Source organism: Thermobia domestica, chromosome 17 (genome assembly GCF_964235325.1).
Source record: "Thermobia domestica chromosome 17, izTheDome1.hap1.1, whole genome shotgun sequence".
NCBI lineage: Eukaryota > Metazoa > Arthropoda > Insecta > Zygentoma > Lepismatidae > Thermobia > Thermobia domestica.
This window is the reverse complement of record NC_137470.1, coordinates 184182028-184254116: the sequence shown is the minus strand read 5'-3', so window position 1 is coordinate 184254116 and position 72089 is coordinate 184182028. Positions and strand designations below refer to the sequence as shown.

Here is a 72089-nt window from a genome sequence, read left to right as displayed (position 1 = left end):
TATGACTTACAGTTCTCGAGATATGGCTCCTTAAATCCCCCGAAATTCGAACTTTTTTGACCAATATCTGGGGAGCGGTGGCCAGTTGGATTGGTAACTATTTGGTACCAAAATGTTCACCACCCTATTAGATATTGATCAACACCAATATGATTTATCTATGACTTAACGGTTCCTGAGACGTGGCTCCTTAAATCTCCCGAAAAAAGGAACTATTTTTTTGGTAAAATCTCGGGAACGGTAAGTTACACAGTAATGATATTGGTGTTGATCAATACCAAAGAGGATGATAAAATTTTGGTATCAATATTAATTGGTGGTCACTGGTTTGGCCAGTGGCCAGTTGGACAGTGGCAACCAGAACCAGGTACTGTTTGGTATCAAAATGTTCACCATCGTCTTATGTATTGATCAATGCTAATATCATCTCTCTATAACTTATGGTTCCCGAGATATTCTCCGGATAAATATCCGGAAATCGGCCATTTTCAGCCAATATATCGGGAATGGTAAGAGTGACGAAATAAATTCAATCACTTTCTCAGACAGTTTTTGATGCTGTATTGTATGCAGGGCTCAAAATTGAAAAAGATCGCAAATAACAGAAAAACAAACGTACAGACACAGCATAGAAAATGCAATAAGGAATTTATACCATTCACATTTCGTATTCTCTTTTGGATGTATATCAATGCTAAATTAGGTTTATTAAATTGATACAGGATAGAGAGAGAGAGAGAGAGAGAGAGAGAGAGAGAGAGAGAGAGAGAGAGATCTATGTTTATATCAAGTATTATATCACTATCCCCATCTGCAATGGTTCCACTTGTAAATGGAAAACACACCCAAAGACAATAAAACAACACGCAATGTACGTATATACATGTACATACATTGCACGTACATACATATGATGCCGAAGACCTAGCAATTGTATGAATCTATGGTCGAAGTCCCGATCTAATCGAAGGTTGGTTCAATTTTATATTTGAACCTGGAAAAGTTTCTTCCACGTTTCTCGATTTCAGCTACCTCTTTTAATTCCCAATATTTCCTCCTATTTTTTAAATCATCGATCACTTGTGTTCTTCTTATTCATATTCCTAAAGATCACTCTTAACTAGCAATCTTAATATTTCACTAAGGAAGAAAATGGTCAAGTGCTACGTATGGAGTGTTGGGCTGTATGGTTCAGAGACTTGGACATTGCAGAAGTTAGGGAAGAATTTTCTTAGAGGGTTTTGAAATGTGGTGTTGGAAGAAAATGAAGAAGATAAAATTGACAGAGAGAGTAACAAACGAAAATGTTTTAAAACGGATAGGAGAGAAGAGAACGCTTTTAGCCACCGTCGTTCGTAGGAAAACCAATTGGATTCGACACATCTTGCGAAGAAATTGTCTTCATCATATCGCCATATGAAGAAAGGTGGAGGGAAAGCGAGGAATACGAAGAACACAACTGATCAATGATTTGAAAAATAGAAGAAAATATTGGGAGTTGAAAGAGGAAGTTGAAGATCGAAAAACTTGGAAGAAAAAGTTCAAGTCCAGAACCCAAGAGAAAAAATAATTACAGGATCTGCCAACGGACGGAAAACTTAAAACAGTAATTAATTGTTAAAGTGTATAAACAACTCTTTTGTTGTTGCTGTTGTTTAATGCTCACAGTGTATACAAACTTTTTTTCGTGACTTGTTAAAGGTACATGGCAGAAACCTTTAAGTATGTCTGTAATTACAAGGAACTTTCACTTACTGATGAAGCTTCCCTCCGTACCACTCAGCTCTTAAACTACATTACTTTCTCTTCTTTAAAGTAGGATAAATAATAATAATAATAATAATAATAATAATAATAATAATAATAATAATAATAATAATAATAATAATAATAATATAGATGTAGCAGTACCATTGACTCATAACATACGTACAACATTCAGTACGAAAATAAGCACATATAAAGACCAGGCTGACGAAATCAATGTTAAAATGTTATAGTAAGTCCAATCATTACCACAGCAATTGACAATGAACAATTGACTACTGTGACACAACTGGAACAGATAAACGAAAAATATCTGTTAACAAATTCACAAAAATCAATAATACTAGGCACCTGTCATATGATCAGGAAGTTCTTTGGAGAGGAACTCAAGATAATCTGTTCTTGCCAGAGGCGGCCGTCAGATTACAAAGCTGAAACCGGTTCAAACCGAAAACCATTATTATTATTATTATTATTATTATTATTATTATTATTATTATTATTATTATTATTATTATTATTATTATTATTATGCATCAATGCTGGTACTGCTGTTTAATTTAGTTGTCATTTTAACAGTTTTCTTCAGCATCGAGTCCATAAGCAACCTGAAGCGTGAGCTTAACGTGCAGTCGAAAGTGTTTGTGTTCTTACTTGGTATCTATCACGCGTCCCTAGCATCAAAAGGATAACGCTAAGGAGTTAGATGCAATAAAGACAAAGTCAGTTGGGAATTTGAAGCCTCAGTTCCATGTTATACACGGTGTTTGAAAGCAACACCGACAACGTTTGGGAGGTGATTCCTGACACCAAGATAAGACAAAAAGTATAGACCAACCTAGATGCACAAACGATTCTTTTCGGAGTTATAGGCTGCCGAAAACATGAAAAAAATAATTTTAAAGGTCTATAGCTTCAAAACTATGGGACCTACTGTAGTCGGGTCAAGACTTCACGTAGCAAATAATATTTGTCCTATCCAAAAATCCATGCTTCGGTATCCTAAGGAACTCATGAAACAATTTTATAGAGTAAGTTTGGCTATAGGCATATAATTTGAAGTACTCATAACTACATTTGCAAAAGTTGTTGCAGAAATACTGCAGGATTCTAAAACACAGATATTTGGATAGGGGACATACCAGTTCCTAAGTGAAGTCTTGACCCGACTACGATAGGTCTCACAGTTTTGAAGTTATGAAACTTTAAATTTCATTCTTTTTCATGTTTTCGGCAGCCTATAACTCAGAAAGGAAGCGCTTATGTACCCAGGTTGGTCTATACTTTCTGTCTTATCTTGGTGTCAGGAATAACCTTCCAAATGTTGTCGGTGTTGCTTTTAAAGACCTTGTCTATTACATACTTGCTAGTATAAGTAGCAAAGCTGAACCAACATTTAATAGAGGACACTAATAGCGAAAATACAAATAGCACTCTTTCCTTATGAACAAATAAGAGAAGAATGGGGTTAGAGTACCATTTCTTGTTAATCTACTGAGGGAAAGCCTGGTTGGCATTTATTCAATGATTCAGCTCTCTTGCAGACGAAATAGTGGGGTGTGAAACATCCTACACTGTGCCCTTTATTTTGATTAATGGTCTGTGAAGTGCACCTGCCAATACATTGCATACAAGCTTCGGTCGTAGATCCGTAAAGGTGTAATTAATCGCTTTTATCCTTCAGGAGAGCACGGTGGCTTAGTGGTAGAGAGCTTACCTCTCGTGCATGGGGTCCCTGGTTCGATCCTCCGCTAAGTAAGTTTGTGGTAGACAACATTGTGTTCGTGAGTTTTCTGCGGGTTCCATTATTATTCACTTGGCATGGTCATAGGTCGCCCTTAGCCTACAGGGCATAATCGTGGGAAGCTAAATTGAAAAACTTCATTTGTTTCTGTCCTTCATAATCTCCGTGATTTTTAAGGACAGAATCCACTGAATTCAAAACTGAAATATTATTGGCTCAGTGGTAGAGCGTTCGAATCTGGTCCATGGTGTCCTTGGTTTGATCCCAGATCTCTAAGTGAACTTTGTCGTGAACAAATTACGTGTGCGTGGGTTTTCTCAGGGTTCTCCTGTTTCCTCCCTCTTTCTTCATTCCACAATTTCATTAATATCTCATCACGGTCTAATTTAGCCTCTCCGGCATAATCGTGGGACGTAAAACTGAAATATTACATTTTTTTCATTTTTTTTTCATTTTTTTCAAATATTGTTGATTTTCTTTTATTTTTAAGACTCTAAATAAAATCAAATGCTTTAGTTGCTACCATGAGAAAAGTGAAATCATATTAACAGAACTATACTCAGAAATTGAGTTACTTTATTCATTTATCCTTTAAAACTATTTACTGTAACAAATGTAACACATTCTGCTGTCATCGCTGCGAAAATGAAGTTTTTTTTTTTACTTTTTTTTTTACGGGGGCTCTCATATATATCATTTCTCGTGAAAGAGTTTTGTTATTTCAAGATAAATGCACCTTTTAGGATAATATTCTTGATTTTAAAATCAATAAATTATTTGAATTGTAGTAAATTCTTAGTTTCCATTGCATACTAAATTTTCTGTACAGGGGTCATTTTTAAATACGGTTATCCATATATTTATTCACTGGTCAACATTGAAAAGAATTTTAATGATTCTCTTACTTTATCTTTCAGAATTCTTAGTTTCTTTCTGTCAAGTACAGTAATATACTGGGTGTTCTATAAATGACACCCGAAAGACCACAGAGCTTTATTCTATAAGCCAAAACAAAGCAAAAAACAAATATAATAGTATACATTCTGGGTCCTCGTCTGGAGACGTGAACTACACTATGCGGTAACGTTGCAGATATACAGCAATAGAATAGATCTACCAATCAATCAAATAGTTATATCGATTCTATCCAGATGGCAGTTAAAGTTAATAGACAATGACACTAGCACCAGCTTCTAGCGTAGCAGTCGATGTAACTGTTTGATCGATTCGTAGAGCAATGCTTATGGTTCCAAGTTAATATTCGACGTTGCCAGATATTATGTTTTTGATTACCCATATCAGGTGAAGATGGTCCAGGAAGGTATATGATTATATAGCATTTTCGATTTATTTTGACCTGTAGAATAGAATAGTGGGCACCGTTATTAGAACACCTGATATAAATACTAATATAGCAAATTAATTCTTATACACTGTATTTGGTTGTATTAGCAGGAATTTTCAGACGATGGTGTTTTTGCAGGATGACAAGAGTTATTATTATTATTATTATTATTATTATTATTATTATTATTATTATTATTATTATTATTATTATTATTATTATTATTATTATTATTATTATTTGATTGCTTCAGCTATATAAATAAACTTGCTTTGGCTATCTGGGGGCTCCGCGACCAGGCATCTAAGTTTGCTCGGCCTACGGACTCGCATTTCTTATCTATCGCCCTTTGCATCAACAGTGAATTTCCTGAAGTTGCTCTTCATATTTCCTGAATCTGCCCATCCGGGGTCTTCGCCCCTCACACACTGTCTTTGCTCGGTCTACGGCCTCGCACCTCTTGAATCCACAATTCTGTCGTTTCTTTTCCTATTTCAACTAAATAAAAGATAAGATTTTGTATCCCAAGAAAACGCCCATTTAAATAGCATGGGAATTTCATCTTCCCCTTTTAGACCCCTAAAAAAATTAAAAATATTCACTTTTGTCAAATTTTCCTGTCGGTTAGTCCTCAAAGGCTACAATCATGCCAAATTTCGTCATTCTAACCCTACCGGAAGTGCTTAAACATTTTGGAGTGTAGAAAACGTCCCATATAAATAACATGGGAAAGATTTTTCAGTTCTCTATAAAACCACTCTACGTTTGGAAATTTTTATTTCTGATGACTTACTTAGGTAACTCTAATAAAAAGGTACAAGCATACCGAATTTCAAGTTTTTATTACAATTCTAAGTATCTAAAACATGAGATTTTAGGCCCAAAAAGCCCCATTTAAATAGCATTGGAAAATTATTCATCCTCTCTTTACACCCCCTTAAAATTAAAAATATTCACTTTTGGCAATTTTCCTGTCGGTTAGTTTGGGATACCTACAATCATGCCAAATTTAATCATTGTAGCTCTAGAGGGAGTGTTCAATAATTTATGTCAGCTCATGTAGTTTTATATATAGGTAGTAGTTAGGATACTTCCTACGTCTTACTTACATTGTTTAGATTTTACAGATAACCGTTTTAGAATTAAAACTTTCTTAACATCTTTTAATGAAAATATTATTACTTATCAAAACGTGATTTAAAGATAGTAACAAAAAATATAAGAGAGAAATAAAATACATTTTATTTCCAAACTTACTTACATTTTTTTTACAAAGTTCAATTCATATATGATATATGTTCAAAAAAATCTATGTATGCTTACACTGTAAACCTCAAGGATGTAGAATGATTTTTTTGAGAGTATGCTAAGGTTAGTAAAGATTGTTTTGTCAATGAAATGATTAACGAATTTTCGCAGATGGAAGTTTACTATTATGTGTTGAAACTGAAATTTTCAGAACTAAGACTAACTCACTCAAAGAAGTGCATATAATTATCTGAGTTTAGGAAACAAAACATTTGTACAATATATAGTCTTTCTCATCTTCAGGAAAGTTCAATATGCTTTCAGTTTCTTAAAGTAACAGAAGTCTCTCTTTGTTTGCACTGTCCTAGATCGACTTCACACGGATTCATTATAACAGAAATTACAGAACTCCAAGTAAAAAGGAACTTGAATATTGCTTAAAAGACACTTTTAAGTTTATAATACATGTAATGGGAAAATATTTGACTCATAGGACTTTCCAATTAAACATTGGATTTATTTCTTTTTTTCTCGGAACGTTTGACTACACTGTGACATTTTACTTTTATTTTTGTTTCTGTTTAATTTTCTTTCAAATTGTTCTTTCAAGTTCTATTGTAATGAGACAAAACTCAGACAGAAATGAATCAATGATTTCAAAAGCTAAAAGGTTAGAAATATACAGGGCAAGTCAAAATGATGGACCCGAATTAAGAAATGTATTCTGCAAAATCTAATCAGCATACGTTATTATGAGACATGAGCTTCGGAAGGATAACTTTCAAAGTTTAGTCTCCACGCAGTGTTTCCACTTTCTACCACTAGGAGTCAGCAGCGATCAAATAAGGAAAGTAACGATGACTGGAGAACAGAGATATCTGTGTGTGCTTGATTATCAACTATTGGCTTAATGTGTGCCGTACTGCGCCTCATGCTCACATAGAACACTTGTGATGCGATTAAATAAAACTTTAATAGTTTATCTTCCTTAGCACAGTCTCAGAATAGCATATGTTTACTAGATTTAACGTAATAAATGTCTCAATTCGGGTCCATTATTTTGAATTGCTCTGTATGTGTATTCAGAGAAAAAAAAATGCAAAAGACATGAGAAATCACCCTTCTGAAGAAAATAAACTGAAACGAGGGAATGAGATGAACATGTTTTATGTTGCTTGTGAATATTATACATTATGGTAATAGTATGCAAACTTCTAGGTACATTTTCTTTTGTTTAACAATTGAGGCGCCAAGTATCAAAAGCCACCAAATCCATTTTCTACCGAAATTGAGTTATATATCGCTTGTTATGTGTTTCATCTAAAGGAATTCCATGGAGACAGAATTTTGTCTAAAAGCTTAATATTTCATACTAAAAACCTAGTTTAAATATGGGACTTTATATGAGTGTATATGCAGCTTCACTGCACGATTTGCAAGATCACTCGAAACTAAGCGAAATGGATGTAGGGGACTTTGATATTAGGCGCCTCAATTCTTAATTTTCCATACCTTCTACAAAATTGCTCATCTATGTTATGTTATTTGTTGCGAAAAACATAACATGGATGTGCAATTTTATAGGACACATGGAAAATCAACAATTGTTAAAAATCGTTGAGAATGTTTTGTAAATATAGAAAATATAAGCATAATGAAATATTAAAAAGATAGATTCAATAATGTGTTAGAACCCTTAAAAAGTAATTGAACATGTAGATAGTAACACTGGAACGCATATGAATAATAATCACTTATCGCTAAGTTTCTTCAATATGTAAGAAATAACATTGTTTCAAGAAATAAATGTATAACAATATATTAGTTCAAAAAATCATGTATTTTTGATATAGCACCGAATAACTTATATTCTAACTCAAATAGAACACAATATTTTGAATTGTTTTGATGTCCATGAAGTACAACATTAAAAAAAAATACAATGGTATGAAGTTTTGACCAAATGATGGAAATATATGATCAGGGTGCTCAAAATTGTCCTTCTAAAACTACAACAGATGAGTTGTGATTTCTAAACGCAACGCGCCAATAAACCTTCTATTTTATAGAGGGACAATGCTAATTCCAAGGCTTTTCTTCTTTCTTCTCTTCATGTGTTTCCTTCTTCTTGTGATGAATGTGGTGGTGAGATTCTATGTGTTTGTGCTCATGAAGATGATCATGGTGGTGAAAGTAAGGATGCTTATGATAAAAGTATTTTGGATGATGATTTATCTCTTTCTTTTGATGTCTGAAAAGAAAATTAAGTAGAATAGCAATTAGATGATATTTAAAAAAGTACCTCAATCAGAATATTATCTGAACTCTGAAGCATAGCACAGGTTTCCTTTATGAAAATCTCAATATCGTAATAGCAATACATCATACATGCTACAAGTTTCAATAAGGTGTAATCAAAAAGTACGGTGAATGTAGTTGCACAGTGCGATTTATCGATGCTGTATCCATTTCAAGTAGTAAGCCCGGTAGCTTAAACCTTTGGTACAGTCAGTGTCGAGTTTGAACCAGTTGTGACATGTTAGTTGGCTTCTAGAGACAGAAAAGTGAGGACATGCTAAGAGATCTGTAGCGCGCCAAAAATAAGTTTTGTTCTAAACTGCAACAAATTGCCAAAGAAGCTCACGAGATTTTAAAATCAGTGTTTGGCGATGAAGCGGTTTTATTGAATACTGTTTACAAGTGGTATGAGTGATTCAGAAGCGTTAAGGAATCGGTCGAAAACAAGCAACGATCGAGACGTTCTTCAACGTCAAAAACAGATAAAAACATGCAAAAAGTGGCACAAATAATTTGTTCAAACGGGCGGATTACTATTCGAGAGATTTCAGAAGAACTAAACATCTCGTATAGGTAAGTGAAAAGCATTTTAACCACCCATTAAATGGGCGAATGGCTTATATCTTCACCACAAAAAACGCACCTTGCCACGCCTTCCTTTTCATAGGGGAGTTTTAGCCGGAAAAAATGTTCCTGTCTTTCCACATTCCCTTGTTCGCCAGATTTAGGAACATGCGACTTCTGGTTCTTCCCAGAAATTAAAACCGTGCTTAAAGAAAAACTTTTAACATCATTCTTTACATTGATAATGCCAGGACAGAGAAGCTGAAAGTACTTTCAAAAGAAGCCTTCCAGAAATGTCTGCAGTTATAGATTCAACTTTGGGACTGGTGAATTACTAGCCAAGGGAATACTTTGAAAGATATTAAATCAAATTACATGTAAGCTTATTACTTTTTTGTTTCTAATAAAATGATTCACCGTACTCTTTGATCACACCTCGAAACTTAACGTATATTGCAAAAGATATAAATCTAAATCTTAATTGAAAAAAAAAAAACACTAAATATTTGTTTCCTTCCTGGTTCATGTTCACCTCTCGCATTGGTCTCAACATAAGTTAAGTGGTGAACAACATTGTGCCCGTGGGTTCTCTCGGGTGGAATCATGTCTCCTCCCACTTTTACACTCCAAATCTTCTATCATCATTCACTTGCCTAAGTCATCTTCTCCCCTTGCCTAATAGACAAAACATGGGACGAGATTTCATTTCATTTTAAAGACAAGTTGACGTCTTTTATTGCTGAGCTGAATAGAAAATGTATACCATGGATTGGTTCTTGACTCGATTAGCCCTCATCGTTGATGCATTGGCTACACCCCTGCTTCAGACATTAAATTCAGGGTTAGGCTATCTTTCGGAGAGCATCAAACACAGTACCGTGATTGAGATCAACTTTAGCTTTCAGATATTGTGTTATACAACCTCGCTTTTAACAAGAGGTGTGAATACAAAGCAATTGATCAACTGGCTCCAATAGACATTTCATCAACTGATGCAAATATATATATATTACATGCAGGTCTATTAAGATAGAAAGCTCCTCTCTCAGTGCTATTGCAACAATGCAATGAATTAACTAACTAACTAACTCTATGCCCTATGGAACTCGGAGGTTCAATGCCGCGTTCACAAAAGCGATCCACTGACTTATATTCTTAGCTAACTGCATCCAGTTTCTACTTTGTATTCCAATCTCTGCGACATCCATCTTAATATTGTTCTCCCATTTGCGCCTAGGTCTTCCTAATGGTCGTTTTCCGATTGGTCTTCCAGTCAAGACTTTGAAAGCGTTTCTACTTTCTTCCATTCTAGCTACATGACCCGCCCACCTAATCCTCCTAGACTTGACCCTACATGACCCTAACAATGTTGGGTAAACCAGATAACTTATGTAGTTCCTCGTTATGAAGTTTCCTCCACTCCCCATTCTCGTTCCTCTTGGGTCTGAATATTCGTCTCAGGATTTTGTTCTCAAATATTCGGTCTATGTTCTTCCCTCAGAGTAAGTGACCATGTTTCGCAACCATACAGAACAACAGGTATGATTATCGTTTTGTATATTTTAAGCTTCAAATTCCTCGACAGAATTCGCGACGACAAGAGATTTTGAACCGAATAATAACACGAATTCCCTGCTTTTAGTCGACATTTAACTTCTTCGTGAATATGATTTTCCTCTGGTAATATAGATCTTAGATATTTGAAACTATCCACTTTATCAAAAGTATTATTTAATGTTTTAACGCATCTATAATTTGCTGTATTACGGTCCCGACGCACAGTGCAATGAACACTAAAACTAAAGGAAAATGTTATTCATAGCACATCTACATTATACTAGAAATCGCTACTGTCATAGTGATTCTTTAATCTTCTCAATCAAGATATATTTTCAACATAGTTTAATTTAAACCAATACTTTACGTATCTTAAACACAACAGAAAATAGTAAAGATTGTTGTAACTTACTCTTCATGACCAGCTTCGACAATTGAGGCTGCAATAATTCCAATGAAAAGAACAACAACAATCTAAAATAAAAACGAAAAAAATCATATAACGAAATCATAAGTGATCATTTAAAATAAGTATATTCATATTGAAATTGATATTTCTACTAGAAAAAAAATATTTCAAGTTTAAAGTATCACAATGGGATATTTTCAGGTAGAAACAGAAATACACACCAAATATTTATTTTGTGCACTTTCTGTTTTGTATCGTCATTTTAGAAAATGCCATATTTATATGATTTTGATATCCACTTTCATCCTCATTCAAATTCTGAAAGTGATGAGATGGCTACAACTTTAATGTAACCATATTTTTTTTATTGATTGCTAAAATCATTTTGGAAGATTTTTTTTTATGAGAATGATGGACTATATTAAAAATAAAAACGTTGGAACAACGTGTTTCGTTGTTAACAAAAAAAAAAAAAAACTATTTCTTTCCGACATTGAAGCCGTGGTAACCTTCCAAATAGTGGGTATTCAATGTTTAATATTAACACAAATACTTCAACTATACAACCGTAGATACATACCTACATGCATATATTTATTTCAAGAGTGACATAACTCAAAAATTGCCGTTATTGACTTATGGGTAGAAAACGAAAGTTAATCTTGATGTCTATCTCTGGTTAAAAAAAAAAAAAAAAAAAAAGTCACAGATATTCTTCCGAAACTGGGCCCTAGAGAGAACTTCTGTCGTTCTTGCTCCAAGTTGTTTTCACCATGTTTCGAAACTTTGAAACGCTTCTCTTGGAAAATCAGGAGAATAGTGTGTTATAAATGAAAGTTACTGTGTTTTTAACTTAGTAACTCTTGAACCACTACACCGATCTCGATTAAATTTTCAACATAGATGCAGTTCGCGCCTGGGATATTTTTTTTTTTTTTTTTTTTGTCATTTCGGTTTGATGGTACAACTTGGGGCAGGAGGAAACGTGTATAAATTATCGAAATGACCAATATTAGTTTCGAATCTGTAGTTTTCGGTGTTCTGGAGATGAGCAGTGACACTTCCGATGCCGTTTAAATTCAAATTCATCCCCCACAATTTAGGGGAGAGGGAAGGGAGAAAAGATACGTAAAAATGATCGAAAATGACCTATATTAGTATGGAATCCATATTTTTCTTGGTCGTTGACATGGACAGCGACATTCCCATGCCGTTTAAATCAAAATTCAGTCTCAGAACTTGGGGGGAGATATATAAAAATGATCGAAAATGGCTGATATTAGTGTCGAATCTATAGTTTTCGGGGTCGCTAAGATGAACAGTGACAGTTTCGATGACGTTTTAGTTATATATGAGCGTCTCGGGCGAAAATAATTATAAACTCTATCCCGGTAAAATTAAGCTATTCGATGTGCTGGATTGTGATCGAATCACAGAATAGTATGTAGGTAGTTTAATTTCGAAAATGTACCTGCAGATGATAGGGGACGTTTGTTTAGTATGTATTATTGAATTCAATTGCATGGGAATGGTCAATCTTTTTTCCCAATTTACTAGAAAGTTAGAAAATGCGAGATACTCTTATGCATCTTTACACATATCTTGATTAAAATAATTACCTTTCATACCATAATTAGAATGAAGTTATATCTCAGATTTAAGGCTTTTCACTAAACTCACCATTACCTTCTGAATATGCTTTAGGACAAAATACATAATTATAAGTGTTAACAAATAATTATGAGGGTTAATGTCATAATTTAAGATGAAAGATAATGTTTGAGCTAAATAAGAATACAATTATATCCTACCATATACCTAGGTAGGAGGTGTCCCATAGAGAGCGCAACTTTCAAAATGTCCGCCACTTCTTTTGTAGTAAGTTGGCAGCACTGAACGTTACACGATTTTCATCTGCTATCTTAGTGGTTAGTGGTAACGGAGCGACAAAAACCTTATCTATTATCTGGACGGGTAGGAATTCGCCATATTTGTAATAAGTTATCGCTATGACAGCACGCTCCATACCTACACGTAGAAAAAAAAATAGATGACGACCACAGGCTATTCGGTGCTCGGTAACTACAACAGATGAAAATCATATAACGTTCAGTGCTGCCAACTTACTAGCACAGAAATGGCGGGCATTTCAAAAGTTGCGTTCTTTATGAGACACCCTTTATATCCAATACTATTCAGTTAATGGAAACTGCTGGGCAGATAGAAATGATGAGGTGTATACATCTTAAGTCATTAAGTGCAAATCATAAGTGTGATCATTAGTGAAGCAGATAGTTTTCTGTATTTTTCATAAGATTAACTAAGATTAACTAAGATGAATTTAAGGAAAACCTACTTGATATTTAACATCATTAATTAAGATTTATTAAGAAAAAACTCAAATGATATGATCGAGTATATCTTCAACTTTTACGTTAAAGAAAAGAACAATAGATCTTACCCAAAGTTTTACGCCCATTGGTCCAATACAGATTATCTGCAAAGGCACACACAAAGGAGAGTCTCTTCTTGCCACCAAACTGATGATTCAGTAAAGATATGAAGTGGTTTTTATATCAAAAATAGTTGGAAAACACCCATCAATGGAAACAATAAGCGTGTTTCCTTTGTTTTCCAAAGAAAACACAACATGGTTGTTGTTAAGGTAGAAGCAACCATGCTGAAAGAATATTATTTCCTTAATAATTATTGCTGATGCATGGAAGCGTAGCCATGACCCCTCTTCTGGTGTTTCTAGTGAGTGACAAACTAGCTTGACCATCCTCAACAATTAAATATCAGCTGCTAACAACGTTAATTGATAAGTTAATGCAGTTCTGCTTCTGTTCTATATTCTAACATGTTTCCCATTGTTCCCAATCTTCCTTTTTTATTTGTGAAAGCGTTAATGGGTGAAATGGAAAAGTTTCCACTGGTAATAAGAAAAACATTGGTGTAAGACGAAGGGAAGAAACGTTTTCACCATTTAGTGTTTTGAAGTGCAGAAAATTGCGCACTGGCACGCGGAAAATAGAAACAGATTTAAAAGTAACGATTTGCTTATCTGAAATATAAGATATATACAGAGATGCGGAAACAGATACAGAAAGATTTTCGGAAGTTTTCAAGGTGTTCTGGTTGTATTCTCATGGTTTAGTTGAGCAACATGTCACGGATGTTGCGTAAGGTAGTGGTTTCATAGTCAGATTTTCAAAGATCATAATTTTGAGTAATGATAAATAAACGATGCTTGTTGCATCATTGCGGAAAATCAACTGAACCGTTTGAAATACATATTAAATTTTAAATATAATTCATTTAAATGAGTATCATAAGGGGAAACGGAAAAGCTTTCTTTTCTTCTGAAAAATTAGAACTCTTACAATCCTGCCAAGTTATAGATATGAAATTCAGCATATAAATGATTTACTTAAGATATCAGAAAGGCCTTTCAAATATATGCGCCTATACGTTTAAAGAAAAATTACGCTTCTAAAGGCAAATATGACTTCCATTATAATTTTGTGTAAGGAAACGTCTGAATCCTTTAAAACAAAATCCAAACATAAAACTTGATCTGGAACATGAAGTTATCATTTCATTTATATATATATATATATTAGGGTGGTCCTTAATTACATGGCGAAATTTTTTATTCCGAATTTCTTTGCTCCTAACCCCTAAATTGATTCCATGTCGGGCCCAATTTATCCATGACAAAAATGGGCTCAATCGAAGAATATTAACCGACCCCCAAGCGACCTAAAATTTGAATGCATATCCAATATGTTAATATATAGGAAAAGTCTGGAATAAACCCTTCTTACTTTAAAGCGGCTGAAGGGAAAGGGACCAAATCTTGCATAGAGGGATTGGAAGTAATCCACATCTGACCCTAAGAAATAGCATGAAGGCGGTCATTTTGAAGTCCGCAATTTTGTATTCGGACCTAAAATTTTAAATGGAAATGATATTTTGTGACATCGTTTTTGGGTAATCTTTCATTATAAAAACATATCTTCCTATATTTTCAACTTATCTCTGGTCATTTAGCTTTGAAATAATAGTTTATTATCTTTCAATATTGTTTTTTCTCTTTATAGGTTACTGAAATATTAATAAACTATTACATGCATGTAACAAGGAAATAATTATATATGTTGTTATATAATTACATCCCGTCGAAATACACACCAGCCTATATTGAAATTATTTATATGAAATGAAATTACATAAATAATATAATGAATGTTTAAAATGATAATAAAAGAAAGCTGGAGGCTGTGGATAAGTAGCCAAATTCTACTGCATCATTAAGCCAATTTTTGTAGCATCTGAATACTGTTTTCTGTGTTCACTGACTATCTGCAATATGTATTGTTTCTCTTTTTCGTCCTTTGTTAAAATGTTCCCGTATTCTTGTATCAGTTTCACACCTCTCTTTGCAACATCATTCACCACCACAATGTTTTTTTTTTTTTTCAATATATTCAACCCACGTTGAAGGTTCATATCTTCTTTCCAAGTAGACTGGCATGTGCATTTCTTTCTTTACTTTATGGTTTAATTCAAATAAGGGAAACTATTCAACAACCTTATAAATCTGCAGCCCGTACAGAGATATAAGCTCACCAGAATATTAAGTTTTATTACTTCGGAGCTTTTATTTTCCATAGTTGATAATTATTACATGTTCAGAGATAAGTGAAAAATAAAGGCATAAGTCTGTTTGTCATCAAAAGCTACCTCAAAATGATATATCATACGAGGTCATTTCTATTTAAATTTGTTTGCCCGAATCCAAGATGGTGGACGTAAAGATATGCCTAATCTCGGTCAATACTCAGTATCAGGTATGGATCTACTTCTACAACCTCTATTCAAGATATGATTCCTTCCCCTCAGCCATTTTTAAGTTACAAGAATTTATTGCAAACTTTTGCCATATAATATACATTGTAAATGCATTCAGATGTTTAGGTCGCTTGGGGGTCGGTTAAATATTCTTCGATTGAGCCTATTTTTTTACAGATTAATTTAGTCCGACATGGAACCAATTTAGGGGTTGGGAGCAAAGAAATTCGGAAATCGAAAATTAAGGACCACCCTAATATATATATATATATATATATATATATATATATATATATATAATGAAAGTGGGACTGCAGTGGCTCAGTGGAGCCATCACCACTGGTCTAGTGGCTATCACGTGCACCTTTGGTGTACGGGGTCCGGGGTTCGATTCCCGCTGGGAGAGCGTTTGGAATTTTAACTGTTCTCGAGGTTTCTGTGTTCGTGTCCCTTTCCTTCTAGGTTAATAAAAAAAGTAAAAACCTAGAAATAAGTACTTAAACAATTTAATGAGGCACGTTCGGTGAATCAGTTACTTTTTCAAAAAAATAAAAGTGGTAGGTGTTCACCTCTTGTGCATGGGGTTCCTGGTTCGATCCCAGCTCGCGCTATGTGAGCTTTGTAGTGGCCAAACACTATGTGCGTGGGTTTCCTCGGGGTTCTCCCGTTTCCTCCCACTCTCTCCATTCCACCCTTTAATCCGTTTCTCATCATCACCGCCTCCTTTAGCTAGCCAGCATAATCGTGGGACGTAAAACTCAAAAATTTTATTTCATTTTTCTAATAAAATGAAAGTGACTATGTTTGCAACTTAATAACTCTTCAACCATCTTACCGATCTCGCTCAAATTTTCAAAATGGATGAGATTGCAGTATGGGATGTTTTCCCGCCACTTCACTGTGGAGGTACAAACTAGAGAATGAGAGGTGGACATATATAAATACATATAGAGAGAGATGGTATATAAATGATCGAAAATGACCGATGTTAATGTCGAATACCGTTTTGGGTGGACGCTGAAATGTACAGTTAGTGTTCCGATGCCGTTAAAATTCAAATTCAGTCCCACAACTAGGATGATGGGGAGATAAATAAAAATTACCTAGAATGACTGATATCAGAGAGTGCTTCAGTAATAGTAAAAAGTGATTGACTAACGGAACGTATTACTAACTTGTCTTATTTTAACGCAGCAAAGAGGGTGATTAACGCTAATTTTCACTAAAATGTGAATATTAAAGAAAACAAAGGGGCGCAAATTGAGCTTTCAAATATTTTCAATAAACTTTATTATTCTCATGCGAAAACGAATATTTAGGTAATAAACAATATATGAAACTGAGTTAAATTTACAATTTTCGAAAGGTATTGTTAAGAAATGGTCTGACTATCAGTCATAGCAATGAAACTGAGTTTTCCATAACCATGTAACCATAAGTGGATTTGAGAAGTAGGAAAATCAGAAACAATTGTTAGAATAATAGTCAATATAAGAACTTCGAAGCTTTCTCGGATTTAAAATGCGTGTACTGGCGACGTCACAGAGCAGTTCCTTTATAAGCACTGATCTACAGTAATATAAGAGGTGAAATAATGGCCAACGGGACTCATTAATTAACGTTTAGATGAGGATATTCATGATGCGCATGTTTTGATATTCTGCAAATGCGCTACTGAAATCGGTTTAACTGTTCTGGAGTTTTCTAAGCTTTAAGTTTTTATTGAATGACTCACCAGCTGTTGTCCATAAATGTTTAAACAATTCAAGAGCATTGCCCTGAGGGAGGCCCGTATTTTGGTAAGTGATATTCTGTGCTCGAGCACAGGGCGGCAGTTTAGGGGGCGATAAAATTTTAGAATTCGTTTTAAGATTCTCAATAAAGAAATATTTAAAAGTAGCAACCCGCAGGGTCCTTAGCAAGAGTGAGAAAATATGTTAATGTGTTTAATTTGCTCTAATTACAGTAGTTACTAATTAGTTAACTTATCTGATTATTTTTAAAAAGTCATCTTCTTTCACCTCCACCCTAAGGGGTGAGAATGAACTTGAATATCATGAAAGCTGATAACGTTAAACTCAGCGACCTCGAAAATTATGAATGCAACATTAATTTCTGTCATTTTCGATTACTTTCAAAATCTCGCCCCCACCTTGGGAAGTGGAGTATGACCTTGAAGTTGAATTGGATTAAAACTGTCAGTATTTATTTAGCAACCCCAAAAACTATGAATTCAACTCTAATATTGGTCGTTTTCGGGAAGGGGCGGCAAATTTTGTACAGGGGGCGGCAAATTATTTAGAGCACAACATATAAATACGGGCTTGCCCTGAAGAGCGGGACCCCAGGCTGTTGTTCGGTTTGGCCTTTGTAAAGGCCGTCACTGAAGGTCACTTGTCATACATTTAGAAGCCTATCTTGAATTTTTCTTCCTTTTGACTATAGGTGGTATTTTCTAATGCCATCTATGAACCTGGGAAACCATCGATTACTCTTTGTCATACTTTATATAACAAAAAATATTCTCAAATAAAGTTCTGATCAACTTTTCAGGAGTTTGGTTTACCAAAACTTCTTCTGCTTCTTCTAAGCCTTTGTTTCAATTAACTGGGGATGCTTTTTTTTTTATCACTGTCCTCCACCTTTTTCTATCCCTTTCGACATCCGGGGTTTTTGGGGTATTTTTTAGACTTTCAGTCAAGAAGCTACTGCATCGTCACTATGTACCCTACGATCATGATTCATATCTCATTATCTTCAGAATGGAGCTTGCTTCCAAATGGTATCACGTGCATGCTCATACCATATACCAGGAGGGAAAAGTCATGTCAAATGGAAAATTTCGGAGGAAATTTTTTTCACATTTTGGGCCCCTCTCCAACGGCCCTGTGTAAACGTAGAGATATCAAAAAAATCTGATAAATAGTACTTGGTAGACTAAATGTGTGTGCCAAATTTCAAGTTTCTACCTTGAATACTAAGGGCGGGAGAAATTTTATCAAAAATTCCCAAAATGCCCCAAATTACCGCAAAACACCATGATCTCAGATAAAAAAAAAAATCCTGAGACATCTCTATTTACCCTAAAACTATAATCCGCCAATCATTCTCTTCAGAATAGAACTGCCTTTCAGGCGGTACCATTTACATGTCTCCATCGTATATCTAAGGCGAGAAAATCCCCAAAAAAGTTGATTTTTTGATCTAAATATCCTTTTTTCAACTTTTTGCCCCTCTGGACCCCCCTGTTTTAACGTAGAAATCTAAAAAAAATTGTTAAATACTACTCGGTGGATTGAATGTTTGTGAACAATTTCAATCTTCTAGGTGCAAAAATAATCCCGCAAAAAATACCGAAAATGTCCAATATTCCCCTACACAAAAGTATATTTTGATAAAAATTCCCTGACACATCCCTAATTATCTTAGGGTCATGTTTCGCCCATCATTCTCTTCATAATAGAACTGCCTTTCAGACGGAATGACTCACGTGTCTCGATCATGTATCTAAGGCAGGAAAATCCCGAAAAGAGATTTTTTGGTAAAAATATCCCTTTTTCAAATGTTTGCCTCTCTGGACCCTCCTGTTTTAACGCAGAAATCTGAAGAAAATCTGGTAAATACTACTCGGTAGGCTAAATGTTTGTGCAAAATTTCAATCTTCTACGTGCAAAAATAAGCCCGCCAAAAAATAATGAACATAGGCTTAATAAAAGAAAATATATTATAGAATTATGACGTCATCACCTCCTATGTCTCGACGCAAGAAGGTGTGAAACCATACGTAAGGTCTTATATAATGCCTCTGGACTTGAAAAACAAAACAAAAAAAAACGTACGAAAAAGCTCAAATAGGAGAGTTATAACGCAATATACCATGAAACACCCGTATGGTACAAATTGTATATACCATCGGATCCCCAAAGGGCTATATTATGGTATCCGCTGTGACACGATACCATATCGTTCTAAACACAATCTCCCCACTTCTTCTTTTGTCGGCCCCAGGCTTGTTTCCTCCTATTCAGTTCTACAGCATCCAATTGGTGAGCTACTTATTTTAAAGGCCATCTTCTTACATGCTCAAACCATTTTAGTCTACTTTCTTGAAGTTTTTTTTTTCTACCACTGTTCATACCTTAACTGTTCCCTGGATCGCTTCATTCTTAATTTTGTCCTTCAGTGTCACTCCACACATCCGCAGTAGCATCTGCTTCTCCGCAACATAAAACTTCCGTTCCTCTCTCTTCTTTTACGTTTAACATTCCGTTCCGTGTAATATGGCAACTCTCACTACTCTTTTCTAAACTTTTCCTTTAACCCCTTTCTGCATTTTTTCTTTTAGTGAAAAAAAAAAATATGTGTATTGGCTTTTGAGGTTACTAGACCATATTGACAAGCAATTTAAAAAAAAAAAGTTTTATTTTCCAAAATATAAGAAAAAATGGTTTAGCACATTTCTGGCACATCATGCGTTTAAGATGCAACGTCTAGCAGTTCTGTGTTCTTTTTACTACTACTTTAGTAACTAGCATAACTATTACCTCAACGAGAGTAATCCTTCATTCATGATGTATGGAACATTTTAAAACAGTTTCTATCCTTATTGACACACAAATGAACTTCACACTTCATACATTGGATAAAGCATCTACCCTTGCGTAGTGGAAATTTGCATCTCTGTCGATCTCCCCATACGGATAAGTGTCCAACATTGTCCAATCGTATACGAGCGTCAGGAATGGCTACAGAGGGTTCACTTTGTTTCTTCTTATCTATTTCATGCTCAACTTCATTTCTGGGGCGTCCTCTTCGACGTCTAACAGGCTTGTTTAGTTTGCAGAGGGCACCGGCAACTTCAATTTTGAAATTAACCAGTGGCATGGACAATCCTGTCTTGCGTCGCCACAGTAGCCAAGCATTTACTATAGCCATGTCAAGTACACGATGAAATATGCTCATGTACTGCTTCTTAGATCTAGGATACGATAGTAGCCTAGCATGGAATCGAGGGGATCATCGCCTCCCATATATGCGTTATAAATTTTCACAATGTTTGGACATGGAATCTGTTGAAATTCGTTCTTAGATTTGAAAAAAAAAAAAAGTTTTGCTTCCTCAACCGGCTGGCTTCATGCAAATGATGATAACAGGCATACAACGAAGAAGTTGACGATGTAGGTTCTGACTCTTCCTCAGAATTCTCAGAGGGCGTTTCTGGGATGATGCTGACATCAGGTTTCCTTGACGTAGCCCTCCCGTTGGACAATATCTCCTCCTCGGAATCTCGGAATCAGAGCTAAAATTGGCATCTGGTTCACTCTGCACTACTCATAGTCATCCGACAAATATGAGTCTTCACTAGTAGTCGGGTAAAAATAAGTCAAATTTTGACCGAACAGCAAACAAATTGCAACAGAAAGTGTGACAGTTGTTTCTTATTGAAAAATGTGTGATAAAAACGATGGAATAAAATTTACCAACGCCACTGTGGTCATAAGGCCACCATATTGGAAAATGGCTGCCATAATGGAATTTAGTAGTTTTCTGAAAGTTTGTCTATTTTCTGACCAATACATGACCTGTGAAGGTGTTTTCCTTCATAGCTGTTATTAAGGTAATCAAATTGTATGTAGTGAAAATAATTTATACAAATTGCAGCCAATTCCAAGGTAACTGAGAACTATCTAGGCAATCGTAGGTCGAAACATATTCCATTGTTACATGTACCTTATGAGATAAGGGTGCTAGAATGAATTTTGTAATTTAAGTGGAAAACTGTTTTTAAATATAATATTCAAAAATATGTTAATAGTTTCTTAATTAACAGTAACCGAAATTAAGCAATATTACTTATTTTTTGGACTACGATCAGTAGCAGGCTTTTGTTGCAATTTGTTTATGGGGTAACATGCCTTTGAATACTTTTGTCGAAACTAAATTGCAGAAGTGTTTATTTCAGATGTGATTTTCTTTTCTTGTTTACCAGTGTAATATCTATATCTATATCCATACAATTTGATTACCTTAACAACAGCTATGAAGGGAAACACCTTCACAGGCCATGTATTGGTCAGAAAATGGACAAACTTTCAGAAAACTACTAAATTCTATTATGGCAGCCATTTTCCAATATGGCAGCCTTATGGCAACAGTGGCGTTGGTAAACTTTATTCCATCGTTTTTATTACACATTTTTCAATAAGAAACAACTGTCAGATTTTCTGTTGGAATTCGTTTGCGGTTCAACCTTATTTTTACTCGACTATAGTCGAACCACTTTTTTGGGGATCGTTTCTACACAGAAAGTGTGGCCGTAGAATTTTGTTGGGTCCATTTTCAGACTAGAAATATAAGAAAAATACCAAAACTTCTTTAGAACAGAAAAAAACAGCATTGTAATAATCAAAGAAAACTTTAGGTTTGAAGGTGCTTCACACTACGTGAGAGTACAATTGGTAATTCAAACCTTAGTAGTACGACGGTCTGTGTAATTCGAACTCGTTTTAGTCAAAAATGTTTATTCATGCCTTCAATCCTATTGCATCTCAAGGCAATTACGAAACCGTTTATCACTTGCTCTTTGGATAATTAGCTTCAACTATCGAAACTCTACTGTATACAAATATATATCTAAACTGGTAAGAATTGACAAGTGTTAGTACGCCTTCTGCTTGATGTTTGAAAAGCAATCCATTTATAAATTATTTATGTGTATACATGAAAAACGTAAAGAAGGAAATACAACACCAGATGCATAAAAGGACGAATATGAAACATACTGTTTTCCGTTGTTATAGTATGCATTCATGGAATGCCATAAGTGTAACATACTGTTTTTTTTGTTGATATATAAAAAAGTAAAACTATTATTGTCAAAAGTACTACCCAGGTATATTATTCTCAGTGGCGTATTTAGGGGGCTTCCGTGCTCAACCTCCCCCGAAATATTACTTACTATAGTAAAGTATATGAAATATCTTGAAGAATTTTCACATTTTCAGGCAAAGCCCCAGCCCAAAGCTAGCAAAGCCCCCCGAAACAAAATCGTTAATACTCCACTGATTATTCCCATTCCAGATGTATTCAACTTTCATGCCATATTTTTTATTTTGTCTAATTCGAATTATTTCTTGAAGAAACAATAATGAAAACTCGCCTTTGTTTCTAACAACCACGTTTTCCATTACTTGCTTCCGCCAAACTGCAACCACCTTCGTCCAAATGGCCGGGAGACTGCAGCACATATCTAGCGCGAATCACTAGCGGTCTACATCTGGTCCTACGTGCATGTAAAGAAAATAAACTTTCAAGCCTCTGAGTACATAGCAATTTTCCAGTTTGTTCATATATAGAGGTTAAGTTTGTAAGGGGTTAAGGCGTGTTGTACCGAAACTCCTTTATATATTTACCCTGTCTGTGTGTTTATCCCTAGTAGACAAAGTATTTGAGAATAAAATCTTGAGACGAATATTCGGACCCAAGAGGAATGGGAATGGTTACTGTAGGATACTTCATAACGTTGAACTGCATAATTTATACGGTTTACCAAACATTGTTAGGACCATCAAATCTAGGAGGCTCAGGTGGGCAGGTCATGTAGCCAGAATGGAAGAAAGTAGGAACTGTTTCAATGCTTTAACTTGAAATTCAATCGCAAAATGACCATTAGGAAGACCTCGGCGCAGATTGGAGGACAATATTAAGATGGATCTCGCAGAGATAGGAATACAAAGTAGAAACTGGATCTAGTTGGCTAAGGATAGAAGTCAGTGGAGAGCTTTTGTGAACACATTGAACCTTCGGGTTCCGTAGGCCGTAGAGTTAGTTAGTTAAAATTAGTATGTTATAAAACTGTTAAAATAAAAGAAGAGTTCAAAATATTTTATAAAAACGAACGCTTGGAAAAAAAATCATATACAAATTTCAGAAGTTCAAGTGGACTTACACTTTTTTTGTTTTTCTATATATTATTTGGTAATGGATACATCCAATTCTGTTTTTCTTTTTATCTTAATTTGGATGTTTTTGTCAAGTTGTCCTAATGGCAAGCTGTGGTTGTGGAAACTGATAATTACAAAATATAATCACGTTTTTGTTAAGTTACATTAATGACAAAAAGCTATAACTTTGGAAATTTGTAATCTAATATAAATAAAATAAAGAGTTCGTGTGTCTATCTCTGTCTGTGTATCTGTGTGCCCCTGGAGACCAAACGAGTGGATCGAGAGTTACCCAATTTTGGTCGCGGGTACATTACTCCAGACCCCAGACCAAGACGATTTTTTTTTTCAGAATTCTAACCATGGGGTCTCAGGGGGAGCGTTTACCGGGATATGTAAAAGTAGTAGAAAATGACCGATATTTTTTCCTGTCGTTGTTCAGTTTGTTTACAAATAGGGCTATTTTATCTGACCCATGCGAAGAATGGGCATTTCAGCTATTTTTAAAATAAAATAACGTAAATAATTGGTTACTTTCATGAATTGTATACAGTGGTATTTTCGATAAATTAATATTTGTGGTCTATAATGCCAGCTAAGTCTGGCTGTGCGAGATAATAACAATTGTTTCATATAAAAAGGCCAAAGAGTTGCCAGGTGGACATAGATTCAAGAACCAGTAGCAGTCAACTCCCTGGCAGCAGATATGCCATGGTCATAAGAAGGGTCATTGATGATGCAGCTGTAAGGGGATCTGTTCCTCTTCAATTGTAAGTTGTATATTTTTGTTACTAATGTATAGCCAACACTGTTTTATTTTAGGTGGCTCAGTGGTAGAGCGTTCACCTCTGGTGGTAGGGGTCCCGGATTCAATCCCAGCCCCCGCCAAGTGAACTTTGTGGTGGACAAACCCCGTGTGTGGGGTTTTCCTCGGGGTTCTCCCGTTTCCTCCCACTTTCTTCATTTCATCATTTCATCCATCTCTCATCATCACAGTCTCATTTAGCCTAGCCGGCATAATCGTGCGACGTAAAACTCAAAAAAAATCATTATTTTATTTTATTTTAGAATCCAATAGTGTTACCTTGGTCTCTCATGTATTGTCTTACATGAAATATGTTCTCTTTCATGTATAGACTATTGAATATACATAATTTGTGCTTATAGCCAAAACTAATACAGTAGAACCCCTGTAATCATTCACCTTTGGGACTAGGAGTATGGTTCGAACGCTAAAAAGGTCGGGTCACAAGAAATTATAGAAGAAAATACGAATTTACCGTAAAATAAACAATCTCCGAATACAAAAATGACTGTGTTGTTCTCTACACTAAAACGAAACGAACAATAAACACTAAAAACTGTACAGTCTAGTTAAAAAGAGCACACATAACGAAAGAAACGATACAGGCGATGACAGAACACTAAAGCGGATGTGTGGTAACTGCAAGTAAACAACAATGCCGCGACGGCAATAATCGACAATGGCTCCCGTGAGTCATCAAAGAATCCAGTCAAGTTCGGTTCGAGCACGGTCGGATTAATGTAAGTGTCGGACCAGCCAAGGGTAGACGAGATGGGTTCTACTGCATTATTATTACTTTACTGTTGCTGGAATAAAATAAATTAACGTATTTTCATTAATTTCACCGTGAGTTACACAACAGTTGGGAATATTCATAAAATATAGGACAGTTACTCACACAATATACAAACTGAAATCTTAGTTTAGAATAGTAACCAAATCTCCCTAGGAGTTCTTTTTTTGAAAGAAACAGAAAATAAAATTGGGTTACAATGAATTATTTGTTTATGAAATAGATTAAAATCATCTGTGTGTTTATATACAAAATGTCTATAATCGTGATCTAAAATTACTACCCTTCTTGCATTATCTCAAAGGAGAGTCTATCCCATATTCTGAGTTTCCAATACTGATTTATGAAATTTAAATAAAATCATTAGAACCACTTTCAATAATCCTGTAATCTTCATTTTTAGTCTTACACTAATTCACCTTTACTTTTTCCTTTTTGGATAACGTTAAAATTCGAAACCCTTCTGGAGAATGACATTTTAAAATAAACGTAGTTAAAATTTCACCTGTACACATCGATGGATGCATGATCAAACAGATGAATGCACATCTAAAAATCAATGCTTTGGCATGTGTGAACAATGAAACGTGAAAATTCGTTGAATACTCGAAATTACTTTTTTTTTCATAAAAGTAACCAAGAAAGTTCTGTCGCTTTTTGTGGAGGTTTGTGTTCAATTGGTCCTCACACCGTGAGTTGAATGCTAATGGAGATAAGGCGAAAGTCAGCTGTTGATATGGATATATACAACATACTACCTGGTTGTGGCAGTTCTGTTACACCGTGAACTTGCGTAAGTACAGAGTGAATATGGAACCTCCACAGAAAATAATAATGACGTATATGCTGTACGAGCTCAAACTGAGGGACGGAAGATATGCCAGTCCTTTGGAGAGAGTGCCATAATTATGCGGACAGTGCTTCGGTAGTTTAACATGCTTAAGCATTGTGACGAAACAGTCGAAGGCCCATCACGTGCCGGAAGACCATGTGCAAAATTGAGATCTTCAGGCAGTTATTGAGGTGAATAGTGGGCTGTCATGTGAGAAACTGGGACTACAATTCAATATGAGTGGATAAACCATCGACAGCACCTCCATCAACTTGAGAAGCACTGCAAGTTGGGTTGATGGGTCCCACATGATTTGACTCCGGGCCAGACGGCGACGCGAGCAAACGCCTGTGTTTCTTTGCTGTCTCGTCTGACGAAGGCGCCATTTGTGGACAGGATGTTTGTATGTGATGAGAGATGAGTCCTGTACGAAGCTCCACTGCTCGTCATCACTATTTAGTATCCCATGAACCGGTTCCAAAACAGCAGAAACCAGCACTGCACCAGAAAAAGGTCATCCTGTGTGTTTGGTGGACTGCTCGCGGCATCGTGCACCGTGAACTGCTACCAGCTGGTTAAAGCATCAATGCAGCTGTGTACTGTCAGGAGTTGAGCCGTGTTCAAGAAAAATTCAAACCCCTGGAGCCAACACTTCTGAATCGGAAAGGGGTCCTCCTGTTACATGACAACTCTAAGCCTCACGTAGCTAAGATGACCCGAGACACCATTTTACGCCTTTGATGAGAAACACTATTACATCCGCCATACTCCCCGGACATTGTACCGTCTGATTATCACATGTTCCATTCCTTGGACAATCACCTTAAAGGACGACAGTTCAAATCCCTAGTAGATGTGCAAAATGCACTTGATACCTTCTTCGCTTCAGGGCCCCCCATTTCTACAGCGATGGAAGTAATAGCCGTCCAAACATTGGCTGTAAGTCATCGATGTTGATAAGGACTATTTTTGATCTTCCAGGTACGCCCTAGGTGGCATATTAATGTTCGAAAGTGGTAGATGAGAAAGCGACAGAACTTTCTTGGTTACCTTTATATTTTATTTTTCTTAAGTCTATATATATATTGTTTTTATTTCTGTTCTTGAAAGGTAAGAATATAGAAATGTGGAAAGCGTACGCATTTGAAAGAGGAAAGTTGATATCTTTCTTCGTAAGTAAGCCGAAAAAAATTGTCTTTTTATATCTTAAAATAGCTCTTGTTAAAATCAATGGATCTAATCGTGGATTAATTTTGTGAATAATATTATTTGGTTATGCAATTGTGTCATCTGAGAAGTTGAAACAAGTTACATTAGACGAAGAAAAGTATAGACTAATTAGAAGCAATATTCCCCTAGAAACTTCAGAAACTATAAGATATTGTATTTTATTTTTATTTTCTACATTTAACTGCAATGCACAATATGAAAGATTATATATATACTAGCCTTTGGCTAGATGTGGGCTCCGCCCCCAGACCCCCGAGTATGCTCGGCCTATGGCCTTCCATTTATTATCTATCGGCCTTTGCATCAACAGTGAATTTCGTGAACTTGCTCTTCATATTTCCTGAATTTGACCATCCGGGGGCCTCGCCCCCACACACTTTCTTTGCTCGGCCTACTGCCTCGCACCTCTTGAACCCATAATTCTATCGTTTCTTTTCCTATTACAACTATCTAAAAGATAGGATTTTGTATCCCAAGAAAACGTCCATTTAAATAGCATGGAAATTTCTTCATCCCCTTAGAGCCCTAAAAAATTAAAAATATTCACTTTTGGCAATTTTCCTGTTCGTTAGTCCTGGAAGTCTATAATCATGCCAAATTTCACGATTTTAATCCTGTCGGAAGCGCCTAAACATTTTGGGGTATAGAAGACGTCCCATATAAATAACATGGGAAAGATTTTCCAGTGCTCCATAAAACCACTCTATGTTTGGAATTTTTTATTTGTGATGATTCACTCAGGTAACTCTGACGGAAACGTACAACCATTCAGAATTTTAAGTTTTTATTCCAATTCTAAGTATCTAAAAATGATATTATATGTTCAAAAAAGGTCCATTTACATAACATAGGAAAATTCTTCATCCCCTCTTTAGACCCCCTAAAAATTAAAAATATTAGCTTTTGGCAATTTTCCTGTGAGTTTGTCTCGAAAACCTACAATCATGTCAAATTTAATCATTGTAGCCCTACAGGATGTGCTCAATAATTTATGTCAGCTCATGTAGTTTTAAAAATAGTTAAGATATATATATATATATATATAAACTGAAACATCTAAAATGATGATCTGTAAAATGCACAAATACTAGATATAGACACCCTCTTTTCAGACGAATCCTGCTTCCGTCTGCAGCATCATGATGATCATCCGAATCTTTCGCTACGGTGGCAGTCCTTAGCGTCCAGTTTTTCGAAACTTCTTTATATACTTACCCTGTCCTTATGCCCGAAGAGCGGAATTCGTTGAAGTAGGTAATACTGATACCGGAAGTAGTACAAATCAATCATTCTGTTGTTGTTTTTGTTGCTGATTTGTTTGTTTGTGTTGATCACTATACGGCCAAATGAGAAGCTGTTTTCGGCAATCGATTACTACTTAGCGTTCAAGGAATAAGTTTTATCGCCATCTTTAATTTTCTAAAAAAAATGAAAGTACAGAGTGTCCGAGAAGTCCTAACCATTTCTGAGTAGGTACACTTGAATTCACATGAATTGTTTATAAATTCAAAGACACCTGAAGTCAAGGAAATCACGACAGTTCTACGTGAGAGTTTTCCATTCAAGCAGAGTTGGAATGTCTCCGTCTAATTTTCAGGTAATTTTCAGGCGATTAGGGATTTAGCGCATGTGCATCGTTGCATACATTTACCCCAACAATGTTGCACTGTGTACTTAGAGATGGAAAGTCCGCTTGGATATGGAGGGCGGTGATATGGAACTGCTGTGATTTCGTTTCCTCACGGTGTCTTCTTTGATTTTATAAACTCTTCACTTGATTTCAAATGTTCTTTCCAAGAAATGGTTAGGGACTTCTCGGACACTCTGTAATAAAAATCCACTATAGCTTCTAGTTTTAATATTGATTTAGACAGACCAAACACAAGTAGCACACAGCAGAAAGCTTTATTTCCTTCTCTTAGAATCGATTTTACATGCTAAGAGTAGGTACCATTTTCTTTCTTTACTCTCTATTCAAAGCATAACTTGTAGAAATCAACCACTTCGGGTTTCAAGGTTGATCACTAAAGAATGAAAAACGTTCATAGATAGTGAAAAGTGATTTTCCACAATCAACTAAACGTTTCAATAAAATATTCCATCTCTCTGATAAAACAACTTGGAAACCTACTGCCAATTGTGACTTCAACAATAAATGTTGGGGAGGGGGGAAAACCGGAAAGTATTTTTTTTTCGAATGTCGATATTTGTTGGTTATCTAGCAGCTCATTGTGTACTTCAAAGCTGTGCCAAATACACTTGTCTGTTTGAGTGACTTGTTTACTCGTAAATATCGCAATTTCATTTTATTTATTTATTTGTTTGTTTATTTTGCAGTGATGGTGAAATGGCCAGCCAAATAGCACAAGAGGTCCATATGAGGCATTGCATGTTGTTTGAGTTTCGCAATGGTAGTAACTCAACAGTTGCTACTCCGAACATTTGCGCTACGTGCCCAAGTGCACTAGACGTTCGTGAGCGCTAAGGGTGGTTTGCGAGGTTCAAATCCAGTAATTTTGATCTTTTCGACTCGTCTCAATGAGGGAGACCAAGAACTTTCGACAATGACATGTTAGGGCGAAAGTAGAATCTGACAATAAAGAAACTGCCATACACTCTTAACCAACCTTGGTTGGCCATCCAGAGCATTTGCAGCTGATTGGGAAGGTAAGTAGAGTAGAAGTTTGGGTTCTTCAATTTATTGCTTCAGGGGCACAATACAGAAAAGTTTTCTGATCGCTTGATTACCTGAGCTGAAAAATGGATCCTGTATGATAATCCAAAAAACACAAAAACAGTGGCACTCTCCAAATGAAACTCGATCCTGTACAGGTTTACACCCCTCCCAAAAAAGCTTTATTGTCTTTGGTGGAGTATTGTTTTTGGTGGGTCGTTCATTTCAAAGTGCTGTGAATGCAAACCTTTACTGTGAACAATTGCATCGCCTACATCAATCTTTAATTGAAACGTGGTAGGCGATTGTCAACAGAAAAGGCGTTATTCTGCAACATTAAAATGCAACACCGCCATGCGCAAGACGAACCCTGGAAAATGTTAATGACTTGGAGTGGGAGGCATTGTCTCACCCACCATACTAGCCCGATCTTGTGCCTTCAGATTTTCATTTATTCTGATTGCTACAAAATTGTATCAGTGGCAAAAGCTTTGAAACTGTGGATGACGTCCAAGATACCTTCTCCAGATATTTTGATTAGAAACCAATTCAGTTTTATCGATCCGGCATTAAAAATTTGCACACCAGATGGCAAAAGGTTGTTGGTAACGAGAATGATTACATCATTGATTAAACATAAAAAAACTTGTTCACAATGTATCTATTTGCATTTATTGTCAAAGAAATACACTAGTTTCTAGTTTCCCCAATAAAAGAAAAAAATATCCCCTTAGAAATCAAATTAATTCACGTGATGCTAACAGTCTTACATATAAAGTCCACAGCAAAAAACCTGCAACACGAGCATGTAAATTTATAGTGAAACTACACCTAAGAGCGCAGGGAATCAACATAACGTCTAAGTGGCACGAATCACGTCAGGAGAAACCTCGGTATCCTCCCCTACACACTTATTTTAGAGCAAAAACGTCGTTTTACAATAAACTTACATGCTCATGTTGCAGGATTTTTGCTGTGGACTGTATATGTAAGACTTAGCAAAATATAGCTATGACATTGAAAGAGAGTGTTATGTTAATATTGATACAAATTATAAACAAAATAAGAATTGTATTTTCTTAGATCATTGGGTAATGGCTAGTTAATGACAAGATGAAACAGGCAATTAGTGCTAGTTAATGGCAAGATGAAACAGGCAGTCCGCCTTTCCTATCTGCAGAGGCGGACTCGGCCGCCCGGATACCAGGAAATTTCGGGGTGGGCTCTGCCGTCTAAAACCCCTTTCTCGTTCACAGTAACCAGTGGCGTAACTAACAGGCAATCAGTGCTAACGAATGGGGGGACACTAGAAAAAGGGGCCCCTGACCAACCCGTAGCTTTGTTTGTTGGAAAATTAATAAGACAATTACAATCCTCTCAAAATACATGTAAGTTATTAACACAAAAATAATCTCTTTCATAATTTATGTATTCAATAATGTGATGTGCAATCGAGAACATGTAAAAAGCATGGAACTGATTATGCTACGGTAAGGAAACCGTATTAGAGATGAAGTTATTGTACGCGAGTGGTGGCGATAAATAATGGTCCCCTGAGCACAGAGGTGATGTCAGAAAACGGGCCCGAAGTCACAGAAATCGGGCCCCGAAGTTTCGAGCTTGGGTCACTTTTGTTCACCAATGAAGCATGTAGTTCTTGGAACGTGGTAAGATCGTAGTCCCCTGAGCACGGTGCTGATTTCGGAAGTCAAGCCTGGGGCCTGATGTCTCCAGACACCTGCCTCGAAAGTATAGGGCAGGGTTCCTTCTATTCACCAATGAAACGTGGAGTTTTTGGTTGTGGGTGGTTACATTGGAAAGGGTCGTTTCCCCTGAGCACACCGGTGATGTCGTAAATCTGGTCCGGGGCCCGAAGCGCAAGAAATCGGGTCCCAAAGGATGTCCATGGCATACTCTCCATGATATTTGCTCATAAAAGTAAATTTTCTGAATTTTTATAACCGAACATTACAAAACAATATTGTGACGCTGCGTGTCGGTAAGGGACAGCACAATATATTTGATATCGAATAGAAGGTACCTTAGACCAAACATGCGCTGCCCGAATTCTTGGGTTTCGAGCCACAGGACCAATTTCTAACATCACCTTTGTGGTTAGGGGACCCAGTTTTTTCCACCGCCACAACTCATGTTTCCAACTTAATGTCTAAGGTGGTTTCCTTACTGTAGGAGGATTTTCATGGAATATTCTCCATGTTCTTATCCAAGAGTAGCAAAGACATTAGACATTATACAGCTGGGGGAATTAACAGGGCATTAGATTGGGATAATTTCTTTTTTTCGGATATATAAAGTACACGGGAAATAGTGGACTCCAATGGAAAAGCAACACTCCTTTCTTGCAAATCTTTATTTTTTTTAATTTAAGATTTTTATTTTGTGTTTTACATGTTTTCAAAACTCGGGTAGATGAGGAAGGGGGATAGCAAGATGATGTTTCTAATTCGATACATCTAACAATAGTGCACGAATGTTGACGGGCCCATTAGAGAATATTGAGAGGGGTTGGGGCACGCGATGCTAATTACGCTACTAATAGTAACATTAAAAAATAATATAATTTGAATTGTATTTAAGCGTGTGTTATGTGGAATAATTCATCCTAGAGAAATGTATTGATTGCAAAGGTCATATGGGTCTTTAATACTAGTGGGTTCCCGAAGTAAACAGGTCACGGAAAAGATATTACAATTAATCATTTTCTTAACATCAAAACCCGATTAACGATGGACTTTCTAGTGTTTTCTTAACAATTCATTTCACAGCAATTAGCAATAAAGCATAATCTCACCCTTTCCAATCCCTAGAAAATAAATTTTACAGTCATAAAATCACGATCTTTTTGGTTTGTTTTTTTTATTATTAAGTTGCAACATCGATTATTTTCACTACCATCTTAAACCTCGAGAAGTTAAAAAGAACTGCGCTCATTGTTGTAACCCGAACTTGTTCCTTCTTTGAATTGAAAAAAAAAAAAAAAACTCCATTCAAGCGAAATAAACACTATTCGGAGTATTCCATTTCAGTTTCAGTACAATTCCACTCGGTTTTCTCCATCATCGCCAACGGTTAGAGCGTACAGTACGCAAACAGCTGCATATTTGTGACGCCAAAACTGTAGTAAGGATTATGTGTTATATGTGATACTCTAAGCGTAGAACTGTTACATTTGGCGAATATGGTTTTCTTTAAAATCTGAAAATGATGGAATCGAGAAAAGGTACACAATTAACACAAAATCGAAAGAAAGAAAAATCCGGATATCAGAAACGTAAAGAAGCAGAGAATAATACATTTGTCGTAGCTGGAAGTGATCCAAAGCAGAGACAACTGTTTTTTCTACCAACTTCTCAAGCGATAAAGTTAAGCTATATATATATATATCTATAGAGAGAGAGTGAGAGAGAGACAGAGAGACAGAGAGAGAGAGGGTGATCGTTCATCAATGACGGAAAATTGTACTTAGGCAATAACGCTGGAGTTTGCAGTAGTGTGGCAAATGCAGCTCATACACGCTATCGAAGGTTTTTAATGCCATGCACGGGCCATGTATATACGAGACTCTTCACGTAACCACAGAGGAAAAAGTCTAGGTATTCAGATCGGGTGAACGTGGAGGCCATACTCCTTTGCTTCCACGATCTATCTACCTGCGCGGAAATTTTTCGTTCAGATATGCACGAATAGTGGGACATGAATGGGAAGGCCCTAGGTCAGAAACTAGAGATACGATATTGCTTGAGTTCAATCACTGTAGTAAGAAGTGTTGTTTCACAACGTCGTCATCAATAATACCAGCCAAGACATGGGATTGGAAACGCTGATGATGCTTCGTCTCTACAATTGCATGCGAGTTGTTGGGTGTCCATCGATGGTCATTGCGGACATTTATGATGTCATCCCGTATGAATGTCTCATCCGAGAACAACATCTGTGGTAGAACTTTTCTCCGCGTTTCATTCAGTTTCTTTGTTCCCCTTGGGCGGCCACTGCTTCGCCATCACATATGCATAATTGGATTCTTCGGATGGGTGTTCCTTTGAAATCTTTTGACCCGACATTCCTATTTCTCTCCGTTATACCGATACTGTATTCCTACATTCCGCCTCCCATAGTGTCCCTACAGCGTAGTCATTATTGCCTTTGTCCATTAACATTTGTTACTGTATGTTCCAAGTAACATCCCCTTCTACAATTTTTCAGTGTAAATTGTTCACTTTTCTCCATGTTTCATTCATTTTCTTTGTGTGCCCACCTAGCACCGCCACTGTTTCGCCATCATTTATGCATAATTGGATTCCTTGGATGGGGTTTCCTTTGATATATTTTGACCCGACATTCATATTTCACTCCGTTCTTGCTATATTGCAAATTGTCGCCTCGGAAGGTGACATTTCAGACGCCTCGAGCGTCCAAACGAAGCCGCATTCATCCAATGTTCATATGACATGTTTTGCTTGTTTTTACCTGTAGATTCATCTCCCGAATTTTCCGTCATTGATGCACGACCACCCTGTATATATGTCTTTCATTCATTTATTTCAATTTGTGGCATGTCAGCGACAAATCATTTTACGTCAGTAGTAACAACAAGGGAAAGAATTTACCCACTGCCAGTGCGGGATTAATCCGCGTGGAAGCCTTCAAGCTACGCGATAAATCTCCTTCCCCTCCAGAAAAAAAGTAAAATGAAGTAGCTAAGAAAAACTATAAAAAAAAAACAATATTAAACATTTCTGTGGGCACTCTAGTGGGAAAGCGAAATAATACTTGGCTATAGATACGCATACACAATTTTACATTTCGTGGGGGCGGGGGTTCTCCAGGTAAGTATTCATTTCTAAAACAGCAGTCCAGACTCCACAGCTACTCAGTATTCATCAAGGCCGATCATTCTCCGGGTGGGCCCTTGCACTCCCAGTCCGCATCTGCCTATCTGAAAACCCATATGCAACAAATAATAAGCAAATGTTTGTCCTTGTTGAGGTGGAAATACTGTAAGCCATGACCGTGAAGTTATGTGCCATTGACTTACTAACCTATAAAGATAGCAGGAAAACGGGAAAGATTAAAAAAAAAAACATTAATAGTGAAAAGTGGTGAGAGGTAGACGTGGTTAATGTTGCTGCCACTAGATGGCAGGATATTGTTTAAACGTAGCAGTTGAATGATGTGCTTTGATCAAATCAACCAATGGGAACAACGACGCAGGGGCGGATCAAGGGAAAACTTTCTCATTTTAAATAAAATCCAGCCCAGAGTTTGAAGCTCTTAAAAGTAGCTCTAAGTTACCGTATGACAACCCACCGCTCACCAGAAGTCGGTCCTGGATCCGCCCTGCAACGACGGTATGTAATTTCTCATGGCCGCACAAATTCTGCTGAAATTAGCGGAAACGTGACACATTTCGTATCAATCTTAACAAAATTCTACATGCAGCAACGCAACGCAAGAATAGCAAGAAGTTGTTATAACTGCTAAGCCGATTATTGTAAAATTTCGTTGCTTTGAAGCAAACTGCTACTGAACGTGCCTATGTATCAGTTAGGGAAGGGTTCTGTGAAGTCATCACTTGCTTATGGTATGATACTACTACTCAGCCATTAATTCTAGTTTGCCAGCCGTCGTGACTTTCTTTCGAATCACTCGCTGCGTGTAGCGTAGTAGCTAACGCTCTCGCCTTTATTGCGAGAGATTCCGGGCTCTGTTTCTGGTGGGCACACTTGGCCGAGAAAGAGTGGAAGCTTTTCTCAGGTCTGCCATCCTGAGAGAGGTTTTCCTGGATTTTCCTCATTCACTCCAGGCGAATGGCGGGATGGTACCTAACATAATGATCCCAGACTGCTTCTTTCCTTCCCCAATCCTTTCTTCCTTCCCTTTCCTCGGATAGTGTGATCACGGAGGGACGTCATCCCTCCTTCGTGAGGAGCTAACATGGCCATTGACACCGAGACCCCAGAAAACTAATTGCTAATCCTACTCCCCTTCTTAAAATGCGTTTGTAGCAGCATACACTAATAAACTTTAGGAATAGGTTAAATTTTCTAAAAACATTTAACCACATATTAAGAAAATTAGAAAAAAAGAGTTTATTTTTTTTTGTGATTTTACAAGATTAAACTATGAAGGTATAAAAGGAGGTACAGTCAAATTGCAGTGATGTGTTTGAGACACCTGAAAAGAATAAACAAATTAAATTACAAATTAATTATTAAAATCGTTTGTACTCTATTGAAATTAAGCTATTTCTGTAAAATACACTGTTGATTATTTAAGTTTCTTTAAAATAAGAAATATAACATTAAAATTTTCAATACCTATTTGCACTACATATTATGAAAGTTAACACATTCATATATGACAAGGCTTGTCTGAAATATCGCTCCTAAAAGAGATTTCAAAAAATCCTCACATCGAAAAATGAGTATTCAACAAATTTAATTATTTCTTTCAGATAAAATTTATAGCAATCCAGTCAATAATTGCTCGCTCTTAAACCATTAGGGTGACATGCTATACCATCATATATTCTACTCTGTGTATTTTTCTTTTTTTCTTGTATGGATGTTTGAAGTGACAAGTTGAATCAAGATATTTCTTCATTAGATTGTTTGTTCACATAGTTAATTTTATAAACTGTATTTAAAGAGAGGCAACTTCGCTTATGTCTAAAGTGTACCAAAGCTAAGCAATGAATTCTGATTGCATACATGTTGCGTATACTAGTAAGAATTCCACAATCTTAATCTCTTGAAACAAATTTTACTCTGTGTTAAAATTCTGGGACTACCATTCATTAATTGAACATATCAATGCGGCGTCTTATTACCTTGTGCTTTGTTACGGGACAGACATTACTCGAATAATTTTATGTTAGTAGTGGTAAAGATAACGAGTGAAGTTAAAGTTTTCATACAGAAGTTATGCTCATCATACAGAGTGGACCACCCCGGCTTTGATTTACCACATTTATATATTTTGTTCAGTGCTCGACTTCAGTGTTGGGAAATTGTTGTGTGTGCTCGTATTGCACACATTCATTCTTGTTGTCTATAGGCTAAGAAAATACGTTTTACGTCACATGCAGGGGGTAAAAGTGGATCTGAAAAGTAGGGGAACGCATGACGTCACGCTGTCCCCCCGTGCCTATCTTTGCCATTGTAATTGTTTTAGAAAGTGGGGGGACGCCACAGATATTTTCTGGAAGTTTGATGACGTCCCCCCGAGTTCCCCCTCACTTTTACCCCTGGTCACATGAAGTGAGAGAGGCTACTTCTCCTTGTAGTCTGTTTTCGCAGTTAGCATAAGAAAGATCTTGTTTGCAACAACGAGTAGTGACTAGAAAAGCTTTCAGAATAAATTATCAGAAACAAATTACGTGCACTGCGGCCTCCTGGCTAGTAAATGTGCAATATTTATCTAAATGAAACTTTAAAGGAAGATGTGTGCATAAAAATTCGCATATCTTGGTTAAACTTAAAGGAAAGAGCACGAACACTATTTGCATCTCCAGGATGGAAGAAGAGCATTAGTTTGAGTTCGAGATTGTGTGTTCTTCGTCGTTATGCAACACCAAGCTTATGAACTACAGAACCTGTTATACCTATTACATTAACATGCACTCTAAATCATGCCCATGGCTTGAATATATAGACCTAAACAGAGAAAAATCCGTTCTCCGGACAGCGGTATATTGTACAAATATACGGTATCCTCTTGCTTACTATAGAAATCAGTACGGAGCATACGTTATCCGTATGCTGCATAGGCATTGCTCTTAGATGTTACATCATGACGTTGCAGGATGTCTGACATCTAACAGTTTTCCGTATATCACATGCATATACTTATGTTACCTTTCTCAGCTATATGTTATATACGTCCATCTGTATGTGAGATCCTAACCGCCTACATTGTTTCATACGGAAAGTAGGTATAGATGGAACACTTATACAGAAAGTATTATAAAACATGCGTTTTCAGTTATACACCTGCTGTACGTTAAGTTTAAAAGCTACAGGAATTACGCATGTAGCCTATCTTTTTAAGTACGCCACCTACATTTTTTTTCTCAGTGTATGTTCATTGATTTCCTATCAACATGAGAGCAGTTGCCCGCAAAAGAATTTATCAAACATTGAGAATAAACACTGTGTTGATGTTCCTAATGTTTTCCTTGTTTGGGAGCGATTTCGAGTACTGCTATCTAATGAGTATCGCCAGGAACCCACTTCCATCATAGCAGAATTATATCCAGATATGAATCTTTTCCTTTATAAGACAACGAACAAAAATAAGTATTTGCTCATATCGCTTTTTCAGTAGCAGTCAACTCATGTAAGATTTATCTGTTAAGTTCATAGTGTCATCTGAATTACACATACACACATGAGTTCACAAGAGTAGTTTTGGGTGTCTCGTTGTGTAACGTTTTGTGTACTTTTCGTACATAGTATGACCTGGACGGGTCTATCATTGTTCTTATATTTGTTGTACTACCATTGTACTGTCCGCTCATTTACCACTTGTCTACCAAGTAACATGGAATTTTTTTGTACTTTCATTAGCGTTTGTTCCCAGTCTGAATTCGTAAAACATTAAAAAAAACATTTAACGCAGTTTGGAGTCTCCATATTTCACTAGTTTCACTATGATGACCGCATCTAGCAAGCTACAAAAGAAAGCGGTCACTAACTCGTTGCTTTGACAATAATTTTTCTTCTCAGAATTAAATATGTACAGAGTGGGTTCAGTTTCGCCAAGTGAAAATTAAAAAAAAAAAAATCATATCTACATAATCATACACAAATAATGGATGATTCTTTGTGTAATAGATCCCCCCAAAATCTAAATATTTCAAAAGAAATTTCTTTAGATTATGATATGCATGTCTTAGTTGTTGATCAGGCCTATACATACAGGTTTTTTTTCTGACAAGCATATCGATACCAAGGAAGAAGCTGCAAAATTTTTGTACTTTCCTGCGATGCGAGCTGAATGCGATGGTTGATTTTTGCAAGAGTTGCATATCCTTTCTAGCTTATTCAGCAAATTTGCAACCTTATGCTTTGCTGATACCATCTTACTGCCACATTTCCACAAAAATGCTGTGGCCAGGGATTTCAACGAAATTGTCGACTCATCTTGGAGGTCCTGGTGACCCCACTAATTTCCAAAGAGTCATAACTAATACATCGTTGGAAAGCTTATGGAACGCAAATTTCAAAGAGGTAACATTTGTGCAATTTCCACCCCTATTCCTAGAAGGAGAAGCAGAATAAACAAAAAGTCCTAAAAAATTCGTAGAAAGAGAAATAGAATTTGAGGCCCTGGTAACTCCTTGCAATCACACAGGGAAACATTTTTCAGTTCGATTGAAAACTTTCTTGAATGAAACATTGAACAAATTAAATATCTTGCGAATCTTCCATAGCTTATGGTAATTTGAATTATGCGTAGAATAAAAATTAATTGAATTTGACATTCGCCCCTCCCCCATAGTACTACGTCATATGCACATAATTTTTGCTTCACACATCATGTACAGAAACAAGAATTATGTTTCTAGACAAGTTTATTGAAAAGATATATTGTCTTATATAGAACCGTCCTGAAAATAAGTGTTATTTACGTCAATTGCCTATCTTTACCCCATCTTCCTCCATATAAGTAACAAGTACCCATACTGGGTATTACTTCATTGTTTCACATACCTATTTTTATTAGTGTATCCCCAAGAGGGAATGGCCCCAGAAAATAAAAACTGATACAAAGAAAACCACAAACTTTACCCTTTCCCTCCGCTGTGTTACACTCTACATACATAAAATGCATATCGGCGGAAAGCTTCATCCTTCAGAAACATATTGATACCAAAATTATCTTGCTACCTTAGTTAGGGGGTTGAGTTATTGAAGTTGAAAGTCTTAAGTAGTTGCATGGGAGTTTAAAGGTTAAAGGAATTTGTCACCCCAATACAAACACCTTTGTTCCGTACACCATTACATTTTACTACCACCTAACACAGGGATCGCCCAGTTCGTATCATGCCATCAACCGCCAGTCATTATCCCAACAATATCATTATTTTTCTTTGCGACTTTTCTTTGATGCACATCTCACAACTTGGTAATTTCATTTTCTTGGTTCTAGTACACAAAGAATTATAATGTATAACACGAGTACTAAAAATTCATCATTATTAATTGAGTCTAACTTAGTTGTTACGAACCTGATTGCTTTCGTACAAAACATTCTTCCACTGGTGGAATCAAGAAGACGAAACAATTTTCTTCGAAGCCTCACCATCCCTTGTGCTGCTCCTTATGATGTTCGTGGGTATCATGTTTCTTATGATGAATGTGGTGATGAGATTCAATATGCTTGTGGTGGTGCTTATGTTCATGATGATGATGATAAGGATGTTCATGGTAATAGTGTTTAGGATGGTGATGTATATGCTTCGTACTGGAAAAGAAAAAAAATACGTAAGACAAACATCTTAATAATTAGAAAACAACAATTAATACGTTTTGTGTTCAACTGTGGTTGTTTCAGAATTCATTATTAACATAATAGAGGTGATGAGGAATTGAGAACTAGTTTTACACAATTTAAAAATAATTATATTACAGTATGTTATTTATTTATTTCGGAAAACAATAGGCAAATACCTAATTACAGTTTTCCATCATTATGTGATAATACACTTTAAAATGCACATATAATAACATAATAATAGGATAGCAAAATACATGTTTTACACTTTAAACACGATATACAGCTCATTTATTTGTAATAAAATTTTGTTTATGACTAAAATGTCTAAAACGTCTGGGTATCAGTATATATATATATATATATATATATATATATATATATATATATATATATATATATATATATATATATATATATCTTAGTATATAATAAACACATTTTTCGCGATACATCCAATGCACTAGTCCTTTGCGCTGAGAGATGAAATATGGCATTATGGGGGGGTCTCGTTGCTCTATGTGCGACGCGAAGTTTGATTTCTGGTAACAAATATTCTGAATCCATTTTACAATGAATTATTTTATGTAAGAAAGACAAAATGAAATGAGTTCTCTTGTTTTCAGGTGATTGTAATGTATATTTGCTTTGATCTTCTTACTTCTCAAATTTTAGATATATCCATGTTTCTTTATATGTCAAAAAACGCACGAATTTGATTTGAATAGTTTCAATTTTGTTTATGTACTTCGTAATATCGGAACCCCGTATTATCGCTGCATATTCCACCTTAGATTTTGCATAAGCAATGCATAGTGTATTGAGAACATTACTGTTAGAAAAATTACTTCCTAATCTTATTACAAAGCCAAGGTTCGTAAAGACCTCACCAACTAGTCTGTTGACATGAATATTAATTAATAGATTTGACTGCAGAGTGACTCCAAGATCAGTAACATAATCCAATCTCTCAGTTGGCGTTTGATTAATAGTATACACATTGCGCACATAGTTCATTTTCCTGGTGTATAATACTACTTTTCACTTTTAAATATTTAACTGCAACTTATTTGATTCACACCATTGGAAAATAACATGTATGCCGCTTTGCAAAAATGCTCTAATCTTTGCTATCTGGTCTGAATAAGATTCCCCTAACGTGTATTTTATACGTTCATCTTCTCCAAAACAATTTAACTTATATTAACCATTTTTTTTTTCATTATATATACGGCCGAGTTAAGCATGATATGGAGGGATACTCCCCGAAAACTTTTTTTCTCATTTTGAAATAAGAAACCTCTAAACATTATTCTTGTTTGAAGTTTAACGTCCCACAATTATACATCCGAAGCCAAGGGAGACGGTGGTGATTAGATGGATGACGATGATGGAATGACGAAGGTGGGAGGAAATGGGAGAACTTCTAAAAAAACACGCACATAGTGTTTGTCCACCACTAAACACATTTGGCAGGAGTCTTTAAACATTAAGAACCCAGTCCTGTATATATATATATATATATATATATATATATATATATATATATATATATATATATATATATATGCATGTTGGTGTTGTATAATTTCTGGGAATTGGGAAAACAGTCCTTTTTCATAGCAGATATTGGAAAATATGTTGAACGAAGTTTACGCGTTTTGCTTCAACTTTGCCTTTTCCGAATTTACAGGTTTAATGTAAATATTTTAACTGATATTTGTGTAGAATTGTTCTGGAAAGAGGTTATTGTGTTCAAGACTCATTCTCTAAGCCTTAAAACATTTTGTTTCTTCTTACAAGCATTACTTGTTCATCACTTGATTTTGTTTCTTGCAACTAATATAGTTACATTTTTTTTTATTTTATTTTTTTTTTTTTTTTTGTAATCTAGGTAGGCCTAGCTAGAACTACACATCATTGCTTCGCATTTAAGGGGTTCTGGTTTCGAATTCGTTGGGAGTCAGTTGTAGCTAAAGTTGTTGCAAGAATTTTATTTAGTCCCATGAGAGGAATGTCAGAATGCTGTCTACAAATGTAGATCCTGATAGAACTTCCATCTCATTTCCTTTGCTGTTAACGTTCTTGGTTATTAACAATTCTACAGGATATGCGTGAAAGATTGTTAATGATTTTAAAAGATAAAGTTTTATGGAGAGAAAACTATGAATTTATGGAATGGCAGTATCTGCTTTGTTGTGTTCTTACGTTGAAACTGTTTGTATGAAGACATCGCATGGCACCACAATATCCAATGTGACCCGCGTAACGCAGTCGCTAACGTTCTCGCCTGTGGTGTGAGCGGCCCAGGGTTCGGTTCCGGGTGGAAACACTTAATGGGAAAAGTGAAAAAGCTTTTTCTAACCAGCCATTCTAGTGAGATTTTCCTCATTCACACCAGGCAAATGGCAGGATGGTACCTAACATACAGGTTCCTTCCTTCCCCAATATTTTTTCCTTCTCTTTCATCCGATTTTCAAGGGACATCATCTTTCATACGTGGCCGGCCAACATGACCATAGATGCGTAAAAGACCAGAAATCCTAAATCCTAAATTCTAATCCTAACCATATCAACTTCTTTCTTAGATGCGTGAAAATATCATATGAAACAAGTTGAATCATGGATTTTCAAGAACTAGTTACAATTGTGTTTATGTTATACAATTTTGTTAATGATATTCCACATTAAACCCTCCAAGTTTGTCTAATTCCAATGTATTATGTTCAGCTTCAAATCAATGGATTGATTGTTTGTTATTTTTGTTGGTTGAAGTTTAGTGTTCCTTTTCAGAACAAATACTGTGTGATACGTATACCTACAGTAAAATCCAAACAGTAAAATCCTCCAGTAAAATCCAATCCAGTAAAATCCTCCACTGATATTCGAATTTGAGGTCACGTGGACGAAAGGCGCGAGCGCTAGCTACTAGATCAGCGGGGAGGTCGATTGGTTGTTCATGTTCTTGTCGAATTTCTTTTGGACTAGACACGAATATGTAACATTTTTATTTATAGGATATTAATGATGACATTATTTCTCAATTCCTTTCTGCTTTCAGTAGGACTTAAAGATTTTAATTAGGAAGAAGGCATGATGTTGTTTTGTAAAATTCTTAATTACCTGACAACGAAGAGAAGTAAATTTTTCGCGAAAATTGTAAAACATTATTAGTATTTAACGCTATATATATATATATAACGATATATATATCAGGGTGTTCTAAAAATTGCGCCCACAAACAACAAAGCGCTAGTGTTCAGGTCAAAATAAAGTGAAAATTCTATGTAATGGCATACCCTCCAGGGCATCCTTCAGGAGCTATACGGAATAAAAATTTCACTATGTGGCAACGTCGCAGATTAACTTGGAACTATAAGTATTGCTCTACGAATCCATCAAGCAGTTACATCGATTGTTACGCAAATAGATGGTGCTAGTGTCATCCTCTATCAACTTTAACTGTCATCTCAAAATAATCAATGCAACTGTTTGATGGATTGGTAGATCTAATCTATGGTTCTTTATCTGCGACGTTGCCACATAGTGTAATTCGCATTTCCAGACGAGGACCTGATAGGTATATGATTATAATTGTTCGCTTTATTTTGACTTGTAGAACAGTGTTCTGTAGTTCGTGGGCGCAATGTTTAGAACATCCGATATATTAAAATCGATAAATATAATTGAGCTAAACAAAATGGTACATGCTAGTGTAGAAAACTTATGCGTAGTTTTTGAAAAGTCGAGAAAAAACATATTTTTGTAAACGTAAAAATCATATACTGCACGATACCTACTAAAATGATATGGATATTAAATGATACCTTCATCAACCTCTTTATTACGACTCTATCTAGATGGCAGGACATTAGTTTAGGATACCAGATAAATCTCAAAATTATCATTAACTCTTAAATTTTAAATTTCTGTTGGAACAAAACATTGTGCAAGATGAGATACGAGGGTCACCCAGAAAGTAAAGACTGTTTAGTTATGCAAAATGAAAAGCAAAACATTTATTGAAAAGAAAAACAATTATGTTGCACACCTGAAGCATCCTTCGCTTCTCTACGTAATCCCCTCCTACATTTAGACATTTGTTGCATCTGTTCAACGAGCTTCAAAATTTCAATGTTATGCCCTTCTGCCGCCAGTTCATTAAGGTTGGTTTAAATGGACAAGTTTTGCCGATAGATTGCACTACAGTCTTCGTATCTCTCCAATATATTTTTTTTTATCTTTCACGAAAATTCACGATTTCTCTTACAAATTTCAACCTAGAGACTTCAAATTTTTAGAAAAGGAACTTCATAATCTATCAAAGGCAATAATCCGTGCCGATTTTTTATTTAGAATTGTGTTCATTGTTGAAATTGCTTGATTGTTGAAATGGTTATCTAAATCTTTAACAATGGAACTGTTTCAACAATAAAGAAAATTATAAATAAAAAATCGGCACGGATTGTTCCTTTTGATAGGTTATGAAGTTCCTTCTCTAAAAATTTGGACTCTCTAGGTTGAAATTTGTAAAAGAAATTGTAAATTTTCGTGAAAGGTAAAAAATACATGGGAGAGATACGAAGATTGTAGTGACATCTATCGGCAAAACTTGTCCCTTTACACTAACCTTAAGCCAGGTGATCACCACATTCCCCAACTCTTTATCACTTCCAAAACGTTTTCCTCGCAGAAACTCTTTCAGCGTGGAGAAAAGATGGAAATCGAAATAACGATTTTCATTGACCACAGTGTCTTTTGGCATCAAACGCACCGAAATAACATCTTTACGATCCCAAAAAACAGTTTCCATAACCTTTCGTGTGAGAGAGTCTGTTTGAATTTTCACTTTTTTTTTTTTTTTTTTTTTTTTTGAGGGATGAGGGATGGTGCCACTCAAATGATTGGCACCTAGTCTCTGAGAGTAATGTGAGACACCTAGGTCCCATCACTAGTTACAATTCGATCAAGAAAGGCAGTGGCTACCTGACATAATGAAGTGGCCGCAGAAGAGTATAATATATTAATGCTGAAGCTCATGAACAGAACAAATATTTAAATGAAGGTGATGATTACGTAGAGAAGCAAGGGAAGCTTCAGGTATGTAACAGAACCGTTTTTTCCTACAAATTTTGTTTTTTATTTTGTATAACTAAACGATCTCTATTTTTTGGATGACCTCGTATATATACCAATTGATTTACGACTGGAGGCAAACAACATATCATCCTTAATAATAAATTCTTACGGGTAATTTATGGAAAAGTCGAGCAAAACCAAATTTTTAGGAGCTAAAATTGTATCATTTGTTGCCAAATCTGATGCCCGTTCTTCTAGATTGATGTGCTGCATGTCAGAAATATACAGCGTGTTTCAAAACAACGCCGACAACATTTGGGAGGGGATTCCTGACACCAAGATATAACAAAAAGTATAGGCTAACCATGGTGCACAAATGCATCCTTTCGGGGTTATATTCTGCCAAAAACATGAAAAAAATAAATTTAAAGGTCCATAGCTCCAAAACTATGGGACATACCGTAGTTGGGTCAAGATTTCACTTAGGAACTAGTGTGTGCCCTATCCAAATATCCAAGTTTCAGAGTCCTGCAGTACTTCCACAATAAATTTTAAAGAGGTAGTTTGTGAGTATTTCAAATTATATGCCCATAGCCAAAATCCCTCCATAAAATTTGTTGCGTGAGTACCTTAAGATTCTGAAACATGAATTTTTGGATAGGACATATATTAGCTCCTAAGATAAGTCTTGAACCGACTACGGTAGGTTCCATCGTTTTGGAGCTGTGGAGCTTTAAAGTTGGTTTTTCATGTTTTTGCAGTCTGTAACTCCGAAAAGAAACATTTGTGAACCCAGGTTGGTCTATACTTTTTGTCTGATCCTGGTGTCAGGAATCACCTCCTAAACATTGCCGGTGTTGTTTTGAAACACCCTGCGTATTGTTAACTCCCAGATTGTTCCTATTGTTTGATTTGTCTTAACAGTGAAGCATTTTCTGAAAATGTTAGAGATATATGTGAACATTATGATTGGTGTGGCTAGTGAACAGTGTTTTATATAACAAAAATTCGCTTATATTTCTGAATTTTGTCAATAATTATGATTTAAATAGCAGTAGAGGCTAGTACATAATAAATTACAACTAGTAGAACACTGAAATAAATAATGTAATAACACAAACTACTATTCTTGTAGCTTTCTTACGATTTGGCGTGTTTTGAAGAAGTTACAATGCAGTTCTGGTCATTATGCGTAATTTATTTCTTGTTTGTTAGAATCATATTTGATTTCAGTGAATATATCACGACTAATGTGAACAGATAAGAACTACATTGTTTTAAAAGCAATGTCTGCTTGCTTTACTTACTGGTACTCATGATGGCCAGCCTGAAGAACAATCGCCAGGACTCCAAGTACGATGAGGCACAGCAACTAGAAAGAGAAAAGAAGAAAATATCCATTAAACATCGTTTTCACTTCAAATTGTTATGTTGAAACCGAAATATATGCTCTTTAGTTTAGCATTTTTCTGGTCTTATCTCGACACGATACATCAACAAAACATGGAAGTGCAATGATTTCCATAATATGCCTAAAATTTTAAAAACAACGATAAATCCCTATCACATGTGAGCATCAAGTTCAATTAAACTGTGTTGAAGATCATACCTAGGTTTTCCAGCTGCGTGTAGTTAGTAAAGTTGTAACGCAAGAGTGCATAATCCTTCTCTATGAGTTCGCATGTTAAAATGTTCTGTAATTTTTTTAAGTCATGAAGTTTGTTTAGTAACATTGCAATTTCTATGAATTTATGGTCTCCCATACCAACGGACTTAACCTCAATATTCTTATGATAAAATGAATTTCCCACATTTACTATATACCTAATTCAAAACTGTTTGTGCACGTTTGTTGTGCTTTAGGAACAAGTGACAATTAATTCTAGTAGTTCATACTGATTACCCTCTGTCACAGATTTATCATCATCTCTCATTTGTCTATCCAGGTTTCCCAATTATTTGTTTTGTATACAATCTGCATGCCCTACCCACCTTAAACGTTTCATTAAAAAGTAAAACAAAAAAACAAAATCTTTAACTCTGCGTGAACACAACAACAACAACAACAAAAAAACACAATTCTAAAATAATAGTTTCAAAACGTAACTAAGAAAGCTTCATTTTTGTCGACAATATTTTGTTATAATATATTACTTTAATTCGAATCTCTTTTAAAAATGTTCAGTTGTTTCACATCATGAAATGTTATCATTGGTTTTCTGTACTGCGAAGAATCTGTTTCTTTTGGTGACTATGAAAAAATGCGTATTTGGTGTCATGAAAATACACCAAAACCATAAAAAAAATTGTTGTTGTAATATGAATTAATCAGATTTGGTTAAAATATCAAACGGGTTCTACTCGAGATTATTTCAACAGAATTTTGTCAAACCTAGACTAAAAATAAATGTCGTTTTTGAGAAAATATTTTTTAACATAAAGAAGTATATGGGAATGGACGGTTCTAGTAGAATATGTTGAATCTAACATTTAATGAATTGTGAAAAATTTGTTAAATTAACCTATTTTGAGCTGAAATTGAAAAGTATGTATGTTACGATTGAGGGCTTCCAAATTTATTGCATAGCCCATTTCCTAAAATCCCTAACGAAATTTCATTGTTAGCTACCAAATAATGAAATTAGCTTAACAATGATATAACAAACTAGAAATAAAATTGCAAGTAAGACAATGAAATGAATTCAGTGTGTAGAATAGTTCAAGATTTTTTTTTTAAGTTGAACGTCGTACGATTATGCACATAGGCTAAGAGATATAGGGGATGTTGTTAATGCTGCCAATTTTAAAATAAGTTTCCTAATTTCCGAACTATATTATTACGCAATTTCAACAGATAGGAGTAAATTTGTTAATTTTAAGACTTTTTTTTTTCGCAGAACAGAAACCATTGACAACTTTTCATATTGTTTAGTAATTTAAGTAACCAATATATATGGCATTAAAAACGTTATATTATATATAGTTTTCCCCTTATATTTACATGCTGTGCCCTAACAAAGACGTTAATGTTTTCCTGAAACAATCCTAGGACTCTAGCGTATCAAATATAAGCAAGTTAATTATTCTGTTAAGTAGACCAAAATTAAAACACTAATAAAATAGCATAAACACTTAACAGAAGTAATAGCACAAAGAAACGAAAGCCGAATCGCTGATTGGTGTTTAAAGAATTTCATCAAAATAAATTATTAAAACCTCAGGAGATGGCGCTATATTTGCTACATGAGCGTCATCTATTGTGGTACTGATATAACTACTTGGAACATAGTAAATTGTTCTATTAAAGCCTGAATGGCATCCTGCAAACTATTTTTTTCTGCTATTATTTTTTTCTATTTTAATTTGCTATAGCGTTAGTTCGCTACTAACTGCAAATTACTAAAATAAATTAGTTTTTTCTCTTTATCACTCGTGATGCTAGATTTGATATATGGGGAAAGCTGAGGTTAGAGCTCATAAAATGCATACATTCCCTTAACTATGTATGTTGTTGTATTGTTTAGTAAGATGAAGTAAATAAGCATGAAAATCACAAATAATACCTCGAAAGTGATGATCCATTATACATTTTATTTGATCGGTTTTAACTTCTCAAACTCGAAGATGGTTTGCATTATATGAAACGTCAAATTTGGTCATTTTTACTCATGTATATCTCTCCCCCAAAAAGAAAACGAGGATGTTTTCCACAAGAGAGGAAAAACAAGCCACTGTTAAGTAGTTATTTGATTAGATCTAAATAGCTATTAGCTTTGCTCTTTTAGTTTAACGTTCCACATTATACACCAAGGCTAAGGGAGATTGTGATGGTGAGATGGATGAAAATTGTGAAATAAGGACAGTGTGAGGAAAAACGTGAACCCAGAGAAAACCCACGCAGATGGTGTTCGTCCACAACAAAGTTCACTTGGTGCGGCCTTGGGTCGAACTAAGGACCCCACGCACCAGAGGTGACCGCTGTACCACTGAGTACTGAGATCTCCTTTATTGATTGGTGTACATCCTTAGTCAAAAACTATATATAGTGAAATCTGAAATGAGTATCTTCCAGCGGGTATCGTACCTTGTGCCTCGTTCACCAAGGGTTTACATGCTTAGCCACCACACCTGTGAGGAGGGCAATATTGAACTCTTCTTGACATATTTATTTCGTTCGGCCTCCCACATGCTGTTTCTTTGACTAGGTAACACAGCCTAGCCATATTTCAAAAATGAAATGAAATGAAATCTTTAAGTTTTACGTTCTATGGTTATGCCGTGTAGGCTAAAGAGTGTGAGAAATGATGAGAAATCAATTAAATATGGAATGAAGAAAGTGGGAGGAAACGGGAGAACCCCGAGAAAACAACAAAGCTCACTTTGCGTAAGCGTGGATCGAATCATGGACCCCACGCACCAGAGGTGAACGCTTTACCAATGAACCACGGCGAACCATCTTTCGGGAAACAATTTCTGAGTGTCTGACTTGCACATTTTGGAAAGAAACTGAATATAAAAAGCTAGTGTTATTTCATAAATATTTGTGATATTAGAAGCAGAAAATATTTCGTACTTACAGTAGCTCTTGCACTCATGTTGTACGTTGTACTTGTGACTTGGATAGTCCTCTGCGAAAGACTGTACTTTCTGGCAAAACCACATGAGTATTTATACACATCCTTCGTTACGATAGATTTAATTCATTACAATACCAAAAGTTACAAGGAAGAAATTTTGTGATTTGCTCAACTATCCACCAAATGATTGGATTACTTTTTTTTTTATCACGTATGCGTGAAAAAATAAGGTAATTATTGCGTGTTACCAATGTGCACTGTTGCATACACTTACATTATACATTTAGATCCTTATCGTCTCAGATGATATACTAAAATTTCGATTCTTGACAGTCCGTTGCACATCAGTCCAGAAACAAGTTATAATCAAACACGTTCCTACAGCTGATTTCCGTGTAACTCAGTACCAATTCGGTGTGTTAGCAAATTTATTTGTTATTTTGTTAGCAACTTTGCTTAATTGAAGTACGCGAATTATGAGTTTAATAATTCATATTTAATAACAGCATCTTTATTTCCGCTAATTCATTGTTTTTCTTTCAAGATAATACAAATGGAAAAACATAAACAATTCTTATCTTCAAAACATATGAAATATTCTACTTGTAACTACAAATTATGCTTTTGTTTATAGTACTGTGTAATTAAAATATTGAATTCCTTACTTAGCTTAGGACATGGGTTTAGAATTAAATACAGACAAAACAAAACGCATGGGAAGTTCTTCGGAATCGTAATACTGCTAATTATGGATGCGTAAAAATATCAAATAATATTTTGATAAAGTTTATACTTACAAATATCTAGGATCAATATTAACAAACCAAAACTATGTCCACAAATTAATCAAATGTTGACTGAATGCAAGGAATTCGGTTTAGTATTCAGTGCAAAAAACTTTTGTCGTCGCGAATTCTGTCTGTCGAGAAATTTGAAGCTCAAAATATATAAAACGATAATCATATTTATTGTGCTATATGGTTGCGAAACATGGTTGTTTAATCTGAAGGAAAAATGGAGATTGAAAGTATTTGAGAATAAAATCCTGACACAAAAATTCGAACCCAAGAGGAACGGTAATGGAGAATGGCAAAAATTTCATATAGAGGAAATGCATGTTTATACCGTTTACCAAATATTGTAAGGGTCATCAAATCTAGGTGCCTCAAGTGGGCAGGACATGTGTCAAGGATAGATGAAAGTAGAAACGCTTTCAAATTGTTAACTGAAAGTCTAATAGAAAAACGTCCATTAGGAAGACCTAGGCGCAAATAGGAGGACAATATTAAGATGGATCTCGCAAATATTGGAATACAAAGTAGAAACTGGATGCAGTTGGCTGAGGATAGAAGACAATGTAGAGCTTTTGTGAACACGGCATTGAGTCTTCGGGCTCCATAGGCCATAGAGTTAGTTAGTGAGTGAGTTAATGACTATCAAGAGGATTCCACTTCGAACCTTCATTATTTTTATGTGATCTATTTACAAATATAAAATAAATATTCAGAATGCACTATGAATTGAGATCACGTTAAAGTAGAGGCTATACAGCAACTCATTATGAAATAGAATAGTACTGGTATGTATCAAATTACAAGATCTAAGTTTAAATCGTATTTGTAATTTCAGTATATTACAAAACGACTTGTGTATCTTTAAAATTTGATACGTGCTCTTCATTGTGTTTGTACAATTACTTTATCATTTTATATTGTTTATACTATTAATATCGTAACACTAAAACATTGTTTGGGATCTAAGACTGGCGAAACAGTATTGCCTAAGAGACTCCTGAGATTTATTGTAACGTCTTGATTATAGTGTTGGAAATAAGTCTAGACTAATCATGGTTCTGCTCTAATTTCAAATTTGAAATATACTCCACGTTGTTTCGTTGTTACGAGAACCGAAACGAAACAATAAATTTCTCGTCTCTTTGAAGACACTAGTTAAAGGACTACGGACTATTTTACAATCACTAAATTTTAACATTAAGAAACAACGTGCACGAGTACGATTACATTGAGGTGGTCTACGTAACATGGGCACATAGGAGAAAACTATGTTTCGAGTAAACGCAGAAAGAAATTTAAATACTTTATGCTGTTAATAAAATAACGATTACTTAGGTGGCAACAAACCACGTAGAAGATACATCCTTTGCAAAACGTAATTTCCCTGTGACATTGTATTGCACTTGTATATTATTTATTTATTTATCGACACAACAGGCATTACTACCCAATTACAGTGTCTACATATAATACATAATTTTAAATTACAATGATAGTAATACTTGAATTAAAATAATACAGTTTCCTTTATTTATTTATTTTATTTTATTTTATTTTATTTTTTATTTTTTTTATTTTTTTTTTTTTTTTACAAAATACGCAGTATTACTCTTTGAACAACTTTTCAGAACTATTAAACATATCTATATCTTTATAATCCTTACTGATTTTATTGTACGTACGATAAATTCTCTATGTAGATGGCATATGTAGTGCATTGGTACGTGCCTTCCTGCAGTAGAACAGACCACTATTTCCCATGCGTGTTTTGAGGGTTGGAATCTGATCATTATCTTTGCAATTAAATCTGTTCAATCTATCTTGTTGTGCAAAAGTGTTTTAAGAAAATGAGGTCGTTCAACGTCCGTCTTTGTTCAAGTGTATGAAATGTAAACTTTCGATTTAAATAATCATATGGTTCAAATTTTGGATAAAATCCTGCCCTTTTGTATGTGAGAAAATGTATGAATTTACATTCTATGTGTTCAATTGTTTGACTACATGTTTTCACGGAAATGTTCCAAATAAGTAAGGCATATTCAAGTTTGGATCTTACGTAAGAAAAGTAAAGCGTTTTCAAATAGTTAACATTCGTAAATTCTTTGGTTGTTCTGATAAGAAACCCAAGATTTCTATATGCATCCTTAGTAATATTTGCCTAAACTTTTTATTCCATTGATCGTGTAAGTAAAGTCATACGTTTACTCACGTCTACTGTATGTCATTGTTTTATACTTAGTAATATTTACTGTAAGTCTATTGCTAGTACAACATTTTGGTATATTAGCCATATCTTGTTGCAAGAGTAGACAGTCATCTATATATTTCACATATACGAATATTTTCAAATCATCTGCAAATAGTATTTTGTGAGATTTTTTAATATAACGTGACAGATCATTAATAAATAATAAAAGCAATAGAGACCCAGGATTATAGACCCCTGACGGACTCCTGAATTTACGCGAAAGCTTTTGGTTTTATATTGTTTGTACAAAACGGATTGTTTACATTCACGTAAGTAAGATTTAAAAATATATATATATCGTTGGGGAATAAAATTGAACATGGCAAGTTTTTTGAATTAATATATCATGATCCAAGGTATAAAATGCTTTATTAAAGTCCGTATATATGACGTCTACTTGTACATTATTATCCAAGGAGTAAATTATGAAATCTGAAATTATAATTAAGTTAGTCACCATGGATATTTTCTGTAGGAAGCCATGTTGATACATTGAAATCGCAGGTTTAACATGATGCATCACCTGATCATAAATGACACTTTCAAATACCTTTACAATTGTTGGCATTATAGCTACTGGACTATAATTTTCTATATTATTTTTATTTCCGGTTTCCGGGACTGGGCATATTATTGATTCTTTCCAAATATATGAAAAAACGTTTGTCCTTATTGAGAAGTTAAATAAGGTATATAGCGGATGCTCCCAAATATTACTACAACCTTTCGCAATATAAGGTGTTATATTATCAGTCCCAGGCTTTTTATTGCGTTACAGTTTATTTATTGCATTTTCAATGTCCCTTATACTAATCTCAGTGATATGGAATAAATTATGGCATTCCTCATGTAAATATTTTTTTTTATGTGAGTTAATACAATTTTTAGCTAAGGAGGAGGATTGATTGTAAATGGACTGGAAGTGCTGAGTACAAGCTTTCGCAATTTCATCATTCTTGGTCAGATTCTGTCCATTATAGGTCATGGACTCAGTCGAAAGAAGTCGGAATTTATTTTCAAGGTAAGGCCAGAAATGTTGTGGGTCTTGGGTTATATTATCTTTAGCATTGAAAGTAAAGTAATTATGTGCTATAGCTATTTCACGTTTCACGTCTCTATGTAGCCTGCAGTACCCGTTATAATGATATTAGTGATTAGTCGTTCCCCTCCTATTGAACCATTTTATGTGATGTTGCCCTTTAGGTTTTATCTTTTGTATTATACTTTGAGCAAACCAGAAAGAGAAGCTTTTTCGCGTAGACGTTTATATGTGAATGCACTTTTCAAATATGTCATAAATTACATTTAATGTACAGTATACTTATGTGTCCGTTTTAGGCATAACATTTTTATAGTACAGAAGGGATAATTGAGTTGTCCAGTGCCAAAATGACTCTTGTTCATTTACAGCAAATCTCAGAAAGCTTAGAAAAAATGTAGGATCTGCATGTTTGTAGAACTGGGAATACTTTAGTGTGTCCATTTGAGAAACTTGAATATCCCCAAATATTTACAGTTCTACGAAAAGCATCAATCCTGCAGATTTCCTCAGTTTTCTGGTATTTTCTGTAAATGGACAAGAGCCGCTTTGAAATTGGACTACTCAATTAAAAGCTATATTAAAGTTTCAGAAACTATGTTTATTTCTCAAAATGTATCGAAACTTAAACTTATGGAGATTGTGAAATATTCGATGAAGTCAATATCATTCCTCTAAAACAAAAACAAAAAAAAACATCCTTTTAACACCATTGATTTTTAATTGACTAACTTCGGAGTAAGTGCATCTTGTAGTTCTTACGTTGCGAAAATATCCAATCTCCTGAATAGATCCCTAGTAATTAAACACTTTATTCTGTCTAAGATAAGTTTTAGAACACAGCAACGCACCGCTGGGTAATGGTTTGATTACATATTTCATTAAAGTAAAGGGAACCTTCATTTTTTAGAGTTTGTTCTTTTATGTAATGCTACTGTTCAGAAAAGGCTCCCAATTATGTAAAAACTCTGCCTTCATAAAAACTACGAAAGGTGATTAGATTTCCCTTCACAACACCGTTGCAGTTAGATAAGGCTGTGTAGTAGCAAACAACTCGAATTGTAAACTTTTATGATCAGAGTAAAGTGTTGGTCGAACCGGAAGAACCTATGCCCTCTGACCGGAAACAGTTGAAGAACATTTTTTTTATAAATTCCTACGAACTAAAGAGTAAACTTAATAATCAATTTTTTTTTTTTTATTTTGATTAGCTGTGGTATCAGAAAGAATATGACATAGCCAATTTCAAACAGGTGTATCAGTTTAATGTTTTGAGGTATTGTCATCAAACTGTCACTACTGAATCTTTAGTTACAAGAAAACAAGAATGAGTAATCTGCGAAAAAGGACTCTCAGCTTATGTGTCCTCTTTACATAAACTGCCTTAAACTAAAATCACAATAGATGTCGAAAGCCCAGAAATCTAATCCCAATCCTAAAATCCTACTCTCCGTTACAAAAAAAAAAAAAAAAAAAAAAAACACAAATTAATTACTACCATATCATAACCACACTTATGACCTATATACACAGTTTTGAAATATATTGTAGTTTTGTTATCTGAAACGAAACTCCTTTTTTAGTCTTTCCATTGCTATAAAGAAGAAAGACAACTTATTTTAAGACATTTTACTTTATTTGAAATTTAATTTGTACAATAAAATAAATGAGTGAAAATGACATTTTTTTTTCATTCTTCTGCAGTCTTGTGAACAGTTATCATTCAGCTGAAAACATAAATAAAAATATAATTAGGAGAATTGACATAATTAATTTGAAATTATAAAATTAAAAAAGAAAAAACAACAATCTGCGTCCAATTGTAATGAAATGCGTAATATAACTATTCTTACAATTATAATGTAAATTCTTCATTATCGTAATTATAAATGTTCCTGAATATAGAATTGTTGCTTCATTTAACTAATTTTCGTTTATTTGCTATTCATATTTGAGTAATGTTGCATTCTAATTTGGACAACTAGGCCTTAATACTCTGTAGTATTTTAATTAATGTAGTAAGTTCCTTACTGTATGGACTCCATTTATTTCTTAAACCAAATATTTATTATAAGTGCACAGTGTATTTTCACTGTTGCTAATCAACTGGCTTATCATTCAATTTACTATGTTAAAAATTAAAGTTTAATAACTGGTTTATTTCATGTATTTTGTGTTTAATAATAATATTTTTTGCGTTAATTTTACAAAGTTCAAATCAGAAATTTAATCAAAATAAAAACATCCCTATGCAGGCAGTAGTAAAACATGAGGGAAAGTGGATTGATTAAAAGTAAATAAAGGTATATTTCGTTGTGAGGAATTACTTATAAAATACAAAGTTTACACTTGAACATTCAAAACACGGTAAACCACATATTACTGCACAGCTTCCCAAACATTAGCTTACCTACCATTGAGAGAATTTTAGTGCATTTTTATCTACTAGACAAATCATTGTATGCGTTACTAAAACAACATAAATGGAGTTTATAAAATGTTGGTTGTAGTATACATTTATTACTTATGCTTGCGACCAAGGGTAAATGACTTTTTAAACAAATGTTGGTGAACAAGATATTTTTAACAACACTACACACAAATTGATGATGTAGAAAGTAAATACTATGATGATACTGTAGCTGATTTTAGGGAAACTTGGTACACATTTCTTACTACGTTTACAAATTATTTCTTAGAGTTGTAGTCGGTTAACAATAAGTATGTAACCATTTAGAAACATACTTGGTTACTTTATGCGTGTGTTGGACAAGTTTTACGAATAAAACTAGTAAGTCTGATTACACATTCTATGGGAAAAATAATCAAATATTTTTTTCAAGAATTTCCTTTTAAAATATGTACTTTGACTTGTTGGTTTCTATACTTACTGAGTGGGGGGCGCGTGGCTCAGTGGTAGAGCGTTCACTTCTGGTGCTTGGGGTCCCGGGTTCGATCCCAGCCCCCACCAAGTGAACTTTGTGGTGGACAAACACCGTGCTCGTGGGTTTTCTCGGGGTTCTCCCCTTTCCTCCCACACTCTTCATTCCACCATTTCACTCATCTCTCATTATCACCGTCTCCTTTAGCCTAACCGGCATAACCGTGGGACGTAAAACTCAAAGATTTCATTTCATTTTTTTTTCTATACTTACTGATTAATCTGAGGAATCATATTTGAGGTAATATTAAGGATCACAGGTGGGTTTGCCAGACGTTTACTTCTTCCTATCATGCTCTTTCTTATGTTCATGGCTCTCCTTCTTCTTGTGATGAACATGATGATGATGTTCATAATGTTTGTGCTCATGTTCGTGGTCGTGCTTGTGATGGTAGGGATGCTTATGGTGGTAGTGTTTCGGATGGTGGTGAACATGTTTCTTGTGGCTGCAATTAGAAAGATAGCATTTAATTGAACCGCAAAAATAAAAGCTTTGTTCAAACATCATACTAATGCAATTTTTATGTTATCTACAATGTGGTAGGATGCCTTATAAAGATATAAAAAATATAAATATAAAGTGATTAATACATTTCCTATGCATTCTATATTACCTTAATGATTTTAAAACCAACAGATCAACGTGGGCAGGTCTTAAGATATTTAATTAATATTTAAACAGTAACGAACCATTTTTTTATACTTAGAGAAAAATATTTTCTACACTGAGAAAAATCAGCTCTCTAGACTGCGGTATATTGTGCAAATATACGGAATCGCCTTGCTTACTACAGAAATCAGTATGAAGCAAACGTTATCCATATGCTACATACACAGTGCCCACAGATGTTACATAATGTCTTCAGGATGTCTGGTATCTAAAAGTCTTCCTTATATTACATACATGTATGTATGTTACACTCGTCAGCTATATGTTATACGTCCACTTGTATGTGAGATCCTGACCGCCTACATTGTTTAGTACAGAAAGAATGTATAGATGGAACACTTATACAGAACATATTATAAAAGATGTGTTTTCAGTTATACGTCTGCTGTACGTTAAGTCCAAAAACTACAGGAATTATGCATGTAACCTACCTTTTTAAGTACACCGCCTACAATTTTTCTCAGTATATATATATGAAAACGATAATGTTTGTGACTTAATAACTCTTAAATCACATGACCGATACCGATCAAATTTTCAACATACATGAGGTTTTGGCCCTAGGATAGTTTTTATTTATTCACTTTGTGGATAGTACTTAGAAGTGGTGGGTTAGGGCGATATATAAATAAATGATCGAAAGTGACCGATATTAGTGTCGAATCCATAGTTTTTGGGGTCGCTGAGATGAACAACACTATTCCGATGCCGTTTAAATCCAAATTCAGATCAGTTGTGAACACTTACTTAACACATACAGTAATATAACAGTAATACTTATTTTTTTATTTATATGGATTACTTATTATTTTCTGCATTTTAGTTACATTTTCTTTGTTTCTATCCATTCAATAGTGCTTTAGTAATAGTAAAAATGGACTGAGCAACGGAACATATTACTATTTTTTTTATCTTATTTTAATCCAGCAAAGCAGGTAATTGACAATAGTTGGTAATAAACTAGTCTTAAGTCATTGCTTAAAATATGAAGTTCATTATTATTGTATTACTTATTTTAAATGAATAAACCTAGGCGCTCGAGGAAACAGACATATACTTAATTACAGCGTAAGTTGTTGATTTTCACTCGTTGTTCTTACAAGGCTAAAAGCTGGGGCCGCGGTGGCTCAGTGGTAGAGCGTTCACCTCTGGTGCTTGGGGTCCTGGGTTCGATCCCAGCCCCCGCCAAGTAAACTTTGTGGTGGACAAACACCGTGTGCGTGGGTTTTCTCGGGGTTCTCCCGTTTCCTCCTACTTTCTTCATTCCACCATTTCATTCATCACTCATCACCACCGTCTCCTTTAGTCTAACCGGTATAACCGTGGGACGTAAAACTCAAAGATTTCATTTCATTTCAAGGCTAAAAGCTAACGTCTACATAAAAAAGGACGCTCTATCCTCGATCTTTCAGCCTCTTTCTCTCAAGTCATATTATGTGTAACAATTGTTCTTTGTTTGAAGTACATTTTGGCAAATATACTATATAGTAGGACATATAATAAATTAAGAAAATCCTGTTGCCCTAAGTGTGGTACCCAAGTTTAATTTCAAAAGCAATTTTGTAAGGAAAATTTATACAAAAATAAATTCAAAATTCTCCAAATTTGTGGATTGTGACACTTGCATACATTATATCAAACCCTAAAACCTACACCATTAAAATTTAAATAAGTAACTGAAAATTTAAAAAAAAATGTGATATATATATATTGGTTTCAACTCTTAAACTAACAGAAATCTAATGGCACTTCACTGCTCCACGTTAGTGCAAACCTGCAAGGGTACCGGCATTTTGTTTCACTGATTCCCAGATCCCGTTCGCGAGGCAAACGTGCCAGGTCTATCTGAAAATAATTTTAGGACACACACACACACAAAAAAAAAAAAGTTACCAAGAAGCATAAACCTTGTCGAAGTTTTCTATTTCTTATACAGCTTTTCCGGCTATTTATTGAATGGACCTTCTATTTTATATAAGCTGGAGAGATGATGTAAATTTGTAGTTGGAAATGCTCCATTTTCACCGAAACATTTCTATAGATTTGCACTACTTACTGCTCTTCACTGCTATGTTCCTCACTGCTATGCTTTTCCTCGCTGTGTTCCTCACTACCATGTTCCTCACTGCTGTGCTCCTCGCTGCTGTGATGCTCACCGCTTTCCTCACTGCTATGATGTTCTTCGCTTGAGTGATGTCCCGCCATCACAACCGCCAAGACTCCAAGAACCATAAGGCACAGCAGCTATAGACGAAAGCAATTATATAAATCATAACTGTCCACAGATTCCTCACTCTAAACAATTACTAATCATAACATTCAAAGGGTAATTCCTCACTCCAATTTGGTCCTCTTGTCTATCGAAATTACATTGTGCATTTATAATTTTGTAAAAACATAATAATAATTTATATATCATGTGTGTGAATGAGATCTTAAACACTGAAGGTGAAATTAAATTATTTGTTAGAGGGCTAAATGAGAACTTTTTCAAGCGCTATGTATGGAGTATTCGATTGTATGGTTTAGAGACTTGGACATTTCGGAAGTTAGGAAAGAAATATTTAAAGAGCTATCGCAATGTGATGTTGAAGGAAGATGGAGAAGATAAAATGGACAGATAGTAAGCAAGTAATATGTTTTAAAACGGATAGGAGAGAAGAGGACCCTTTTAGCCAGCATCCTTCTAAGGAAGGCCAATTAAATTGGACATGTCTTGCTAAATAAAATGTCTTCCTCATACCACCATAGAAAGAAATATAGAAGGAAAGCGAGGAATAGGAAGAACAAGAACACAACTGATGGATGATTTGAAAAATAGAAGAAACTACTGGGAGTTAAATTAAGCTGAAGATCAAAAAAACGTGGAAGAATCATTTCCTTGTTAATTTATGTCCTTCTCAACTTCAGTCTTACACAGTGGTAACTCGTGAAGGAAGTCATAGCGTAAAAAAAAATCAAGTTTTTATCGCTTGAAACAAAAAGAAGAAAAAAATATGTATTAATTGTTGTATACAGCAACTAATACATTAAATAACTTTTATTACCCTAGGTTCAAGCAATAAAACTTTAACTCCTCATCTAGCTTTACATAAGAAAAGAAAACGAAAATAATAATAGTTATAAATTTTCAATTAACCAAGTAAACAACCTCCCCCCCAAAAATAAACAAACTACAATATTACACCATCGTCAGAAACGTTACTTCTTACTCGGCAATAGTGGTCGCAAAGACTCGAGAATCCTGGACTCTACACCAATCATAGAACAGCTTTCCCTGACGTGTGATGTATCGGAAGAACTCGGTTCGATTCGTGAAGCTGCCTTCGGAAAGCATACTTCACAAGACATGAAAGAACAGAAATGCACTAACAATGTTGTCAAACTTAGAAAACATGGCGAATTGGCGACAAAGAATCACAAAATGCGAACAATAACAATTATTTGAATTAAATGGTAGCACTAACAATACTAAACATATAAAACAACAACAACAATAAGAGCTTCTTCGTGGCTAAGCGGTTTGCTTACGTTGGAGTGGGAGACACGGCTTTGATTTCCGGCGGGAGCTCATGTGGTTGGGAAGCCATGTTAAACTGTAAGTCCACGCCTAATATAGCATCTTTGCTGAACGGGACACTAAATTTGAGTCATCATCAACAACAATTACAACATAAATAAACAAAACGAGCAGCGGCAAAAAAAAAAAAAAAAAAAAAAAATGAAAGGAAATGAAATCTTTAAGTTTTAAATCCCACGATTATAGCGGCTAGGCTAAGGGAGACAGTGGCAATGAGAAATGAATGAAATGGAGAAAGTGGCACGAAAAGAAGAAACGCTAAAAATCCCACGCAATCGGTGTTCGTCCATCACAAAGCTCACTTGGCGCGAGCTGGGTTCGAACCAAGAATCTCATGCACCAGAGTTGAACGCTCTACCACTGAGCCGCCGCGGCCCAATAGCGGTAACCAACAACACTGTACCCTGAGTAGAGGTTCTCCGTATAGCGCAAGAGACGAAATTGGTAATATTTCATGGATGGGGGTGACTACTGGGACACATTCTCGTGTTCTATTGGGTGCTGAAATTGATAAATCTAGACCGAACTTCAGACTCGTTGCGATCGCTACAGAAAACGTTTTTTTACACCACCACTTGCAGCAAACTCTACACTTTATAAATCTTCCCTTAAGTACATAATCCATACCAGAGATCTTGCACTAATGGACGCCATGATATTGCGTCTTTTGTTGACTAGCGGTGGAGGTTCCTGGAAGTCCTCTGCAGTTGTGACTGTGCTGGAGCATTTGGTTTCAGCGCTATTTATATATAGAAATTCAGGTTTGAAGAAATAAAAAAAGAGAAGGGGCAGGAAGGAATGAAAGCAGAAAACCCTATCGTCACTACAGTGGAAAAAGTAAAAATATTTAATAAGGTTTCTGTTCAAATACCATGTACTCATATCCGCATGTCATGTAGGATGGTTGCAAATCTGATTTTATGGTCCACATGTATAAAAATTTCCTCAGTTAAATTTAAATTATTTTAATTTTTCTCTTTTATTATTTTTAAAATATAAATATTTTCCTTTGTGTTGTGCTAGGTCTTGTTTGCCGCTATCAACCATCCAATCGAATTCCAGGCATTGCACGCATTGGTTTGATGCTCTAACACAAAAATGTGACTATAATAAATGTAACTTAACACTAATTTGCTATATATTTATTTTCTTTTATTATATCATATCAGAAAGCAAGTATTTAGTTCGTTAGCTTACTATAATATGGAAAAACAGCTTATCGCTATTAAAATTTTTCAGTTGTTTTAGCTGAAAAGATTACAAAGTGCAAAATTAGAATTCGAGTTGGAATTAGAATGTAGATTTCTGGGCTTTCGGCATCTATAGTCATGTTAGCTCGTCACGTATGAAGGGTAATGTCCCTTGGTGATCACACCATCTGAGGAAAGGAAATGAAAACAGGATTGGGGAAGGAAGACACCTGTATGTTACGTACCATCACAGCATTTACCCGGTGTGAATGAGGAAAACGTAGGAAAACCTTACTCTGGATTGCTGGCCTAAAAAAAATACGTTTTTCGACCGAGTGTCTTCATCGGGAGTCGAACCCAGGAACAGTGCAAAATTAGTAAATACTCGCATTAGGCAGTAAATTTTCCTTTTGCACTTATTCTTACTTAATTTTAACAAATCTTTGTAGATAAGCTACAAAATATGGCAACACTAAAGACAGTGACTTCCAGAAATTAAGTTCTTATTGATATGATAAAGGCAGTCCTGAAACATAAAAGAAGAAAAATGTATGTAGATCAATTTTACAAGTAAATATAAACTTGTGGTTCAGGAGTCCCCACATATGCTGTGCTAGAGTGATCTTCACTTTTACGTATTTATTTATATTATGAAGTAAAATGGATGCAAGTGGGATTTAATTTTAAATAGAAACAGCGCTGTTCCCTTCTATTTTGTCTGCTGTTTCTCTGGTAACCTATTATTATATAATAAATAAATTATTATTTACTAATATATAATTTTTTTTATTAATATAAAACAAAATAAACAATTAAAATAATATTTTTAATACAAATAATCAAAACATTTAAAAATAAAAATAACCTAAAACCAAGGTTATATAAATTAAAAAATAAATTTTTTATAACAAACTGTAGCATAATTTTTAATTAACTTTAATATATACATTTGTAATTTTATAATTATTTATAAAAAAAATAAAAACAAAATATTTAATAATATTTTAATAAATAAATACACATTTTTTTAAATTAAATAAAAAAACAAAAATAACCTTTATATTTATATAAATAACAATAATATTTATTAAAAGACTATTTTTTAACTAATTTAAAATTTAAAAATATAATACCAATTAATTATAATAAACAAAAACATTTACAAAAAAAAAAAAAACAAATTTTATAAACCAAACATATATTTTTTTAAATTATTTATTTAAAATTCACCATTTTAAATTTACTTTATTTTATTAAAAACTTTAACATAAAATTTTTATATAGCTTTTATTAAAACATTAAATATAAACTTAAAAAAAAATATAACTAAAATATAATATAAATAATAAATTAAATTATTTATTAACAATTTACATATTTTTATAATTATTATATATTTTTATACTTGCAAATTTAAAAATTTTATTTTCCTCTATACATGCAATTTAAAAAAAATTATTTTCTTCTATACAAATCAATAATAATAAATTGCATTTTTAAATAAAACCACTCATTTTTATTTTAAAGCCCTAATATATCTTGCTTTAGCATTTTTTTTTAATATTGTACTGTTCACCTCCCTTTTCCTCCCTGTATCCCACTAAAGTATATTTATTGGGATATTATAAAGTTTAGTATTTTCTTAATTTAACTGGTCTGGTAATATGGTTTGAGTCTTTTGTCAATATGTCATGTGATTGCTATACTTGTATTTGATTGGTTGTTTATCCTTCCGATGAAGGAGCCGCGTTAAATATGATTTGTCATAAGGCAGGAGCTATCTTGGAATTTCACTCATACGACATGTGCCTGATGAATTTTTCAGTAATGTATAAATTTGTTATGATTTTGCATGAATCGAATTTATTTAAATTTAGTGGTTGAAAATGTTTTTTTTTTTTTGTTTCAAAATCAGACACAATTTTTCGAACTTTACAATTTTGTTGTTCTATTTAACGTTACATATTTTTTATTTCATTTTTTGTTTTATAAAAAATAAACTTGTTAATGTTACCTAAATTACTTTTGTGTCGATTATCAAGTAGTATTAGTACGTTTCTGTAACCTTTGAAGACATACTGTTATTTGTTGGGCTTTAGCATACTATTCTTTTTCAGTAACCTTCCTTTTTTACGTGCGCTAAGTGGCGTTGCGAACCACATACCGGACTGGGAAACTCTTCTCGTGGGGGGGGAGGGAGGCTACTTGTTTGAATAGAGGGAAGGGAACATAATACTTTCTTTCCTGATTTTCAAAGAATTAGTTCTTCTACGAAGGGACGGTAATAGCAACATTACCCACCTTGGCTGTGACAATGCATTAGTATATAAAAATAACAGGATGCAATCAAGGGTTAAACTGATACTGTTATATGTAAAATGGTGCAGAACGCGTATGCATATTATTTAGCTCCTCCCCAAACCACTTTTCTTGTAAATTAGTTTTTGGCTAAAGAAGAGATCAAAGTTCTTAAATATTCCCATATTTTCCTTAGGTTGGCCCCACAGACTTCATAGCCTACTCTTCCCTAAGCTCAAATCTGACCCCAAGGGATCGCATTTTGAGGATGTTGCATCAATTCTAACGAATGTGACGAAGATACTGAAAAGCGTTCCAGTGAACAACTTTGCTAGGGTGTTACAGAGAGTCTCTACGACCAGTCCTGCGAGTGTGTAGCGAGGGAAGGGATGTATGTAGAAAATTAAAGTTGTAATATTTTTTCTGGTACCGTTAACAATTTCGGAATTTATGGCATATTGATATATCGTGTGTGTGTATTGTTTTAAAACCCTCATATAACATTTATTACGGCTGGACTTTTAAAAATTATTTTTCAGTCCTACGTCCATTGCCAAACAGGTCATATGTGTTTTGAGAAGGTGCTCGTAAAGTTGGTGGGGCCATGATGTCACCTGTTTTGCCTTCAAGAGTTCAACGCAAAAGATCTATTTTGTTCTCTCGCAAATGTTGTATAAACTGTTTTATGTGCTTTGAAGACTAAAAGTAAATAGAAATGCAAATATGTTACGAAATTAAGTGTGATTGTAAAAAGAAAGAAAAGAACTTGGAATTGTAATCTAAATGAACTACCTAGGTATTAATATGTTTTCCCTTTGAAAATGACGTACTAAGGGACAAAGATGATATAACCTAATGTGTCTTTAATTGCTGAAGAAACATATTTTTAGCATCTGATTTCAAATTAGTAACTTAAAAAAAATGTATTAAAATGAGGAACTGGGAACGGGGGATAATCACTGGTTTTAGCAACTGCCGAGAGTGACAAATGGAGAAAATAGGCATGCACGGAAATCGCACTAGCCATACACGTAAGAACGAACTTTGGACTTGGATTGAGAGGTTCTCATATATTCATGTAAATCTCCTTCATTGACATATCTAAAATTTGTTTTTTTAAAAAGACAGTCTGATTTTTTAGTTTTGGTCTCTTAGCGAACATAGGTTTTTAGCATGTAACTAAGTAGCAGCTCTGAGAAACTGTACATAGTGATATTAATCTCCTTTTGTGAAAATTATAATTTTCTTTTATGTTGTTAAAATTGTAGTTCAAGCATTCAGAGGTGAAGCGGTTCTTTGACTTGACTTCAACAGAGAAAAGAATAGAACCTACGTCTTATGCTCAGGTATTCAGTTCTGACAGATTGGAATACTTTTATTTTTATTAAGCATATGGGATCCAAGGATACATATCGTTTTGCGCATGTATTGCGTACACCACTTAGTAGTTTTCAAGCGATTTTGAAATTTGTATGTTAACACAGAGCCGGTAAAGATGAGCCTAAGTTTTGAAAAGGGATACGATATTTCAGGTATATATTACGGACGTGGGAATGATACCGTTTGGAATGTTGCTTTATTCTGAAGAGAATAAGGTACAAGCGAAACTCCTAGAATAAATAGTGATGATGCAGTAGCTACATGATTGAAAGTCTAAAATTTACCCCAAACATTTAAAAGTCTCAAAAGGGTTAAGGATATTATTTCGAGAGAGTCCTAGAACTTATTGAATACAGTGTACATAAACTTCGAGAAATGAGGTCAAGTGGTGTAACATTGGTTGTCAATATAACCTGAGACAGAAGGAAGATCGACCAGTGAGACGATTGTCAGAAGTTAAGTCAGAAAAGGACTATCAGAAATAAACCATAGGTTAGGCGCTACTCGCGTCTACAAGAAATCCTGTACTGCCATCAAAATTTTAAACGACTTGAAGAGGAAATTTGTGTTGATAAGGGAAACTGTCACATAGTTACGAAGATAACCGAGAGACAGGTCAATCATAAACGTCCTCGTGGTTCTTATAAGTAGAGAGATTATCCACAAAGGGGTAACAACATTAGAATGCTGCACCTTGAAACGCATGTTCAGGAGTTTTCATCAACCAAAGTGGACAAAGAAAAGCGTACACCTCAGTGGAATATCCACGGTGTGGCTGTGGCAGCTACACTTTGATCTTTGACATTCTTGCAACATGCACGAACATTCTGGAACGAATAAATTGCTGTGCTGTGGTTCACTGTACCTTATGCTGCATGACAAATGATTTGGGCTGCTGCCTCAGAATTGTTCTGAGTTCGAACGCATACAATAACGGACACGATGTTGTCCACCACAAACTTACTTGGCCAGGAATCGAACCAGGGTCCCCATGCACCTGAGGCAAGCCCTCTACCACTGAGCCACAGTGCCTCTCCTGAGTACTCTACTAGATTAAAATTACGAGTGCTTAAAAACCGAACGTCGTTAGTCACGAAGAAGCATCTGTGTTTCAAGTTGAACTCTTTATTAATGAATCCAGTTTTCATGCTCGTGAAAGACAAGCGTACCTTTGTAGAATCCTAAGTATCATATTTTGCTGTCGCTTTTGAGAGAACTTTCCCTTTGAATGTTTTAACACGCACGACTATGTTTGCTACTGTAATTAGCCTGTGCAATTGTTGTAGTTTATACGCTGAAGTAAAAGTTGGTAATACATTTAAGAGTAAGGAACTATGGTGACCTCAGTCGAAGAGAACTCACCTTCGGTGTGGGAAATCCCTAGTTCGATTCCATATTACATGATTTTGTAGGGTTCAACATCGTGTCTGTAATTCCTCTCGTGAAGGCACGGTAGCTCAGCAGTAGAGCGCTTAGCTCTGGTGTGTGGAGTTCCTGCTTCGACCCCGGTGAAGTAAGTTTGTGGTGAACAACATCGTTTATTCGGGGTGCTCCCTTTTCCTCCCACTTGTTCATTCCACCAATGCTTCCATCATCATTCACATATTTTAAGCATCATCTCCCTTAGCCTAACGGGTATAATGCTGGGACGTTAAACTGGAAAATTTCATATTATTTTTCATTTTGTGAGTTTTCTCGAAGTTAGCTCATTTTTTCTCATGTTTCCATTCCACCTTTGTTTTCTTAAGCATTCATTTCCACTATTGACCCGTCTCTTTTAGCCTAAAGGGAATAGTTATAGCAGTAAATATTGTAATTTCGTTTCATTTAAATGCAACATTAAAAAAAAGTTTTGCGTCCCATTATGATCCAAGGCTAAGGGAGACGATGATACTAATAGAAATTGTGGAATGACGAAAGTGAGAAGCAACAGGGACACCCATCGACAACCCATTCACACGGTGCTTGTGGACCACAAATCCAACTTGACGCGAGCTAGAATCAAATCACAGACCTCACGCACCAGAGACGAACGTTCTCCCACTGAGCACACGAAACATACTTGTTTGCAACATATTCAAATAAAGATTGTTGAATGGGGACACGAAAGAGAGTCAGATTTGGGAATAAAGAATGTGTCATCGGTTCACGCAATTAGTATTATTCTTATTTTCTGAATTGATGTTGTGTTGTTTGATTGTTTTCTTACAAAACTAATATTGCCCACGAAGCAAAACATTTTAGTTTCGGATCTATTATTCTCCGAATAATTCTAGAGGAGACGAGAAGCATGACAATCCTCGTCATTTTCGACATGGGAATTGAGACAAAACAGTAAGTAAGTATCATAAAAATTCTCGTCTCGTCCTTATACTTTAAAAATGTTATATTTTAATCAAAAGTTACTCTGTAGACTAGATCTTCTTCTTGTTCACCTCAACCATATGTTGGTGGGCAACATGGAAATGTTAGAACTTTTCACTCTCTTGGGAGAGTTGTTTTATACTTTGATAAGGCCTCTTCTTCGTAACTGATCTATCCTTGGTCTTCCTAAGCTCCTCCGTGGCTAAGCGGTTAGCATACGCGCCCTTTGCGCGGGAGACCCGGGTTCGATTCCCAGTGGGAGCTCATGTCGTTCGGATTCCACGTTAATCAGTAGGTCCACGTTTCACATACCCTCGCTAATGAAAGGGGCGCTAAACTGAAATACAACTCAACTCCTTGGTCTTCCTTCTGCCTTTCCCTCTATCAACACGATGATCCAATTGGAGTGCCAAATAAGATGGCCAAGCTTGCTGTTTTATCTTTCTCTTATTATCTTCATGATCGATTGTGTAGACTAGATATAACGCAAAAATGCTAATTTGTACAATCTCCATGCAATAAATAACAAGAAAGTTGTATAAAAAGTACAAAACTTCAACAAAGTTTGTATTTGTTTGCTATTTTTTGATGTCCTAAAATTATTATCAGAACCTGGCACCCCTGCCTCTTGAAACTGGGGATACTGGGGATCAGTCAAAGAAGATGACAATACCCTTGCAGGTTTGCACCAACGTGGAGCAGGAAAGTGTCATTAAATTTGTGTTAGCTGAACGGTTAAAATCAATTGAAATTCACCGTCGGATGACAGTGCAATATGGTGACAGTTGTTTCAGTCAAACACAAGTACAATATGCCTGTTTTCGCATGTCAACTCATCAACTCCCTCAATGTTGTTCTCCGTGACTGCATAGACAGTGTGTTGTGTATGGCGAATCTTTAACACTTGTTATACCCCGTTTGAACTTATCTGCCCATTCGAACACTTGTGTTCCATGTACTTCGAAGCTCTTCGAGCATCCAAGTCAGGGCCGTGCCGTGGAAAATCAGCGCCCGGGGCGAGAGTATACGACGGCGCCCCCATACATATATTCCAAACATTTTTTTTATCTTTTACCCTTTTCTCCCGAATTTTTGTCCCCTTTACTTCGGCGCCCGGGGCCGTCGCCTTTCCCCACTGGCGCCCCTGATCCAAGGAACAAAAGAAAAACAAAAAATATTGAATTGCTTTACTTGTTGTGTACGCATACTGAGTTTCTTTTTCCTCCCTAGCATTACTGAATATACTACTTAATCCGCAATTTACTGTCTGATATAAATAGACGTTTCCTCATTTTTGTAATGCGACTGTGGTCGTTACGTATGCCAAGATAGATCTGTACGACGAGTATAAATGTATTCGTAGGAGTTGAATGTAATGTTGTCGTTTGTGTATTAACAAAATATTCTTAGTATTTGTGTTGGAATATTATAGTTATTAACAGGGTTCGAAAATTCTCGGATGCCAAGTCGCCATGACCAGCAGAATGTGAATCTGGAACCTTGTTAATTTACAACCAAAATATGTAGATTAATGCATCCAATTAGATTTGTATTATTATCACGCTTAGTTTTCAGAATGGAAACCTAAACAAGAATTTTAGAAATGACCAAAAAATGGATCAAAAGATTGCGATCTTGGCCAATAAGTAGTTTTCGGATCAGGGGCCACAAAATTTTTGAACGATCCCTAAATCAAGTTTTTTTTTTTTTTTTTTTACGTAATAAGCACATTATGCTGAGTTAAGTGATAGTTCGGGTTTGGCTGCACTATATGTATTTCTCCAGATATAAAACGTACAAGGAAATGTTTGAATGAAATATATTAGATTGTTTTTTTTTTTTTTTTTTTTGAATCTGGGGTCACATTTTTGAACGACCCTTATACTTGTAGTTCTCCAGATAGAAGGATTGCGAAACCATTTTTGATCGAAGTATATTGAATTTTTTTATCCAAAAATACTGATAGAAATGGACTGAATGTTCAGTGTACAAATGAGAGAAGTAACTTGAAGAATACCATTGTAGAATTGATAAAAATACATTTGTTCAACTTGAAACATAGAATATCAAAGTACAGTGCACGCAAAGTGTACAGAGGTTGATTCACTTATATTGAGCCAAAGTCAATGTACAGCTATACCGCACACGCGCAAGCAATCGTCCTGATAAGGGAGGGTCAAAAAGTGGCTCCGCTGAGTGGCTTGTGAGATTACCACGAGGCAAGCAACAGTATCTAGTTACGCAGTACAACACTGTGGTCGAGCGTAATCTGGTGAAGCCGTAACTGAACATATTCTGTGAGAGGTTTATTGTGGCCGTTTTCGACGCAGTTTATTGTGTCGCGCATCGTAGAAATGCTTCAAGTGTGTAATTTTTGTGTGGGTCTTGCAACTGTCAATCGTATAAACAAATATGCAGCACAGAGTTCTGGGTGTACCACACCGATACAAGCAGTTAGAACCATTTCTCAAAAGAGTTCATGATTGTTGCCGGTTTCTCGTAGAGGGGCAAAATGCGTCTCCGAAAGTTCGGACGATGCTGCGTACTGCCAGACCCATGTCCTGACTGAAATGTGCTAGCAAGAAATCCCAGCATTGTACGGACAAAACGTGAATCAAGTTGAACTATAGCAAGAGAAGGCATCCAACCTCACGGAGAAACATTAATGGAATTCTACAGCTGCATGGAATAGGAAACTAGAATTACGGCAATTTATTTCTCTGATAACAATATCAAAAGTCAATATGCCAACCCAATGGACTATTCTACTTTCGGAATCATCAAACAGCTCCTGTTCCATAGTCAAGTCTGTACCGTCATCGGCCTGTGGAAAGCCTGCAAAGAGGAACGGACTGCAGTACGCGTGGCCCAGCTGCAATGCAGTATCATGCAATGGAAACTCTGATGGCCTACGAACGAACACAACCGGTAGCGGGAAAACGGTATTTCCTAGGTAAGTGACACATTCAAATTCAGTTTAATATAAGTTAACCCATCTATGTATATTACACCAACAAACTCAGGAATTTTTCAAGCATCCATAACTTAACTTCCCTTGAACATAGTGAAACTAAAATTTTTTGCTTCAACAACCTCTACGAGGCCACGTCCTTTATAAAAGTTCAATATTTTGCCTATAAGTGATGACGAAATATACCATAAAATATTCCAGAACCTGGAAAGTTTACACTCACTTACACATGAAAAACTTATTTGGCACTTGCCAGAGATATAAACACTTGAAACTTATGTAGGATTTTTATAGAAATAACGAGGAAACTTCGAAAACTAGAAATTCCTTCCCTCCAAGGAAGAAAATTAGAGAACAAAACCAAAATTACGTCACTT

At 35.2% G+C, this 72089-nt stretch overlaps 2 long non-coding RNA genes across 2 annotated transcripts; both read right to left on the bottom strand.

The window, feature by feature from the left end:
- Window positions 1–6093: 6093 nt before the first annotated feature.
- On the bottom strand, window positions 6094–13486 carry LOC145673864 (uncharacterized). The gene is made up of 3 exons (XR_014128833.1): window positions 13394–13486; window positions 10936–10997; window positions 6094–8355 (listed from the first exon to the last, which is right to left on the bottom strand). It is a non-coding gene; the product is annotated as an uncharacterized LOC145673864 (long non-coding RNA).
- A 22667-nt stretch (window positions 13487–36153) lies between these two features.
- Window positions 36154–50351, bottom strand: LOC145673863 (uncharacterized). The gene is made up of 4 exons (XR_014128832.1): window positions 50238–50351; window positions 46968–47032; window positions 40316–40551; window positions 36154–36258 (listed from the first exon to the last, which is right to left on the bottom strand). It is a non-coding gene; the product is annotated as an uncharacterized LOC145673863 (long non-coding RNA).
- Window positions 50352–72089: the final 21738 nt, after the last annotated feature.